General features: G+C 37.3%; 3 protein-coding genes across 3 annotated transcripts; 2 read left to right on the plus strand and 1 right to left on the minus strand.

Moving 5' to 3' along the window:
- Positions 1–15,692: 15,692 nt before the first annotated feature.
- On the plus strand, positions 15,693–16,133 carry LOC138886176 (uncharacterized). Its single transcript, XM_070167215.1, has one exon. The coding sequence runs from the start codon at positions 15,693–15,695 to the stop codon at positions 16,131–16,133; it is 441 nt and encodes a 146-aa protein (XP_070023316.1).
- Positions 16,134–42,316: 26,183 nt separating this feature from the next.
- On the minus strand, positions 42,317–46,563 carry LOC104239296 (serine/threonine-protein kinase PCRK1). The gene is made up of 4 exons (XM_070168419.1): positions 45,988–46,563; positions 44,761–45,021; positions 43,633–43,755; positions 42,317–43,281 (listed from the first exon to the last, which is right to left on the minus strand). The coding sequence occupies exons 1-4, from the start codon at positions 46,351–46,353 to the stop codon at positions 42,688–42,690; spliced, it is 1,344 nt and encodes a 447-aa protein (XP_070024520.1). The 5' UTR covers positions 46,354–46,563; the 3' UTR covers positions 42,317–42,687.
- A 4,244-nt stretch (positions 46,564–50,807) lies between these two features.
- LOC138886177 (uncharacterized) lies at positions 50,808–53,897 on the plus strand. The gene is made up of 6 exons (XM_070167217.1): positions 50,808–50,930; positions 51,473–51,886; positions 52,220–52,380; positions 52,497–52,840; positions 53,299–53,545; positions 53,681–53,897. The coding sequence occupies exons 1-6, from the start codon at positions 50,808–50,810 to the stop codon at positions 53,895–53,897; spliced, it is 1,506 nt and encodes a 501-aa protein (XP_070023318.1).
- The last annotated feature ends 18,192 nt before the right edge of the window (positions 53,898–72,089 follow it).

Genomic DNA, 72,089 nt, shown 5'->3' on the forward strand with positions numbered 1-72,089 from the left:
GAGGATAAAGAAAGAAGAAGTCAGGCGTCCACCTGGAGAATGAGGATAAAGAAAAGAAGAAGTCAGGCGTCCACCTAGATAATGAGGATGAAGAATTAAAGAAATCAGGCGTCCACCTGGAGAATGAGGATGAAGAAATTGAAGAAATCAGGCGTCCACCTGGAGAATGAGGATGAGAATTAAAGAAGTCAGGCGTCCACCTGGAGAATGAGGATGAAGAATTAAAGAAGTCAGGCGTCCACCTGGAGAATGAGGATAAAGAAATTGAAGAAATCAGGCGTCCACCTGGAGAATGAGGATGAAAAATTGAAGAAGTCAGGCGTCCACCTGGAGAATGAGGATGAAGAAAGAAAAGAAATAGTGAAACAGTCAAGGCACCCACCTGAAGAACGAGGGAATGAAATTGAAATGTTGAAATCAAAAGCCCGCTCATATGGAAAAGGAGCACACTTAGAATCAATAAAGCAGAGAAGTCCAACAGAATCCCCAGCAAGAAACAACAAGAGTTCCAAAAGGAATACGGAATAAGCCAAATGCCCAAGATTCACCAAGATATCAAGACAACAAGAAACGCAAGGGCATGATCTAGATAAGATTTTTATCATTCATGTACCATAATCTAGTTTAATTTTGTATTTCCTTTAAAGTAAGGTGTAATAAGGAGGTCAGCAAGCAGTAAAAACAGCACGAAGCAGCAGTAACATCACAGTCCCACGGTAGTCCCAGCTACCCAAAACTTCCCGAACTACATTGACCTGATTCCTTTATAGCCAAGGATATGTAGGAAACCTTTGAAGCAGAGGTTCGGTCAAATCTTTCTAAAAATGCTTCCCATGGAGTATTCGAACGGGCAAAAATCGCTCGTATCCGCTCACTTTATCTTTGCACGAAAACTCTTCGAGTTTCCGCACAAAGAGAGGCAGCTGTGAGCACGTGATTTTTGCCTTACGAAAAACTACTCCAAAATAAATCAAAAATAAAATAAATTTCTTTTACTGTGTAATTTCTGAATTTGCGTGGTGTTAAATATTTGTTTATGTCCGTAAATGTTTACTTTGTCATGATAAAATGAAAAATAAAATAAAATACATGTTGCATGCATATAGGATTTAATTATGCATTTAAAAGATGATTTAAATAAAAAAAACATATGCGTTAGTTCTATTTTAAATATCCCACTGTGTGATTAATATTTTTGACTATGTGTTAAACAATTGTTATGAAGTAATTAATATTTTTGTGTAAGGTTAAAAATTGTTTTATAATTTTTATTAGGATTTTTTATAATTTAAATAAAATTAGAAAATATATATAAATTGTGAAAGGAAATTGGACCTGGATTAAAATCCAGGCCCAAGTGAATTAATTCCCCCCCCCCAGCCCAATCCAAAATAGCTTGTCCGGTCCAATTCAATGCAGCTACGCCAAACTACGTCGTTTGGTGATCATTCATCAAGGGCCGTTGGATTAAGTCCAACCAACGGCCAAGATTTCATCACCCTAACCCAAGACCCTTACCCGATCCAATACCCGGTTCAACCCGTCCCCTAACTTAAACCAAACGACACCGTTTGGTTAAGTGAATAGATCTCAGCCATCCATCCTGCCTGATCCAACGGTCCATATCCACCCACTATTCCCCTATATAAACCCATAATCCTTTACCCGGCCCCCTAACTAAACACCCCCCCCTCTCCGCTCCTGTTCATCATCGTTCCAAACAGACCCCTAACCCTAGCCGCCCCTATTCCCCTTCGCCTGAAACCCGGCGGCATCAACGCCGCCGGTCACCAACTTAACACCCTAGGACCTCCTGAACATCCCCTACACGAATCCGACCTTAGTTTCCTTCGAATCAGGCCCCAACCCTTCGAATCTTAAATCGAAGGTTGGCCTGAAAACCTGATCTAAACCAATCAGCACCTAGTTAACACCATAGCTTCCCCTAGTCATCCTGAGTATGGATCTGTTGTTTGTTTGGCTCGAATCAGTTCCGAGCTTCTCGAATCTTCTTTTGAAGATTCGGACCAAACAAGAACAAGCTCAGATTTGTTTTAAGCTGACACCAAATGACCCCTAGGCTACCCTCACCCTTGTGTCATGTTTGGTTCTTCTCGAATCTGACCAGAAATGGTTAAATCCCAAATCGAATTTTTAAGAACCCTAAAAATACCAAACTTTCGGATTCTGTTCAGATTAAGTAAAGATTGAGGTTCAATCGACCTTAGTCGAAGTATTTTCAGTGGAAAATACTTCGACTAAGGTCTGTTTGATTTCAAACAAAAATCCAAATCCAAGCTGAGTTCGAGTCGGATTAAAATTGAAGATTCAAAGGTATTTTTTCTATTATTTTGTGTATTCTACGTGTGTTGTTGTTTGTCTTAATAGCTTGTTAATTTTTCATGATTTTATTTGATTAATTCTGTCACTTTTGTCTCATGCCCGTCTATATGGTCAAATATGAAACTGTTTCAATTGGTTATGATTGTTCATAATGTAAGTAATCGACTCGATTAAGTTCGTCGATTAGTTATATTATGAATTCTCACTTATGATAATGCTAAAAAAAACAGTCTGCTTCTATTGTTTTAGACTAATTATTGACAGATGTTGTAAATAGTCAACTGATTAATACTCGTCAATTAAATCATGTTTGTTTGTGAATCAGTGAATTCAAATGTATGCTGTATATGTTGTCTTCTGAACAGGGCATTGTCAGTATATTGACAATGCTCCTGTGTATGTTTGATCTTAGTTCAATTATAAGTTCAGTTTGCATTATTATGCTGAACCCAGTGTAATATTGTCAAGTTTGAGTTCAAGTTTACAAATGATGATTAGATGTAATTGTGATAGAATGTTTACATTCTTAGGATTCAGTCCAGAACCTAAGAGAATTGGTATTAGCTGTGTTAATCAGGTTGATAATTAAGTTTGAACAGATTTTTAAATCTGTTTTGTAAATTCTATTATGATTTTTACATTTAAGGCAGTAATAATAGTGATCACAGTAGGTATTTCTGGGTTAGAAACAGTAGGGTGATTTGATAATAGTAGTGGGCTGAAAGTGGAATGTAATGGCTATAATTTAAGTAATAAAGGGGAACAAGGGATAATGAGGCTGCTGAAAATCATGTTAGGATCACATAAAGTATTAAAAAGTAGTTTTTAATGGAAACTTTTTAATTTTTAAAAGGAAAAAAGGGTCCAGCCACCATGAAAAAGGTGCAACCAGCCCTGTATAAATACACAGGCTGGACAGACCTTAAGGCAGACTAAAAGAGACCTTAGAGGATTCTCAAAAAAGGGAGTTTTAAGAGAAAAAGAGAGTGTGAAATTGGGGAAGCAAACAGATTTTTAGGGGCAGTTTTCAGACAGAGAGATAGAGCTTAAGGCAGATTTTAGGAAACTGAAAGAAAACTGAAATCTGATATTATTTCTTTTCAGTAAGTCTGTTCGGATTTGTTCAATAACATTGTTCAGTTAAAAATTCTGAAATTTCCTAAAGAGTGCTATCACTGTGCATCTGGGTTCTTTGGGTCTTATTATTGTTTAAATCTGTGGGAATACTGGTATTTTGCTGATTTAGTTACTGCTGCAACTGCTGAAACTTACTTCTTCTACCTCCATTTCCAGGTACATATCCTTTTAAATTCTATGTTGGAAAGAGATTCAGTATGACGGATAAAATGAAGATTGAATTGTAATACTATCTTTATTCATATGAGTTCTTTAATTAAAAACTCAGTTTTATTTTCTGGATCAAATAAGTAGTATATGTTAATAGAATGATTGTAAATTAAATATCTTTTATTGAAGACTGTATAAGTGTTGTAACAAGGTTAATTTTTTCTAAATTTTCATTAAAGTATGGTTGTGATTAAGATTGTCAAGATAGGAAACAATGGCATAAAGTGGGCCATTATTTAAATTTTATGGTGTTGTTAGTTAAGTAAAGAGTAATGTAGAAATATCAAGAAAACTACACTACTAATTCTTATTGTTAAATAAGGTTTAGATGGTCTTGATGGTATATGTTTATAAAGATAATAGATGTGTGTATAAGCGTTGGTGAAAGGTGATATGATATATCTTGTTACGATATTAAAACATTATGAATGTTTACGAAATACAGTTAGGTTGTATGTAAGGTAATTTTATTGAAGTAACTTGTATAATAACTCCTTTCCTATAAACTCGATGCCTATTTGCCTTCATAAAACAAAGTGACCAAATAATTAGGCCTATTAGATTAAAAGCGAGTATATGAGAATGAGAAGAGATGTACAAGCATAAATTGCCACACTTTACATCAATGATAATTAGAAATAGAATTTGCATTAAGTAAATAATAAAAATTCTCGGAAAATATTTCCTTCCTTTATGAATCATTTATTTTCAGTTTCATATGCAATTTATTCTTTGGCATATATATATATATGACATATTTGTTAAAAAAAATATCATATTTTTACTATGTTCTTTGAATTTGAATAGTTGGAATGAATATAACTTATATTCGGAAATCATAATCGACGAACAACCTTTAATAGATTGCGAATTCTTTTCAAAGAATTTATAGGCCTCTAAATAGGAGTTTCTCATGATTTTCACATAAAAGAAATACATAAATATAAACAATTTGTGGAAAATCCCTAAACCATTACAAATATTTTGCGCAATTAGGGATACGTTCGCGTACCCTGATTATATTTTTAAAAGTAAAAATTCGGATTATGCGTACGCGCAATTTCGAACAAATATTTAATAAAAGGATTTTTCCAAAGGCGTTAAATCAATTTCATAAAAAACCCAAGATGTACGGTTCACTATTCAAGAAAAACAAATATTCTTGACTCGACACAATTTTGAAAAATGATTGCTTAATAAATATATTATCAAAAGTTATTGTGTACACGTACGCGTGACACAAGTCCGCCATTTTTTTAAAACACGAATATACGTACGCGTAATTCGATTCAAAGAAGGATCCTCAAACACAGTAAGTATAAGCGGTAGCAAAAATCATGTAACATCAATATATTTAATAAAAATCAAGATAATTAAGCCAATAATAAAAACAGTTAAGCGACCGTGCTAGAACCACGGAATTCGGAAATGCCTAACACCTTCTTCCGGATTAACAGAATTCCTTACTCAGGATTTCTGGTTCGCAGAATAATAAGCAGAGTCATATTCTCCTCGATTCAGGGATTGAAATTGGTGACTTGGGACGCCTTAAAATTCCCAGGTGGCGACTCTGAAATAACTAAATAAATCCCATTTCGACTGTCCTTTAATTGGAGAAAACTCCTCACGCGCCCCGCGGGCGCGGCAAAAAGGAGGTGCTACAGTCGTTTGATCCACTGCTGGGCGTGAGGAAACGACGGGGAGACTGGTGGTGGCGTGAATTCGAGCTGGAGGTTTGGTGGTGTATGCCGGTGGTCGACGAGGCTGGGTAGCAGGTGGTCGTGAGCTGCTATTTGACGGACGTGCTGAAAACGAACAGCAGCAACAATGGCTGCTGCTCGACCGACGCAGCAATGGGGTCGACGATGAACCTAGGAGGATGAGGAATGGTCGTGAGCTGGTGGACGGAGCAGCTGTGGGCTAGTAGTTTGGGAAGTGGGGCTCGTTTATGGGGGTTTCACGTTGGGGACGACGATGGAGGGAGTTGGTCTGGTTGCGACGGGGGGGGTTGCAGATAGGTTTTAGGCCGTAGGGTTTGGTTGATTGGTTGACGGACTGGTTGCGAAACGACGAAAGAGATGGTGTCGTCGGAGCAGGTGGTCGTTTGGACATGGTGTTTGGGGCAGTGGTCGACGGGCTTGGGTTGTGACGGGAAGGTGTCGGACTGGCGGAGCTGGAACTCCGACGAAGGGGTGGCTGACGGGTTGTTTGGTTGACGATGTTGCTGCTGGTTCGTGGTGGATGGTGTCTATAGAGGGGTCATTTGGTAATGGTCAGACGGAGCCCGCTAGCTAGGGTTTTTTTTGTTTTCCTGGTCGTGAGGGTTTTCTCAGGAGGAAGAAGAGGCTACAGTGCCCTTTCCTCCAAATTTTCAAAATCTTCCCTTTCCAAAATGTTTGTCCGTGTGTTTTGTAATGGGTTTGCCCAGAAAAATGAGCCCCACGCGTGGTGGGGTTCGAGGCTTATGTTCCCCACGCGTGGTGGGGTTCCCCATGTGTCATGGACTCGGTTTATTATGGGCTAGGTCCGAAAATTAGGCCTAAAATCGGGTAGTTTGAACCCGAATATTATTCTTTTGCCCGGACCCGAGAAATAGGAACACGTTGCTTAACTAGTCCTATGTAAGCAAAATAACTACCAAAAATAAGACTAGTATTTAAACAAAACTATATATTTTTAAATATTTTTCAAGATTTTAAAATAGCTACAAAATATTAATAAAACTATTTTTTTGTAATTTTCATTTTTTATATAAAGATAAAATATAAAGTAATATTTTTGCATTTTTTCCAAATTAAAATGACTACAAAACCTTAATAGAATTATATTTTTTTGTAATTTTCGAAATTATATAAAGTACAAAAATAAAGTGCAATTTTTTGATTTTTTCAAGTTTATGAGGGATACATAAACTAAAATTTATATATATATTTTTTGTAATTTTTTTCTTTTGCGAGAAAAATAAAGTAAAAATAGTCAAAATAGCTATATTAGTCCTAAATTAAATATTTAAGCTAAGAATGTAAAAATTCCCGGGGAGGGTCAAAAATCACGTGCTTACAGAGTGCAGGTCACTCGGTTCATTCAGGGTCATATGGGTAAGATTCAGTCAGAAAGTCACATAATTCGTTGCCAGTCCAAGGCAGCCAGTCAGAACAAAGCACGGCAGTGAAAAGGCCACCTTCAGCAAGAATGCCGCAAACTAACTACCACATTTTTAAAACTGATAAAATTTTCTTTGATTGAAACAGGGAAGGAAATTTCGTTTGTTCTGGAGGAACCCTCCGTGAGGAAAGCATGTACCAGAAAGGTTCGACCGTAAATCTTCAGAGCCCTCCTAGATAATGGGATTTAGTTTAAAATTTCCAGAGCCCTCCTGGATAATGAGATTTAATTTTAAAAGTTCTCAGGACCCTCATGGATAATGGGACCTAGTTAAACATCAAGACCTTCATAGATAACAAGATTTAGCGTAAGTCTACCTTTAGGAAACATGATTTCGCTTTAAAGTTGTCACTCTTAAGATGAGATTTAATTTGAAGTTTTCAGGGCCCTCCTGGATAATGGGATTTGGCTTTTAAATTCTCAGAGCTCTTTTGAGTAACATGATTCGATTAACACTCACAGATGTGCCCAGATACCAAATTGGGGCAGAAAAGTTTCTTTGTTTTGTCTGTTTTGTTAGAATCAGGCGCCCACCTGAAGAACAAGGGAATACATTTCAAGTTTTTGGCAATCAGGTGCCCACCTGGAGAACAAGGGAATACATATCGAGTTTTTTACAATCAGGCGCCCACCTGGAGAACAAGTGAATATAGTTCAAGTTTTGGTAATCAGGCGCCCACTTGGAGAACAAGGGAATACAGTTCGAGTTTTTGGTAATCAGGCGCCCACCTGGAGAACAAGGGAACGCAGTTCATGTTTTGATAATCAGGCGCCCACCTAGAGAACAAGGGAATACAGTTCAAGTTTTGGCAATCAGGCGCCCACCTGGAGAACAAGGGAATACAGTTCGAGTTTTTGGTAATCAGGCACCCACCTGGAGAATAAGGGAATACAATTTAAGTTTTAGCAGTCAGGTGCCCACATGGAGAACAAGGGAATACAGTTCGATTTTTTTGCAATCAGGCGCCCACCCGGAGAACAAGGGAATATATTTCAAGTTTTGATAATCAAGCGCCTACCTGGAGAACAAGGGAATACAGTTCAAGTTTTGGCAATCAGGCGCCCACCTGGAGAACAAGGTAATACAGTTCAAGTTTTGATAATCAGGCGCCCACCTGGAGAACAAGGGAATACAGTTCAAGTTTTGGCAATCAGGCGCCCACCTGGAGAACAAGGGAATGCAGTTCGAGTTTTTGGTAATCAGGCACCCACCTGGAGAACAAGGGAATACATTTCATGTTTTGGCAATAAGACACCCACCTGGAGAACAAGAGAATGCATTTTGAGTTTTTGGTAATCAGGCGCCCACCTGGAGAACAAGGGAATACATTTCAAGTTTTAATAAACAGGCGCCCACTTGGAGAACAAGGGAATACAGTTCAAGTTTTGGCAATCAGGCGCCCACCTAGAGAACAAGGGAATGCAGTTCGAGTTTTTGGTAATCAGGCGCCCACCTGGAGAACAAGAGAATACAGTTCAAGCTTTGGTAATCAGGCGCCCACCTGGAGAACAAGAGAATACAGTTTGAGTTTTTGCCAATCAGGTGCGCACCTGGAGAACATGGGAATACAGTTCAGGTTTTGGTAATCAGGCGCCCACCTGGAGAACAAGGGAATACAGTTCAAGTTTGGTAATCAGGCGCCCACTTGGAGAACAAAGGAATGGAGTTCAAGTTTCAGCAATCAAGCACCTACCTGGAAAACAAGGGAACCCATTTCGGAATTAAATTCGCGTTAGCAACAATAGAAATTTGCCTCGAGAGTACAGGTCAACAGTTCGAGATGCACAACAGAACTGTAGAAGCAACAAGACCAAGTTTGAAGGTGGTAGATAGGATTCTTGTAATTCATAGATCTTAGTTTAGCCTAGCTTCTTTTATTTTGTCTCGGTGTAATGCAGAGTTCAGCAAGCGGTAACAACAACAACAATAGTGAAATCACAGCTTCCCGGTAGTCCCAGCTACAGAAACTTCCCGAACTACACTGACTTGATTCCTTTATAGCCAAGGATAGTAGGCATTTGGTCAGATCTTTCAAAAAATGCTTCCTACGGAGTATTTAAACGGGCAAAATCGCTCGTATCCGCTCATTTTATCTTTGCCTGAAAACTCTTCGTGCTTTCGAGCAAAGAGGGGCAGCTGTGAGCACGTAATTTTTGCCCAATGTGAAATACTCTACAAATTAAAGAAATAGATCTTTTTCTAAATTGTTTGCAATTTTATAAGATTTTTGTAGGATTTTTTGTTAATTGTTTGCATTTCTGCGCTTGTTTACTTTTATTAAAATCATGAAAAATACCATGCATTGCCTTTAGATATTGTGTTCATATTTTAGGGTTAATTAGTTAATTAATTGCTTTATTAAAGATGAAAAACACAAAAATGACTAACTTTTGCATTCTAAGATTTTAAATTTTGGATTATTAATTTTTCTCTTTTAATTTAGGATCAATTAATTTTTATAAATTTTATAGTTAGATAATTAGCTTGATTTAATGATTTAAATTAAAATTAGGAATTTAATTTAGTTTTTTATTAATTTTAGAAAAAAGAAAAAAAAAACAAAAGGATGAAGGAAATAGAAAGTGTTGGCTTTTAAATTAAAATTGAGCCAATTTGATGTTAAGCCCAAATTTCACCGCAAATCCACCCCTTACCTATCCCCTCACCCCAGCCCAAAATACCCTTAAACCGGCCCAACCAACCGGTTCGACCCGCCCCACTACCCTTTAATATATAAACCCCATTATAACATTTCCCCCAAAACAAACCCTAAACCTGAAAGACTTGGAAATGACGCCCAATGCACTGTTCATCGTCTCCCTCATCCATGCCAACCTCAACTCGCCTGAAACTCAGGCGAGTTCACTCACACACGGGCCCCATCTCTCCACGTCACTCTAATCTTAACGGATTTCTGACATAATAGAAGATTCCTTCCGAATTTGCACGTTTTTAGACCTTTGAGCGATTTGTTGGAGGAATGGGAGCGGTGGATGGATGTAAATCAATCCATACCTTCCATTTATCCTTAAAATCGTTCACAAAAGGATTGCATTTTTCGACTTTTTTGAAGAAGGTAAGGTAAGGATTTTCTTGGAAAGGGGGAGCATATTTTGAGAGAGAATTTTCGAAAAGAAATTGAAAGCAGAAAATTAGGGTTCAAAATATTTTTCTTCTCTTCTACTGTTCTTTTTATGTCGAAATCTTAAGGTCTATCTTTTCATTTTCGATTCCGGATTCAGGGTAAAATAGAATTTGTCTGAGAAGCTTGAATCTGTTGTTGCTCAAGGTGTTAAATGCCAGCCGCTGTTTTTGTTGTTGTTCATATTCAGAAAATTAAATTAGAACAAAGGTCCATCTTCATTTCCTTCTTATTTAAGTATTTTGTTTGTATGTTGAATGATCTAAAAGTGAGATAAATGCCTAATTGTGTCTATTTCTTGATATGAGATAGTCTTACAGTTTATTTAACCAAGTTTTTAATATTTCTCTTATACGTTGTTGAAAGACCTTCTTATATTTCCTTTTGATTAATACTGGTAGTAAGGTCTCGTTTAGATTTTGGAATTGTATTTAGTCATTGAAATGGTTTGAAAGATTCTTTTAATCTTTGCATTTTCACTACTTAATTGTTTTCATTTTTTGTTCTTCCCTTTTCATTTCATTGATGTTAGAACAGTTACAGTCAATATTTTTATTTAGGTAACACGTTTTCTATCACTATGTTCAATTAGTTTTCTCTCTAATAAGTCAATTAGAGTATTAGAGCTATACAAGTAGTCCATGATTTATAGTTAAGTGAGTACAAATGGTTTTGCCTTCTTCGTTGGGATCCAACTGATCTTAGACTTGAAAATACTGATATTTATTAAATTCTGAAAACAAGCCTAACAAACAGCGACCAAGTAAACATGATCACTTTGTTTCCTCGATCTCTTCCAGCGAATTTAAATGTATTTGAGTTGGTTTTCTTATGGATGTTTCACGGTTTGGATATACTTTGTCTCTTTGAGCATATGTCATTGAAGTGCTATTTTATCATTAAATTTGTCATATTCTTTTGATAATTTTGTGAGAATTATCATGACTAAAAATTGATGGTCATTTGTTAATGACTGAGATTATAGTGTTGGCAGTACTGTTTTCTCATCTAGTCGTAAGAATTAATAGGTTTTACAAACTAAGTGGCTACGACTTTGAAACTCAATAAGGGCTACATTTACAATGAGATAAAATGGCTAAAATTTCTTAAAGGGGCTGTTAATTAAATATAAGGCCAAAAATAAAACCTTACTAGCTAGTATAGTTTTGAATGAGAGGTTAGCCTTTAAAGTTTAAATCAGAGGATGGCGAACAAAATGCACGTCTTCTCAGATCTTCTTTCTATAATCCATGACCATTCACATGCTATCTAAACTTTGGGAAAACTAATTGACCTATGGAACCCGTAGCTTGCTTTAGGCGCGACTTAATCTATCGTCGTGATTCTGGACACGTTCGCGTGACATAATTACGATTCTTAAAACAAAATTGGAGTATGCGTTCGCGCAACTTCGCCTAAACTTTCTTAATAATAAAAATAAAGCGTTATTAATTGTGGACACGTTCGCGTGACATGATTTTCGACGCGCCAAACAAATGGGTACACGTGCGCGTGACCTGTTTTAAGATAATTTCTTAATTAAAAGAGGCAAATGCATATAGGTTCTAAAATGAGTAATTAGACAATTTGATTAAGCCAAGTATGATCAAAGCGACCGTGCTAAAACTGCAGAACCCGGAAATGCCTAACACCTTCTCCCGGGTTAACAGAATTCCTTACCCAAATTTCTGTGTTCGCAGACCATAAATAAGAGTCAAAACCTTCCTCGATTCGAGATTTAAACTGGTGACTTGGGACACCATAAATCATACCAAATGGCAACTTTGATTTTAATATAAATAATCTCGTTTCGATTGTCACTTAAATTAGAAAAAACTCCCTTATATCCCTTTCGGGGGTAGTAAAAAGGAGGTGTGACACTCACATCGTACTCGACTTCATAGAGGACTCGATAAAGTTTCATGTTTTCATCACATATACCCGGCCTTAGATGGTCTCGGTTATACCTGGCCTCAAGAGGACTCGGTAATATCAGGCCTCAACAGAACTCAAATTACGCGGTCTCAAGAGGACTCAGTAATATTACACATACATTATTCTGTACCCGGCTCATAGAGAGCTCAATAATATTGCCTAACACATTATTCCGTACCCGGCCTCATCAGGGGCTCAGTTTAGTAAAATAGATACACATATAAAAGTAAAATGCAAGGTCAATTACAAAAGATATCTAAGTTAGACTCAGAGTGAACTACATTTCACAACCTCAAGATAATATTCAGAAACATCTTAGACTGGACAAGAAAATTCCATAAGTAAAGAACATACAAGAACATGAACAATGTTTCAGGAAAGACTTAGACCAATTAAGGCTTATAACATAAGGATCATTTAGGAAGAAATGCTTATACAAAGTCATGCCAAGAAAGAAGACTATCTTATATAGCTTTTAGAAGAACTAACTACACTTTCTGAATTCTTACACTTCTATGGAGATTATCTTCACTATGAAATTCTCCAAAATCAGTATAACAAGAAGACAACTGACTTAGTGAGGATCACGAGACTCTTTTCGTTATATTCTTCTAGGTTCACTTTAAATTAGCCTTGAATCGTTAAAGGGTTCTTAGAAGGAGTTTGAGAGTATTTTGGAAGAGCTTGAATTTGGTGGGATTGACTAAAATGGAAGAGAGAGAGAGAGAGAGAGAGAGAGAGAGAGAGAGAGAGAGAGTGAGTGAGAGAGGTTGTGCTACATTTTTATATCAGGTTCTAGAAATTCCACCACCTCAAGTGCTAAATGGGTCGCCTCGCACTGACTACTACGCCTGTAGGGAAATTGGCGCAATATGATGGAATGCGTATTCACCCATTGTCCCCATAACATGTCACCGGCCGATTGGTTTCACTTAAAGGCCTAATTAATTCCAACTTCCTCTAATGGGAAAGTGTAGGTTGTAACACTATTCCTCTTTGGAACATTCGTTCTCGAATGTTGAATCTTAGTCAGTCTTTTGGAATCCTTCAATCATCCACCATGGTATCTTGAATTGTACCAGATACAGTAGTCTCAACATTACCTCCTGCAGTATGGAACAAATAGGGGTATTTGGATTTTGTATCTTCTTCGGCCTCCCATGTCATTTATACAACATTGTTATTTCTCCAAAGTACCTTAACTGATACCACCTCTTTGGTTCATAACTTACGAATTTAGAAAACCAGAATGACTATCAAAATTTCTTCATAAGATAGATCTTCTGTGATTTGGACATCTTCAATGGGCGTAACATGGGATGGGTCACCCAAGATTTATGAACCATGGGCACATGAAATACCAGATGCACTGCTCCCCATTTCGATGGCAACTAAAGCTTAAAAGATACTTGATCGTTTCTCTGACCAATTCGATACGGTCCGATATACCAGGGGATGAGTTTACCTTTCTTTCGAAACCTCATTACACCTTTCATAAGTGATGTTACATCTCGCGTTTCTCGTGCGTTAAAGTTTTGTCTTCAGTTAATTGACATAGACTTGGGGATGAGATTTTCTTGAGATTATAAGCATTTATGCTATTTATATCAAGCAATAAGTAAGTGCCATGAAAGAAAAAGGGTAAACGAATCAAAGAAAATGAGTTTCGTTGAAGGTTGTCGATTTGGGATAAAATACGGGTCGAGCGATAATACCCGATATTTATGGACTAGTACCATACAAGGTACCGTATGGCCATGATAGTATGACGTATAAGGGGTATTAAAAAAAGTAGTATTTTAAGTAATTTGAAATAATTCTTAATTATGTGGGTAATTGGTTAATTACCGGGTAACAGAATATTACCTAATTAACTAGTGAGTTCGGGATAAGATTAAAACCCCATCCCACCCCCCACGTGGAAGAAAGTCACTAACAAAGAAAATGACTCTTAGTCATATTAGATTAGGTGGCAACCAATTTCAAGATAAGCCATGTAATTAGAAAAAGCTACAAGTCTTTTAACAATCAAAAGATACTTATCTTTCAACATAACGAATTATTAAATCCTAGAAGGTTACATATCTTTGAATATGAACAATTCAAAGATACACATCTTTGAACAATTAAGAAGATAACAAAGAACTCTAAATGTGGTCAATCTGAAGCTAACAGAGAAGACAACCGACAATTAACATAGAAGGGTATGGATCTTCAATAAATCAAACAAAAATTTTGCAATTTTAAGGGAGTACGGTATAATCCTTCGCAAGAATATCATACGGATTTTTCCTACTCCAAGTATGTTCAGGTTAAGCCCTTCCTTCAGTTTGGCATGATCTCTTAATTACACGAGTTTGATAACGAGGCATAAAAAAAATTCATATCCTGGAATTTACATATATTTTCCTAGTCTCGTAAGTTACAATATTCTCCTTCTTGGGACTTCATATTCAATTGAGTATTTCCTTCTTCTAGTCAAGAGAGTAGACAGTCTATATATACAGTATTACAGTATTTTCATTACTATCGAGCTATAATTGATGGGCAGACCCCTATTGTGTAACCTCTGATCAGATGGTAAGTTATATACCGAGCCTACTGTGGCCGAGCGACTATGAGCGAGCTCAACATGGCCGAGATACAGAGCCGAGTATGGCGGAGTGCCTATGAACGATCCTACTACGACAGAACAGTTATATATATATATATATATATATATATATATATATATATATATATATATATATATATATATATATACCGAGACTTATAGGTCCAGACAACTATTTTACTTATTATATTGAGAGAGTTGAGTTAGTATCACCAGGTAAGCATATTTTCAGATTATCTTTGACTTCTAGTTGCTTTTAATTATTATATTATCACTTTAGTTTCAGCTTTCAACTATATTATTGTCTTGCATACTCGGTACATTATTTTGTATGGACGTATCTTTTTCTGGAAATACTGCATTTCATACATGCAGGTTCAGACAGACAGACGGGTAGACCTCCTCAGTAGGTGTTTCTCGAGTTCAACTTTATCGGTATGCTCCACGTCCTTCGGAGTTGCCGGGTCTAAAAGTTTTGTGTACATCTTGTGTATATATGCATATAGGCTATGGGTAGGTCAGGGCCCTATTCCAATCACAGTACATCCATCAGTAGAGACATGTAGACATATTATGTTATTTAGTGCAATATGTTGGGTTTGTAGGACCTATATGTATATTTTGTTGACTTGTCAGTTGTAGTAGTTATGATGGCCTTTCCGGCCCAGCTTTATATTGACAATTTGGTAGCGTTAGTTTCCATTCAGTTTTATATTTTGCTTTACAAATTATCTTGTAATGTGGCCCATTGTCAAAGTATGACATTATATGTTCAGAGTCCCTTAGTCGCAAGTGGTACGCAAGGATAAGTGAGGCACCGGGTACCGGTCTCGCCCCTAGGTTCGGGGCGTGACAGAAGTGGTATCAGAGAAATTCTATCCGAGGGAGTCTACAAGCTGTGTCTAGTAGGGTCTTGTTTATAGATGTGTGGTGCACCACATTATATAAATAGGGGACTATAGGGCATTTAGGAGTTAGTTACCTTTCTTTCAAATCTAAATCGTGCTATAGAACTGAGTTATAGGAAATTTGAGATAAAGTTACGTGTTGGCGTTTGCATGCACAGATGATGGTGACTAGGAAGTCTACGGCTAGCTAGAGGAAAGTATTAGGAGGCGATAAGACTAGCAGGGTAGCCCCAGTAAATGAGGCCCAATCTGAGGAGTGCGGTGCATTTGTTGACACAGTTGGTAGCTACCCAGCAACAGGCTAGGGCATCCACTAGTGCGGGACCTTCTAAGGGGTCTGGGAGTTCAAGGGACCGAGAGTTTATTGCTTTGATTCCCCCAGAGTTCACAGGGACAAATCAGAGGGAGGACCCGCAAGATTTCATAGATCAGCTTCACAGGATCTTTCGGGTTATGCATGCCACAGAGAAAGAGGCAGTCGAGCTCGCAGCTTTTCGACTCCGAGATATAGCCATCCTTTGGTACGAGGGATGGGAAAGGTCCAGGGGACGTGATACACCTCCATCTATTTGGGAGAATTTTTCAGATGCCTTCCTTGACCAGTACTTACCGCGGGAGATTCGGCAGGCTCGATTCGATCAGTTTCTTACCCTCAAGCAGGGCAATATGAGTGTTTGAGAGTATAGTCTGTTTTGACTCATTGGACACATATGCACCATCTATATTTGCTACTATGTGGGACAGGATCCACACGTTTATAACAGGGTTGGCCCTAGAATTTATCGAGGCATGTGCCACCGCTACATTGCAGGATAGTATGGATATCTCCCGGATTCAGGCATTTGCCCAGAATATAGAAAGGAGTAGGCATCGGTAGCAGGGTACAGAGAGGACTGTGTTAAGGCAGCGTAAGAGGATGAGATTTTCTAGGTTTCAGGAGCACTCTCAAGGTTGTTACAGACCCCAGTACTTCAAACGACCACCTAGGCCTTCGCCACCTCAGCTACAGGGTTACGGGTATGACCACTATACTCAGTCAGCACTAGGTGAAAGCTCCCAGACGTCAGTTTTGCAGCGTGTATACGGTAAAATCGGAGGGATCAATTTTCGGTCATTACAATGATTCGTAAGCATGTTTCCAAAAGATCGAGGATATGGTCAAGATTAACACCCGAGGGTTATCGACGTCCAATCTCGAGGCAATACATATCGATAGTTATGGTGAAAGAGTGGAAAATTCCCAAGGCATATGACTAAAAGTTGACCTAGTCTATTTGGCTAGCTCAAGCCTGTACTGTGGCATTAATTAGCTATATCAACCATGCATATTGGCAATAAATACGTTTGTACTATGTTAGGATTCTCCCTCATATATAAAGGGGATCCTTGTCATTTATTAAAGGATCCGTTGCTCAATATTGAACACACAAGAACATTCTCTCTGCTCTCTAACATATTCTCTTGATCTGATTACTTGCATTTATTACTTATATTCATTGTGTTCCATTTATTGTTCTTCATTTATTGCTTATTATTGGCCATAAAGAGCCGTCATTGATTCTATCATAACTGTTAATCCACCCTTGATAGCTCCTAGCCGAAAATCAGACTCGACCTCGAGGCCCCAAATTGGCAAGCTCGAGGCCTCGATTATTAACCAGTTGGTTTGGTTATCACCTTGTTTTCTAACTCTTATTTTGTTTCCAAGTCTTTCATTTAGCATCTACTGCCTAAACAATTAGAATAAAAATAGATCACGTATTTTTAGAACCACATAATCAAATTTAATTGTAATTACCATTTTCAAGGTAAATAGTTTGGCACCCACTGTGGGGCTAAAAATAATAGTGATTATTTTCTTGTTGGTTCACTCTATAACGCAAGTTATCTTTCACATTTTTTCTTGTCCAAGATCTTCGATTTCAAGTCAAAATGTCTAACTTAGTAAATGGATGTGAAAACAACGGTCTTTGAGAACCACGAAGAGAATGGTGTAGCCCGTTCCAGGTATTGGCGCACCACCACTAAACCCTGAAGGCTTGCGAGAGCCGATCCCCGCGGATGCGGCATCACGCGATGCCCAGCACGTCGATATAAGCTCCCGCACTAACAGGAGCGCACACCAAGGAGACCAATAAAAAGCTCAGAAAACCCCACCTAGGGAAAAACAAGAGGTTAGCCTTCACGTTATTTTTGAAATGTTACATGCACAACAGTTGGCGATAGCTCAGCTGCAAAGTCACCAGAAAACTCCCAGCACGGTAGCACCGGGAACGGCTTCAGCTGAGCAGGTACCGGAAAGATCAAGTAACAACGGGTCGGAAACCGATCCCACCCTCATAAAGATGCTTGATAACCTTATAAAGAGGATAGAGTCAGGCGAAAAAAAGATAGAAGCCAACGACAAGAAGATAGAGACCTACAATTCTAGGGTCGATCAAATCTCGAGCGCACCCCCGATTCTGAAAGATGTAGATTCGAAAAAGTTTGTACAAAAGCCATTCCCACAGGAAGAGGCCCCAAAACCCATTCCAAATAAGTTCAGAATGCCCGACCTTCCAAAGTACAACGGAACCTCAGACCCCAACGAGCACGTCACTGCTTACACTTGTCCGGTGAAGGGCAATGACCTAAAGGATGACAAGATCGAGTCTGTCCTACTGAAAAAATTTGGAGAAATGCTTTCAAAGGGGGCAATGATGTGGTATTACAACCTGGTTCACGCTAGCAGATTCTTTTATAAGGGCACATGCTGGCGCAATCAAAGTAGCTACAAGGAAATCTGACATCTTCAAAATCAAGCAGAGGGAGAACGAAATGCTGTGAGAGTTCATGTCTCACTTTCAAATGGAACGAATGAAACTACCACCCATCTTCGACGACTGAGCAGTGTAGGCCTTCACTTAAGGTTTGAATGAACGAAGCTTTGTGGCTTCGAAATAGGTAAAATAGAATCTGGTTGAATACCCCACCGTGACTTGGTCGGATGTTCATAACCGATATCAATCAAAGATCAGGGTCGAAGACGACCAACTAGGATCCCCCTCGGGCTCGGTATATCCTAACAGGCTTCCAGCAAAGTAGTCAAAGTCGAACAAAGAGAGATATCAACCATACACCAAAGATAGAAGAAACTCCCCAAGGCACAACATACCCTGCAATGACCGAAGAATGGATCGTTGTCATAACCCTCGGGGACTTGTCAGTAGAGCTGGATTTGATAGGCACACAGGGCCAATGGAGTCACCTCGCTTGTCGGAATACAACTTCAATGTCGATATTTCAGACATCGTATTCGCCATCAGTAAAATTAGAGACACCAGGTGGCCAAGGCCCGTGCAATCAGATCCTTCACAAATGGACCGTAACTTAGTGTGTGAATTCCACAACATGCATGGTCACAGGACCGAGGATTGCCGGCAACTCCGGGAAGAAGTAGCTCGACTACTCAGCAAAGCTCACCTCCGAGAATTCCTCAGCGACCGGGCCAAAAAATCAGTTCCGGAAAAGAGAAGTGACCAAGAAGAATGAAACAAATGAGCCGCAACATGTCATCCATATGATCTTGGGAGGCATCGATGCTCCACAAGAGCCCATGATCAGAAGAACAAAAATATCCATCACCAGAGAAAAGCGAACTTGGGGTTACATACCAAAGATGCTCTCACATATAGCGACGAGGACATCGATACCTTGTCTCAACCTCACGATGATGCACTGGTAATCTCTTTCCTTGTAAATACAATTCAAATTAAACATGTATTTTTGGATCTAGGTAGCTCGGCCAATATTATCAGGTCGAGGGTAGTAGAGCAGCTCGGGATGCTTAACCAAATCGTGTCCACCTCTAGAGTCCTCAACAGATTCAATATGGCGAGCGAAACAATGAAAGGGGAAATCACCCTCCCAGTCAACGTGGCCGGCACAACCCAAAATGCCAAATTCCATGTCATCGAAGGAGACATGAGATATAATGCCTTGTTTGGAAGGCCATAGATATAATACATGATAGAAGTACCATCCGTCCTCCATCAAATGATGAAATTCCCGACAAAGGATGGGATAAAAACCGTCTACGAGGAACAGCATGCGACAAGAGAAATGTTCGCGGTGCACGATGTGGCACCGACACCAATACCTATACCATCGAAGGAGCTAAAGAATTAGCAAACAGTAAAATAGCGATAACAAGATACATTCTCGGCTACGACCGACTAAACAAAACAAAAGACCGTACCAAGTCCTCATAACAAATTATTGAATCACATCAAGATCTGAAGCGTCGTCAGCACTAATGTATGGTCACCTCCTTTTTCAGTTACATTTTATACTAACCTGAATGCAGGTATCCGATCGAAATGGCCGAAGTAATTTCCAACTCGAAAGCCTTAGGTTCCAAAAGCATGCGTTGCACTCTTTTCCTTCGACCGGATTTTAACCCAAGAAGGGTTTTACCAGCAAGGTTTTTAACGAGGCAACACCTATATGCTACCTAAGGAAGACTCGACAATTATTCAAGGCTTCTTTTGCAATCAACCTCGAATACTGGGGGCATCCCCCCGGAAGGTCACCTACTTGGAGAAGTCAAGATGCACTAAATAGGGTCTCGATAGGAAAATAATGTACCAGGCCAAACGGTCGACCGAACCGTGTCCGTATAGAACCACCAAGCCCTTGACAACAAAAACATGTATACTTGTACCAAGTAATCAAAGAATACTTTCCAAAAGCATTTCACGTTTCAAAGAAGCTCAGTATTTTTGCAAAAATGGTTCCTCTACAACTCGAAACAATACGACCCCCGGGTCGGAGATTCAAACTCGTAAGCCCTCAGTGAGTCAAGATCAAGTTCACAAAACGACCCCCAAAGCCAAAACATGTCTCCAGTACTCAGGGACTAGCGTCAACAACTCGAAACAATACGACCCCCAGGTCAGAGCTTCAAACTCATAAGCCCTCAGTAAGGCAACATCAAGATCACAAAACAACTCCAAATCCAAAAACGTCCCGAACACTCGGGGACTGGCATCGAAAATTCAAGGACACATGACCTCCGGGTCGGAAACTCTGAAATCGTAAGCCCTTAATGAGGCAATACCGAGTTTACAAGTAATGGTTCCCGAGCCAAGAAACTCTCGATGACTCGGGGACTGCCACCAATCACCACCCCTATTGACTTATCAAAACCCGAGGCCATAAGACCACATGCGGGCAGCTTCGGTCTCGTAAGACCTATATAAGGCAATAACAACATCTGTAAGACCTAAAGCAAGGCATGTACCACACTTGTACCAAGTAACCAAAACTGTAAGACCTCAAGCAAGACATGAACCACACTGGTACCAAGTGACTAAAACTGTAAGACCTCAAAGGCATGCAAAAATTTGTAATCCCTTATAAAAGGCATAATCCTGATCATAAAGTTAAGGCTATATATCAAACTTGTAAGACCCCTAAAAAGGCATACCCTCGATATAGATGCCGAAACTACTTCACTCGGAAATTGAAAGGTTGCGGTCAAACATAATGACTACGGTCATAAAGCTGTACCGGCCAAACTAACTCTCTCGAGGATGCCCAATCATCGCTATAAAATTATAAGCCTTCAATTACTTCAAAAATAACCGGTTAAACAGGCTACCCTCGACATTAGGCAAAAGTGCTTCGACCATGTCATCTCCAAACTATAGGCTTCGAGATACTAAGCCACCGAGCCAAACCTCCCGAGGTGCTCGATCATCGCCATATAACGGCTCACAATCGAGTTTTCTATCAAACCGTCAAAGATTCAGGCAAACACAACTTTAAAAGTCCTTAACGAGGGAAAAATAAAGCCTACTAAAGGTCGTACTGACCCAATGCGTAAGAGCCACTGTCGCTAGCCCATACTAGAGGTCGTATCGACCCAATACGTAAGAGACATTATCGCCAGCCCATATAAAAGGTCGTACCGACCCATTGTGTAAGAGCCACTGTCGATAGCCCATAAAAAAAGTGCGTAAGAGCCTAAGGGCTAGCCTTAAATTCAAAAACTTGAGGGTCAAATGAGCTCGAGTTGAAACCCGACTCAGAGACTGGACCCAAAATAGTTAACTAAATATGCCTAAGAGAAAAAGCATAAGAGCTCAAAATACCGGTTTATACTAAAAAGTCATACTGACCGAGCGCGTAAGAGCCTACGGGCTAGCCCAATGAGCCCCAGGGCCATACTATAAACCTAAGGGTTCTATCCAAAAACCAATTGACCTGGCTAATAACTGGAAAACATCGAAGCAAAGGGAAGTATATGAAAAATAAAACCGCAAGGCTTCCTTTAATACATATATGCGAAGAAATACAAGCTCCATTTACATTGTTCTTTGAAAATACTATACACAGAATCAGAAAGGGAAGGCCTAATCTACGTCCCCCTCGGGGACTATGGCTCGTCGGACTCTTTTTTACTATCCTCGACATCTGACAGAAGAGACCTAGCATTATTTTCATCCGCCTTTGCCTGCTTCACCTCTTTCGAGAGGTCAAAGCCCCTAGCATGGATCTCCTCGAGGGTCTCCCTTCGAGATTTATACCGAGCATATTCCTTGCTCTTGCTCTCACGGTCAAGAACCCTTCTCAGCTCAGCTCGAGCATCGACAACATCCTTTAAATAGACCGCCACTTTCTTGTCAGCCTTAGTGCGGCTCATTACGGCTTCGGCCTGGGCATCCACAACTTCAGACTTCATCTTCAAAAGCTCAGACTTGAGCCTTGTAATCATATTCGCTCGGGCATAACTGTTTGCACGAGCATTTCGGAGTTGCACCTTGAGGGCGGAAGCCTTGGCTAAATCATCCTCCTTGGCCGCAACTTGGGCATTTGCCTGAGCTTTTAGCTCATTACGCTCGCGTTTAACCCGTCCAACTTCGCCCCAAAGTCATTCCAGCTCCTCCATTTTATTCTCCAATTGGAATATCAGAGTATTAATCTCTGAAAGCAGAAGGAGAAGCAAACATCGACACGAAATGAAGGTTACCTATCTTTCGAGATGGCTTTCGTAGTTCCGACTTTGATCTACCTCATACCGCAGGTATACCAGCTCATCTTCCTTTTTTTGCAAAGAAGCCTGAGAGATTTCTCCCCTTCCAAAGCTTTCCGCAGCCTAGCCTCACGGTGAAGCAGCTCGAAGTTAAGCTTGTCAAAGGCTTATGAAAGAGAAACTCGATAAGAGAGTAAAAATTACAAAACTATAAAATCAACACGGATGGCCAAAACTCACCTTAGAATAGAATCGTTGAGCTTCCTCGAATGATGAGCGCATATCTACTAGTTTTTCTCTGTCTACCCCAGAAGAACCGCTCCCAGTTGAGGCACGATTGCTCAGTGCATGCGGCCCCGAGCTTCGAACATCTCTCAAAGTACATTCGACGGGAGAAGAAGTGGATGGCAGAAAACCCTCATTCCTCGAGGTACCTTGGACGAAAAAAGAATGTCAAAATGGAGGTGGAACCGTTTTTCTAAAGCCAGAGATCTCGGTCACATCAGGCTCAACCGACACATCCTCTCTGAGCCCTCAGCCTAGACTCGTCTTGCTACAAGCATCATCGCCCTGCGAAGGCCCTTTTTTACTTATTGTTATCATTCCGTAGCCCAGAAGCTGTCGATCCTTCTCCCTCTCCGAGGGGGCACGGTCTCACCTCGGAGGACTCCTCGATGCCTACAATGACGGGGTTAGTACGCATAAAAAGAAAGTGTTTTCCAAAAAAGGAGCAGGTCACATAGCACGTATCGTGGTGTTTAGCCTCATATCTGCCCTTAGACAAAGCTCGCCACTTACGCTTATTGTAAGCCGAGTGAGTCGTCAGCTTCCGAGCTCAATCTGTCATCTCGGGGACCTCACACGAGATCCAAGATATTGCTATATAAAGGGAAAGGAAGGCGCATTTACGGAAATCGCCTACACCGTAAGCAAAACTACGAAGGCACAAGTACATCACTTATGCGTAAAATTCCATTCCTCAGGACATGGCTGAAACTCCACAAGGATAATATCGATAGTTCGCACTCAGACGAATTGGCTCATCTGTCCCTGATCCCTGTCTTCTTCATCATCAACAATGAAAGGCGTGGTGGATCGGCATCGTAGGGTCAGCAAACCCCGATGGTGAAAAGGCCGATACAGCCTGATAAGATGACTAAGAGTGAATTCGAGCCCTGTTTCTTCCGCAAAGAACCTAATCATCAATACTATCCTCCAAAATGACGGGTGAACCTGTGCCAAGGTAACCAGGTACGTTCAATAGAATTCGAGCACAGCCCTATCAGGGGGTCTAGCGTAAAGGGGTACGTGTGCACGTTCAAAAACCCCTCGGCATGATCTATAATGCTCTCTCCCGGGGAAGGTGCCCGCAGTACTACCTCTTCCCCCCATCCACAATCTTTCCTCACTGACTCAAGGTTTCCCTCTCCTATTAAAGAAATAAACTTCGAGGGTGGATCTCCCCTCTCCTTGCCGAGCGGACCCTGGTGTAGCAGCCATAACTGTGGTAAAACTATGGAATTGGAGCAGGAATTTGAGCAAGGTCTTCAAAGTTGAAATGGTAAAGGGCCTAACGCAGGAAAGAAAATCTCTATAGAGGAGGATAACTACTCGGAATAGCGGAATCCTCAAAAGAAGGAATATAACCCTATATGCGGAGAAAGAGGCAACTATCCACTTGCCTCAATAGCTAATTAAAAATGTTGACTAAGCCATTTTTCGCTTTGGGAAGATGTGCCAACGGAATTGCCTTGGTTGCTTCATAACCATGTCATGCAAATTAACGCTGACATACGATATTTTAAGGATAAAAAAACCCCGCATCGATACAAGCCTCGAGATGGTACCCGATCTCAGGATTTCCGTCAAAAAGAAGATAGGCTCCAAGAAGCCATTGACTTCATTACAAGCCTCGAGATAGTAACTGGTCTTGAGGACTTCTGTCAAAAAGATGATAGGCTCCAAGAAGCCATTGACATCATTACAAACCTCGAGATGGTACCCAATCTCGAGGACCTCTATCAAGAAGAGGATATGCTCTAAGGAGCCATTAATATTACTACCTGCCTCGAGATGGTACCCAATCTCGATGACCCCTGTCAAAAGGAGAACATGCTCTAAGGAGCCATTAATATCATTACAATCCTCGAGATGGTACCCGATCTCGAGGACCTCTATCGAAAAGAAGACAAGCTCTGCAAACCCACTCATATGGGTTTGTTCTCGAAGTGGTACCCTACCTCGAGGATTTTTGCTATTGTAAGTACGGGTCATTTACCCGACCCTCCGGACCTCGAGCTACATGAGTCCTCAGGTCGAGTTAAAACCATCACCTCGATTACTTTAACCCAAGTACCATCTAAATCTGGGTGATCCCTCATCCGGGATCTATCTGCAACGCCTTAAGGCTATCTTCACTCTAAGTTCAAAACAAGTTTCTAGGTCGCCCGAGCTTGAACAAACTCTTGCTTGGGGACTTCTCTCGAAAGCCTAAAGGTTATCTTTTCCAAACAAGTTCCCTTTCAAGGGCTATCACCAGGGCCTAAAAGGTCAAGCTTCGTTCTAAAAATTTTGAAGCCCTATTTTCATTCAACCCGAAATCGGGGGCCCCGACGACCCGAGTTTATCAATCCAATCCGGGCTCGGTCCAAGGAACAACAAAGGGTTCCACAGGGAGTTATGTTAATCAATCAAGATCCAGAAAAATACTTACACCCGGGCTCGATATTCGTACCAATCGATAGAACCATGCATTCAGATTCTTCACAAACGCAGATAAAGGGAAGTATAGCATAAATCAGAGACAAATTGAAGAAACATCTTTGTATTCATAAACACATGATTACAAAAGCCCACGAAGGGTCCTTACAAAAAAATAAAGAAACAAAAGCAATAGCTAAAAGTCTAATCTATTATCGTGGGTACTTCCTCAGGAGCAGCGCGTTCAAGAATCATTTCTTTGGGACTTCATCTCGGCCTCCCCAACAGAGTCTTCAAGGACGAGGAAGAGGGTGTAAAATGAGGCAGAAGAAGTAGAAAAAGATGAAGTAAAAGTTGTAGCCCGCCAAAGGGCAAAAGCTTTACTAGGCAAAGAAGATCCTAGCCCGATAGAAGACTTGGCGGGCGTCAGCCTTACTTGCACTGCTACTTTGAGTCCACTTCTTGGAACATTGTGACGTGCAAGCTAGTGGTCGTTAGTTCCACTTCATCCCACGGAAAGCAAAAGGGATGAAGTGTCACACCAAGCAGGAGTAGGGAGGTGAGCAACGATGTAAAGTCCGAATATCCTCCTAAGCAACATGTAGAGTCCAAATATCTTCCTGAGTTGGAAGAAATCGGCACCCCTATCTCATTACCTTGGGCCAACAACAACAATTCAATAAAATCTCGCTGGAGGAGGGAAAGCTCTAGAAAGAGCCCATGGCGTAGCTGATGAGGACACTACCATGTAACCTTAAGGCCACGGGCCTTAAACATAGGAAATAATAATGGATGAAGATGAAGAGAAGAAAGGGGTAAAGGGTTGGTTGAAGAACATTTGAATGAAGTTTTGATTTAAGAAGGCTCCCATTTATAGGAAGGGTGGCAGAATAACCAATGACGCAATCAATTTCATTGAAAGACGTACCGGCAGGTGCAATCAATGCGTTTTGGGAATTGGATCGGCAGCGACATTATTATAACTGTTAATCCACCTTCGATAGCTCCTAGCCTAACATCAGACTCGACCTCGAGGCCCCGATTATTAACCAGTCGGTTTGGTTATCATATTGTTTTCTAACTTATATTTTGTTTCCAAGTCTTTCATTTAGCATCTATTGCCTAAAAAACTAGCATAAAAATATATCACGTATTTTTAGAACTACAGAATCAAATTTAGTTGTAATTACCATTTTCAAGGTAAACACAACGACAGCAAGATTCGGGGCAGACATGGCCATTTCCGCTGCATTGTGCCATCTTCGATAGAGGACACTTGGGCCAATGCCGATCCGGTTCTAATGCTTGTTATATATGTGGACGTCCGGGCATATGATGCGAGATTGCCCAAATAGAGATTCTAGGGCTATGGAGCAACCAACGAATTCAGCAACAGGATCATCTATGTCCGTGCATCCTTTAGGCGTGAGACTCAGTCTTCGGCTGGTAGAGGTCGAGGCAGAGGTAGAAGTTCAGGTGGTACCAGAATCGTAGCAATGCGTTAGTGAGTTGACATGACCAGGAATCCTCACCAGACATTGTGACAGGTATGTTGGCCATTTGCTCTCACGATGCTTATGCCTTGATAGACCCAGGATCTACTTATTGTGTATTACCCTATTTTTTATGGGGAAGTTTGGTATAGTGCCTGAAATACTAAGTGATCCTTTTACGGTATCTCCACTGGTCGGAGAATCGGTTATTGCTAGACGGGTTTACGAGATTGTACGGTGTCAGTTTGTGGTCATCATACCTCAGCCGACTTAGTTGAGCTAGAGATGTTGGATTTTGATGCTATCTTGGGCATGGACTGGTTGGCAGCTTGCTATGCCATAGTTGATTGTCGAGCAAAGATATCTAGATTTCATTTTTTGGGCGAGCCAGTCATTGAATGGGTAGGTAATACAGGGACACCTAGAGGTAGGTTTATTTCCTATCTAAAGGCGAGGAAGATGATCGCCAAAGGGTGCATTTATCATATTGTGCGAGTTAGAGATGAAAATATTGAGATACCTACACTTCGGTCTATTCCAGTAGTTAAAGAGTTCGCAAATGTATTCCCAAATGAACTTCCAGGTATTCCTCCAGAGTGAGAGATTGATTTTGGCATCGATTTGCTTCCGGGAACTCAACCAATATCCATCCCTCCGTATAGAGTGGCACCTACCGAATTGAAGGAGTTGAAGGAGAAATTAAAAGATTTACTGAAGAAAGGTTTCATCAGACCCAGTACCTCACCTTGGGGTGCACTGGTACTATTTGTACGGAAGAAAGACGACTCACTGAGGATGTGTATCGATTATAGGCAACTGAACAAGGTAACTATTAAGAATAAGTATCCATTTCCAATGATAGATGACTTGTTTGATAAGTTGCAGGGAGCTAGATGCTTTTCAAAGATAGATTTGAGGTCGGGATACCATCAGGTCAGAGTTCGGGAGAAATATATTCCCAAGACAGCCTTCAGGACAAGATACAGCCACTTCGAGTTCCTTATCATGTCCTTCGGGTTGACAAATGCACCTGTCGTATTTATGGATTTGATGAATAGCCTATTTCGGCCATATTTAGATATGTTCGTGATAGTCTTTATTGATGATATTCTGGTTTATTCACATTCAGAGGATGAGCATGCGGACCACCTACGAGCAGTACTCCAAACCTTCTGTGATAATAAATTGTATGCTAAGTTTTCTAAATGTGAGTTCTGGTTGAAGTTTATATCATTCTTGGGGCACATTGTATCCTATGGAAGTATAAAGGTACTCAAAAGATTTAGGATGTGAAATCCTGGCCTAGACCTACCACTCCAATAGAGATTCGTAGCTTTCTAGGCTTAGCAGGATACTACCGAAGGTTCGTAAAGGGTTTTTCTTCTCTTTCAGCACCATTAACGAAGTTGAAGCAGAAAGAAACTAAGTTTCAGTGGACAACGGCTTGTGAGCAGAGTTTCCAAGAGCTTAAGAACATGTTGACCTCAACACCAGTTCTAACATTTCCAGAGGGTCCAGATGGTTATGCCATGTATTGTGATGCCTCAGGTGTCGGGTTAGGATGTGTCCTAATGCAATATGGTAAGGTAATTGCATATGTTTCAAGGTAGTTAAGGAAGCACGAATGGAATTATCCAACCCACGACCTCGAGTTAGCTGCGGTTGTCCATGCACTTAAGATATGGCGGCATTATTTATATGGTGTTCATGTTGATGTATTCACAGATTATAAAAGCCTGCAATATATCTTCAAGCAAAATGAGTTGAATTTGAGATAGAAGCGATGGCTTGAGTTATTGAAAGATTACGATGTTAACATTCTCTACCATCTAGGGAAAGCTAATGTTGTAGTAGATGCCTTAAGTCGTCGATCTATGGGTAGCTTAGCACATATAGAGGCTGAGAAAAGACAATTAACTAGAGAGATTCATCAATTGGCTTGTTTGAGGGTTCGGGTAGTAGACTCTGGCAATGGAGGAGTTGTACTCCAAAATACTGCAAAATCATCTCTCATAGCTAAAGTAAAGGAGAGTTAGTACGAGGACCCAGAGTTGGTCAAGTTGATAGAGCGAGCTCTGCAGCAGAAGAAGCTGTTTTTAGAGATCAAGGGAGATGGGGTTCTCAGATATAGGGGTCGTTTGTGTGTTCCAGATGTAGCAGGGCTATAAGACAAGATTATGTCAGAGGCACATTATTTGTGGTACTCCATTCATCCTGGGTCGACGAAGATGTATCATAACATTAAAGATGTGTATTGGTGGAACAATATGAAGAACAACATTACTGAATATGTCGCTCAGTGTCCTAGTTGCTAGCAGGTGAAGATAGAACACCAAAAACCAGGAGGGCTAATGTAGACTATAGAGATCCCGACATGGAAATGTGAGGCAATAAACATGGACTTTATCACCGGTTTACCTCATTCTCATCCCATTCCGTATGGGTGAGAGCCGATAGGCTTACAAAATTAGCTCATTTCCTACCGGTCAGATCTACATATATAGCAGAAGATTATGCAAAATTATATATTAAGGAGATAGTACGACTACATAGAGTACCAATATCTATTATATCTGAATGTGGGGCCCAGTTTACAGCACATTTGTTGAGGTAATTTCAGAGAGGTCTAGGAACTCAGGTGAATCTCAGCACAACTTTTCATCCACAAACTGATGCACAAGCCGAGCGCACAATTTAGACGCTCGAGGATATGTTACGAGCATGTGTGTTGGATTTTAAAAGAAGTTGGGATAAACATCTACCTCTTATCGAGTTTACATATAATAACAGTTACCATTTCAGTAACAGATGGCTCCATACGAGGCTTTGTATGGGCGTAAGTGCAGATTTCCTATAGGGTGGTTTGATGTTGGAGAATTTGGGTTACATGGGCCAGACCTGGTTCAGCAGGCCATAAAAAAGTAAAGCTTATCCGGGAGTGATTGTTGGTAGCTCAGAGTTGTCATAAGTCATATCCTGACATGCAGCGATAAGACTTAGAATTCATGGTTAATGTCTGGGTATTCTTAAAGGTGTCATTTATGAAGGGTGTGATGAGGTTTAGCAAGAAAGGAAAGCTTAGTCCACGATATATTGGGTTTTATAGGATCACTAGGAGAGTGGGTCAAGTAGCTTATGAGTTAGAATTGCCCTCAGAATTGGAGTCTGTCCATCCAGTTTTTCACGTATCTATGCTACGGAAGTGCGTTGACTAACATACCCGAGTGGTGACCATGGATGATATACAAATTATGGAGGACTTGTCATACGAGGAAATTCTGATTGTCATCCTAGATCGACAAATCCACAAGCTAGGAAATAAGGAGATAGCATCCATGAAGGTTTTATGGAGAAGCAAGAAGGTGAAAGAGATGACGTGGCAAGAAGAGGAAGAAATGAAGTCTAAATACCCCCACCTATTTCAAACTGAAGATACGGTTCAAGGTGGGATACCTCAGCACAACCCTATTCAGGCCAGTAGGTCATCAGGTAAGCTCTTATTTTTGACTCTCAGAATTTATAATGGACTGTTTCGTGAAGCCAAGTGTTGCAATTTATAGACAGTGGTCATGCGTACAAGTTGGTTTTATTCTAATGTACGGAGGAGACTTTAGCAAAAAACAATTCCAAGATATCTAAGCATAAACATTTGAGGACGAATGTTTCTAAGGGGGAAGAATGTTACATCTCGCATTTCTCGTATGTTAAAGTTATGTCATCAGTTAATTGACATAGACTCGGGGATGAGATTTTTTTGAGATTATAAGCATTTATGCTATTTATATCAAGCAATAAGTAAGTGCCATGAAAGAAAAATGATAAATGAATCAAAGAAAATGAGTTTCGTTGAAGATTGTCGATTTGGGATAAATACTGGCCGAGCGATAATACCCGATATTTATGGACTAGAACCATACAAGGTACCATATGACCATGATAGTATGGCGTATAAGAGGTATTAGAAATAAGTAGTATTTTAAGTAATTTGAGACAATTCTTAATTATGTGGGTAATTGGTTAATTACCGGGTATTAACTAGTGAGTTTGAGATAAGACTAAAACCCCACCCCACCCCCACATGGAAGCAAGCCACTAACAAAGCAAATGACTCTTAGTCATATTAGATTAGGTGGCAACCAATTCCAAGATAAGCCATGTAATTAGAAAAAGCTACAAATCTTTTAATAATCAAAAGATACTTATCTTCCAACATAAGGAATTATTAAATCCTAGAAGGTTACATATCTTTGAATATGAACAATTCAAAGATACACATCTTTGAACGATTAAGAGGATAACAAAGAACTCTAAATGTGGGCAATCTGAAGCTAACGAAGAAGACAACCGGCAGTTAACGTAAAACGGCGGATCTTCAATAAATCAAACGGAGATTTTGCAATTTTAAGGGAGTACGGCATACAGATTTTTCTCTACTCCAGGTATGTTAAGGCTAAGCCCTCCCTTTATTTTGGCATGATCTTGCAATTACACGAGTTTGAAAATGAGGCACAAAAAAATTCATATCCCAAAATTTACATATATTTTCCTAGTCTCGTAATTTATAATATTCTCCTTCTCGGAACTTCATATTCAATTGAGTATTTCCTTCTTCCATTCAAGAGAACAGAGAGTCTATATATACAGTATTACAGTGTTCTCATTACCGTCGAGCTATAATCGATGGGCAGGCCCCTATTGGGCAACCTCTGATCTGATGGTAAGTTATATACCGATCCTACTATGGCCGAGCGCCTATGAGTGAGCCCAGCATGGCCGAGATATAGAGCCTTGTATGGTTGAGCGCCTAGAAACAAGCCTACTATGGCAGAGCAGTTATATATATACCGAGCCTTATAGGGCTGGGCATCTATTTTACTTACTATATTGTGAGAGTTGAGTCAGTATCAGTAGGTAAGCATATTTTCAGATTATTTTTGACTTCCAGTTGCTTTCAGTTATTATATTATCAAATCAGTTTCAACTTTCAGCTATATTTTTACCTGGCATACTCGGTACATTATTTTGTACTGACGTCCCTATTTCTGGGGATGCTGCATTTCATGTGTGCAGGTTCAGACAGACGGGTAGACCTCTTAGGTATTGCCTGAGTTCAGCTTTATTAGTAAGCTCCACGTCCTTCGGAGTTTTCGGGTTTAGAAGTTTTGTGTACATCTTGTATATATATTCATATAGCTATGGGTAGGTTGGGGCCCTATTCCGATCACAGTACATCCATCTGTAGAGGCTTGTAGACATATCCTGCCAGTTAGTGAAGTATGTTGGGCTTGTAGGCCTTGTATGTATATTTTGTTGACTTGTCAGTTGTAGTAGTTATGACGGCCTTGCTGGCCCAACTTTATATTGACAATTAGTCAGCGTTAGTCTCCATTTATTTTTATATTTTGCTTTGCAAATTATCTTGCAATGTGGCCCATGGCCAAAGAATGACATTATATGTTCAGAGTCCCTTAGTCTCAAGTGGTATGCAAGGATAGGTGAGGCACCGGGTGCCGGTCTCGCCCCCAGGTTCGGGGCGTGACAAGTGGCACCCTAAAGAATATTTGCGTCGGTTATTTGAGTAGGATTTCTGCCTGCTTTGAGCGATCATTAATACATCTTGAATCATTTTACCTCTCTATAGCTTGTTGCAGCAAATCAGGACCCTATAATTTTGTTACACCAACTGATAGAGGATTTGCACTTTCATCTGTATAGAGCCTCATATGGTGCCATCTGAATAGTAGCATGGTAACCGTTGTTGCAAGTAACTCGATGAGTGGTAGATGGTCGTTCGTTTGTAGATGAAAATATGTGCTAAATTTGATTTTTGTACCCAAACCTTCTTGAAACGATCTCCAAATGTTAGCTATAAACTAGGTACCCCTGTCCGATATAATAGAAATTGGAAGTCCATGAAGTCGAACTATTTCCTTAATATATAACTTAGCATAATCTTCAGCTGAAAAAATGGTCTTAACAGGTAGGAAATAAGTTATACTTGGTGAGTCTATCCACAATAACCCATATGGGATCAAACTTTCAGTGAGAACATGGTAATCTGGTAATAAAGTCCACATTGATTATTTCCCATTTCTAGGTCAGAATTTCCATATTCTGAAGCAACCCTCCCGGTTTTTGGTGTTCAACCTTAACATGTTGGCAATTTGGACACTGAGAGACATACTCAACAATGTTTCGGTTCATGTCATTCCACCAGCATAACTATCAAAGTTCATAATACAACTTGGTTGACCCCAAATGGATAGAGTACCGAGATTGGTAAATTTGTGCCATGATTTGTCTTAGAAGTCCCATGACATCGGGAACACATAACCGACCCTTATATCTAAGGTCTCCGTCCACGGATATTTCGAATAGTTACTCTTTCTCACGGGGAAGCTTTCCATTATTCTCATCAAGTCTACCATTAACGAGGAGTCGGCAGCATTTCAAACTATGACTCCTCCATCACCGGTATCAAGCAATCATACACTTAAATTGGCCAACTAGTAAAAGTCTTTAGTCATCTCCATTCTATCAATTTACACATGCCATAAACTGCCCATAGACTTCTGACTTAACGTGTCAGCCACAAGGTTTGCCTTGCCAGGATGGTACATGATATAAACATCATAGTCCTTTAACAATTTGAGTCACCTCTGCTATCTCAAATTCAATTATTTTTGCTTAAATATGTATTTCAAACATTTATGGTCTGTGAATATGTCTATGTGAACTCCATACAGATAGTGATGCCACATTTTTAGAGCAAATATAACAGCTAACTCAAGGTCATAAGTGAGGTAATTCTGCTCGTGTTTCCTTAATTTTCTTGAAGCATAAGCAATAACTTTACTGTGTTGCATCAAAACACTACCCATTCCTACTCTATAAGCATCATAAAATATAAACTTCTGATCCTTCGGGTAAAGCTAAAATAGGTGTTGATGTTAGTTTATTCTTTCATCCTTGAAAACTACTTTCACAAGTATCAATCCATTTGAATTTAGCTGCCTTATGCGTTAACTTCGTTAATGGGGCAGCAATATAAGAGAAATCTTCTACAAACCTTCCCTTAGGTGCTGCAACATCACCTTTACATTCAATAACATGCTCTCCTAGGAAGTTAAAGCGGACAACTTTCTTCCAACAATCCAAATTAGCATAACAAGAAGCTAACCAATTCATTCCCATAATAACATCAAATTTCACCATCTCTAATTCATTCAAATCAACTAAGATTTGGCAATCATAAATCATTACTTCACACCCTTGATATACTCGTTTAACTATCACAGACCTACTTATGGGCGTAAACACTTCAAATGGATGATGTAATAATTTATTCCCATAACAACATCAAATTTTACCATCTCTAATTCATTCAAATTAGCTAAGGTGTGGTGGTCATAAATCATTACTTCACACCCTCGATATACTCCTCTAGTTATCACAGACTCACTTTCGGGCATAGACACTTCAAATGGATGATGTAGTAAGCAGGTTTTTACCACATTTATCATCTACAAACGGAGTAATGTACGACAAGGTGGAACTTGGATATATCAAAGCATACACATTAGTAGAGAATATAGATAGTATATCTATAACCATATCTAGTGATGACTCTAGGTCCTGTCGACCTGACAATACATAAATGCGATTATGTTGTCCACTTGAGCTAGACGCTACACATCTACCTCTACCTTGTCTAACTGATATTTGTGGACCCTGCCAATGAGGGCGTACTAATAAAGAAGAAGCTTCTATGAATCCTGTCAACCGCATCATACTTCTTCTACCTCTCTCCGGGCAAAAACACATAATGTGACCGGGTTGCCACACAAATAACATAAATCCAAACTTTGGCGACATATCCAAAATGGTTCTTATCAAATTGGTTACAATACACTGTCCTAAGGAATTCTGTCCTTGTCCAAAATAAGAGGTTTTATAATGACACTGACCTAGAACTCTGATGGTGCACTAGTCGTCGGATAAGATGGATGTCGAGGAATTGAAGGTTTAAACTCACTTCGAGACTCTCCTGCATTGCTTGTGGACCGATTTCTCTTATGCTAGCCCCAATCATGCTCTCAGGCGGCTCACTACTGCTTCTTGTGATCCTCCATGTTCTGCACATAGGCTTGAATATGAGCAATGTCCATAATTCTACTTAGAGAAGCAGTGGTACATTCATTAATCAAATGTGATCCCAAACCACCCACAAATCGATGTACTCTATCGCTCATCTCAGCTATAACCGAAGGAGCATACATATCCAAAGAGTTAAATTGCATATTGTACTCCTGGACACTCATACTACTCTATTCCAAACATAAAAATCTATCTTACCTGGCTCGATGGAGCTCAACAGGCAAATACTGCTGAAGAAATGCCTCAGAAAACTCTCTCCATCCTGATAGTGGGGCAAGAGGTCCCCTAGATTGTTCCCAAATTTCATACCAGGCCACAACAACATCCTGAAACATATAAGAAGCAAGCTCTACTAGCTCAGTATTAATGGCATGCATAACTTGTAAAGTCCGCTGCATCTGATCTAGAAAGCTCCGAGGATATTCATTGGGATCTATTCATATGAATACTAGGGGTCTAGGTTAATAAAATCTCGAATTCTCCCACTAACTACTTTATCTGAGGTGCCAGAGGTATGACACTGGGCCTGTGATGCCACTAATCGAGTTAACAAGTGCACATCACTTCTCATGTCCAAATCTTAGTTAGGAGCAATTGGGGGAGGAATAGGGGGTATGTTAGTATCTTATTTAAGAGAAATCGAGGAAGGAATCGAGGGTACGTTAGTTTCTCTATATTGTTCCGGGGGTAGTGGTATTGTCCCTGCCTGAGTCAGCCTCATAATGGGATACACATTGATCCATATTGCCATATGGCACCTGACCAGTACCCTCTCCTGCCTCTTCATCTAATATCTGAACAACCGTCTGACATCTCCTAGTAGGCATCACTATGAACATATACAAGATAAGGACTATAAGTGGACACTAACGATGCAGGTCTATCGCACGATCTAGAGTATAAAGAAAGATATCCATCCTAAATATCCTGTAGCCTTCTATTTATAAGTACGGTGCACGACATACCCATAAAAAATACTCTACTAGATACGGCTTGTAGACTCTATAGGATAAACCTGCTTTGATACCAAGTTGGTCATAACCTAAACTCGGGATGTGCAACCGACACACGACATCCGAAGGCCCGTGCGAACCAACGCCCATACTTAGACCTCCCAACATTAAATCTAGGCGCACCATATCTCCAATTAGTAAGATGGAATATTCACAACTAACAGGCAAAAAAAACATCAACTTCAAAAACATATATTCTATCATTGCCAACAGAGTCATACAAGTATTTATTTACACACTGAACACTAGTCTACAAGCCTCTAAGAGTACCATAATATATAACTTGGTCGGAACAAAGCCACCACCATACCCAAAATAATAAAGACATATACTCCAGTACCTATCGACTTCTATACGTCTACTCCGGAGAAATGGAGTGTGATAACCAACAGCTGAGATGGGCATCCTGCTAAGGAGGGACGTCAACGGGTCTATCTGTACATGTGGGTAGGAACACAACGCCCAGAAGAAAGAGGTTTCAGTATGAAACATGTACTATGTATATAAGACGGATAATTTATGTAAACCAAAGGCATAACATACAAAGGTGTATCCAGGATTTTGAGAATATGGGTGCCCCATTATCTTTAAGATAGTACATGCAGTTCCTTGTTCAATTTGTTTTTGGTAACTAAAAAAAAATTATTTACCAACTCAATGATATGTACAACTAAAAAAATTTAGAACTTGGACAGAGGCCCCAAGTAATAGAAGTCGAAATTCCTTCACATAAATTCTTTTTCCCATGGATTTCAATCTTTGACTCGGCCAAGCATTTTCTCAAACATAATATGTGCACAAATTCAATAAACTATCAAAATTCAAGTAAAGAAAGAGAGTAGTTATATACCTGAGAATTTTAAAGGAACATGGAGTGATGGAGAAGAAATTGCTGCTTTCTTGAAGAATCCATATTCCACAGTCATATAGAGCCAATAGATAGATAGATAGATAGATAGATAGATAGATAGAGAGTTGAGAGGGAGACAATATATTTTGCTTTTAGGGATTTGATTGATTATACCCAAACTTCCCCTCAAAACGTGGGATATGTTTTTACTTTTTAGCCAAAAGGGACTTTTACATAATAAAAAAACTTAATTAAAAAATCGCATAGAGACAGGGAATCGAACCTTGACTTGGGGGACCACAGGGGCACTAACTTACTAGTGAACTAAGGTAATCAATTGAGCATGGGTGGCCACAAGCATATTTATATAGATAATTTTCAAATTGGTACTTTTTATACATAGACTAGGGAGGAAAGCATGGGTGCATGTATCCCAACCCCCTCCACATAAATCCGTCCATGATAACATACGAGATATGAATACATAAGTTTGACCTGAATAACGAAGACAAGCCACTGGGGCCAACACTGCAATAACCATGAATCATGAATGTATGCAAGTTTTGTAAGGGTTAAGCCACTCATTGGAGTTATGCATTATATATATGATAATATTATATTATTCAGCTATAGAGAATAGTTATATACCTGAGAATTTTAAAGGAACATGGAGTGATGGAGAAGAAATTGCTGCTTTCTTGAAGAATCCACATTGCATAGTCACATAGAGCCAATAGATAGATAGAGAGATAGATAGATAGAGAGTTGAGAGGGAGACAGTATATTTTGTTTTTAGGGATTTGATTGATTATACCCAAATTTTCCCTGAAAACGTGGGATATGTTTTTACTTTTTAGCCAAAAGGGACTTTTACATAATAAAAAAACTTAATTAAAAATCGCATAAAGACAGAAAATTGAACCCTTGACTTGGGGGACCACAGGGGCACCAACTTACTAGTGAACTAAGGTAATCAATTGAGCATTGGTGGCCACAAGCATATTTATATAGATAATTTTAAAATTGGTAGTGTTTATACATAGAGGGTGTTTGGCTAAGCTTATAAGCTGGTCCAACTGGCTTATAAACATTTTTTGGCTTATCTACGCGTTTGGTAAAATTAAAAGTGCTTATGAGCAAAAAATAAGTCAAAAGTCATAAGTTGGTCTCCCCCAACTTATCAAATTTCAGCTTATAAGCACTTTAGGTTTGACCAAAATATTTACTATTCTATCCCTAAAATACTTTTTTTAAAACAAAACTTTTCGTATACTCAGTTCTTCAGTTGCTTATTATTATTTCAACTCTTTTATCCAAACACATAACTGCTTATTTTTTAAATCAGCTTCAGCACTTTAAAGTGTTTTTCAGCACCTAATGCTTATCAGCTACTCTAAATCAGCTAAGCCAAACGGGCTCATAGACTAGGGAGGAAAGCATGGGTGTATGTATCCCACCCCCTCCACATAAATTCGCCCCTTATAATATAAGAGGTATGAATACATAAATTTGACCTGAATAACTAAGACAAGCCACTGGGGCATACCCTGCAATAACCATGAATCATGAATGTATGCAAGCTTTGTAAGGGTTAAGCCACTCATTGGAGTTATGCATTATACATATTATAATATTATATTATTCAGCTACAGAACTTCCATATCCAGAAGATGAAAATTACAAAAATGAAGATGCTGAGATGGATGTGCGGGTACACTTGATTGGATAAGATTAAGAATAAAGATATCCGGGTGAAGGTGGATGTGGCTCCCATGGAAGAGAATATGCGGGAATCTAGGCTTATATGGTTTTGGCACGTGCATAGAAGAAGCCTGGATTCCTCGGTTAGGAGGTGTGAACGGTTGGCCTTGACGGGAATGAGGAGAGGTAGATGACGGCCTAAGAAATATTGGAGAGAGGTGATCAGAGAGGACATGGTGCGGCTATAATTTTTCGAGGACATGACCCTTGATGAAAAGTTGTAGAGGTTGAGCATTAGGGTTATAGGTTAGAAGATAGGAGGATAGTCTGAATCATACCCGGCCTCACAGAGGACTCGGTAAAGTCTTACGCTTTAATCACATTGTACCAAGTCTCAGGAGGACTCGTTTATACCTGGCCTCAAGAGGACTCAGTTATACCCGGCCTTAACAAAACGACATACTCGGTCTTAAGAGAAATCGATAATATTACATGATATATTATTTCGTATCCAACCTCATAGAGAGCTTAGTAATATCGCCTAACACATCATTCTGTACCCGATCCCATCGGGTACTCGGTTTAGTAAAATAGATACACATATATAAAAGTACAATGCAAGGTCAATACAAGAGATATCAAAGTTAGGCTTAGAATGAACTACATTTCACAACCTCAAGATATTATCCGAAAATATCTTAGATTGAACAAGAAAATGCCACCGATAAAGAACATACAAGATCATGAACAATGTTTTAAGAAAGATTTAGACCAATTCAGGCTTGCAACATAAGGATTATTTAGGAAGAAACATTTATACGAAGTGATGCCAAGAAAGAATACTGCCTTACATACCTTTTTGAATAACTAACTACACTTTCTGGATTCTTACACTTCTATGGTAATTATCTTCACTTCTAAGAAAATCTCCAAAATCAGTATAACAAGAAGACAACTGACTCTGTGAGAATCACGACTCTTTAGTTAAATTCTGCTAGATTCACCTTGGATTAGCCTTGAATCGTTTAAGAGTTCTTAGAAGGAGTTCGAGAGTATTTTGGAAGAGCTTGAAGTTGATGAGATTGTGTAAAATGAAAGAAAGAGAAGTTGCGCTACTTTTTATATCAGGTTCTCGAAATTCCACCGCCCTAAGTGCTAAATGGGCCGTCCCATAGCGGCAACTATGCTCGGTGGGCCAGCTGGCGCATCTGATGAAATGCATAATCATCCTTTGTCCCCATAACATGTCACCGGCCGATTAGTTGCACTTAAAGAACTTACCAATTTCAACTTCTTACGGGGGAAAAAGTGTAGGGTGTAACATGTCATCCTGAATTGTGATGATATCTTATGCAGCGCAAACCCAATCCATTTACTAATTGTATCTGAATGGTATACTTAATTGTGTTAGTATTATATTAGGCATTATTTTAGGTATTAATGTATCATATACAAGTTAGATACAATTGTGTTACAAGTATAATACAATTATCATACAATCATGTTTTAGGTATTGATGTATTATATACAATTCAGATGCAATTATGATACAATTATTATACCATTTCTGCAACTTCTTCTCCTTCTAGTTTCACTTTAAATTTTTACCTAAAACCAACTCTATACTTAACCAATCTCCCTCAAAAATGAGATATAAACTCCAAAAGATACTCTCAATCACTTGCAAGAAAATTGAATCCAAACAAATCACAAAATAGTAAAACCTGAATACCGCATTCAAAGCTTCAAAGCTATCAAATTTAATATTTAGTAGCCATATTAATTTAAATTAATTAACTGCTTATTTTTCTCATTAATTAAATATAGTACAATAAACCTTATGCGCATTGGTGGGTGCCAAACATTATGTGATTTTCGTCATAGGAAGTGGAGACCACCAGTTAGTGAAAAGCTGCGTTTATTGGCAGTCAAATTTGCATAGAAGATGAGAGAGAGCGAGGAGAGGAGAGAAAATAGGAAAGGATATAACTGAATCCCTTAATTGAAGGCATTAATAATGGGGTGAGAATCTTTTATGGAGAATTGTACATGAATTGTTAAAATTGTTAAGATATTTACTAAAAACTAAAAAACTTTGAGAAAAATGATAAGTAAGTCTTTATTACATTATATATAGGGAAAAATCCTAGATAAGAAGCCATGGGAGATGAGTCACCTTAGAAAATCGAATTTATTTCAAGATATTTGATATCTTCGAAAAAGTAAAAAGAATTCATTACGTTTTTTTTTTTTAATTTACTGCTCCAATTAGTGGAGTTTTAATTCAATGCAACCTTTTGGAAAAACATAAAGGGTAATTTACACTAATAACTTATAATTAAGGCTATTAAATACTTTCTCCTTTCACTTTTACTTATCAACTATATTAAGTATATATATATATATATATATATATATATATATATATATATATATATTTTGTTGTCCATTTTAGCAAATCAAGAGAAAAATAATTTTATTACGGTTTTACAACTTATTATTAACTACTCATTTTTCAAATTATTTCTCAAGACTTTTTGAAATACTATCACTGTTATGGTATTATGGCAAAATATTTACTTTTTTTTTTTTTTTGAAAAGTGCAAAATTCATTATGGATGAGCAAAAGTGAACGGAGGGAGTATTTTTTCGAAAGAGTGCAAAAGATCTTAAAAGATAAATAATAGAGATGAATCGGGTATACTACCCTTTTAGTGCGAGGCCCACGAGCAGTAAGGGACTAAGGACTACCATGTACACAAAGAATCCTGTGTTTATGCAAGGCTCGGGATAGACTGCACCACATGAGGGTGTGATATATGCCTGATGTAAGCATCATTGGCTGATTTCATGGTTCGAACTCGTGACATATAGGTCACACAAGACAATTTTACCGTCACACCAAGGCTTCCTTCGAGCAGCAGAACTAAAGAAAAAAGAACTTTTAATAGAGTTGCAACCATAAAACTGCCATTCTTGTTCCGGAGTGGTAGTTCATTCATCATGACTTCAAACCATGTGTCTTGGGCTTTGGTCAAAGAAGGTGTGTTATCTAGAACCACATTTGATAAAAGGGCCACCACTGACTGACATTGTCCATTAACACTGGGCCAAATTTGAAGAATGTTAGAAGACTAATCATTGGCACATTGTTATACAAAGATTATATTATATATATACACATTTGTCAACTACTTGTTCTATTCCGTTATCCACAAAAGTAACTTTTGTTGACGAATTCTTGGTTATCAACAACATTTTGGAAGCCTCCAACATATCTAAGTACTTGTATTAAGTTAATTGTTGTATGTAATTCAATTGGACCATTATATTATAACAAAAATAAGGTGGAGCAAAACTCAAACTAAGATTGGATGCGGCATAGTCACACGTTAGTAAGAACTTACCTGTCCCGGATGATTACAACAAGCCAATGAATGTGCATATACACTCTTTTATACTTAAGATATACATTTTCACTTTAACTTATTGATTCTTAAGGTTAATTGATTAGTTAGGCGTAAACATTTGGGTAAGACTTACCGTCAGATGTTCAGCTAACCTTTTTTTCACATAATTAACTGGAAAGTAGAAAAGATCCGGCTAGACAGCAAAGACCAATATGGTTGTTGAGATTCACACTCATAATTTGAATTCCAGCAAATGTCACTCGTTGGCATAATGCCTTGATACGTGTCTTTAGTTTGTTGGGGTGAAACTCCGCATCTTTATGCTCTTTGGAGGCAAGAAACTCCCGTTCCCTTCAAGAAGATATAAAATTACTAGCTTTTCGTCTAAGGAAAGAGACTTTAAAGTTTCATCGACGCCAACACACTGACAGGGGGAGCATCATGGAAAGCGAGGCTCGACAGCCCTTGACCGGGGCTTTATGAATCATAACTGGATGTTGGCTTGAAGAGAAGTGCAGGAAAAAGAGAAAGGAGCCTCTTTCATTAATTTAAGGGTTGAATACAATCTAGCAAACTAAGTTCATAGAACATATTGCCCTCTAAGTAGCTCTCAACCATTGCAGTGACTTGGTGAGACTGGATATGCTGATCTAAATAGTTGCCTCTGTGGAGGATTAAACTTGAAAGAGAAAAGGATTGTTCCCTATACAAACTACAAGTGGAAATGCATTCCAATTGTGAACTAACACTTCCTAGGCCAAGTACAAGAGAAGATGCTCCTACTAAATTTACACCTCTTTGCAGAAAATATGTAGCAAAGCTGCCGATATCTCCATTCTAAAAAACAAAAATGCTCCATTAGCCAGAGTCCGCAGAACACGAGGGGCAGTATGTTACGATGTTTTGACTAAACCTGCTGTCCAATTCCTCCAATCTAACTTACCAATAGATTTGTTCCTAAAGCTGACCATTTCTTTGAAATCGAAACTCCACTTTTGATTATTGCTTTCCGGTTTTCCTGATTCAACTTCCTCTCTTCCTTCTTCCTTTGTGTCGACACCTTCTTCTGCATCTTCTTCCTTTTCATCTACTGCTTCTTTTGCAGTCTCAGGCACTACTTCAGCTTGAGCTGCTGCATCAGTTATGATATTCCCGAGTGTATCAACGACCTCACTCATTTTAGGGCGAGATCTTGGATTCTTTGCGAGGCATTTGTTGGCCAGTAATGCGAGTCTCTGAGCTGACTTGACACAGTCATGACCTTCAAGTCGAGGGTCAAGAATAAAATGAAATTTCTTTGAGTCTGAAACGTAGGGTCTCACCCATTCCAATAGTTTTTGTTCAGCTCGAGGAAGATTTCGTTCCAACACTCTCCTTCCTGTAATAAGTTCATAAAGGACAACTCCGAAGCTCCAAACATCACTTTTAGCAGTGAGTCTTCCAGTCTGGACATATTCAGGGGCCGCATAGCCTACCGTACCTACAACCTGAGGAATTGCTATGTCAGGCATTGCATAAAGAGACAATATCTAGTGTAGATTATCAAAGACATGAAAAACGGTTCTTATAATATCATGATCTTTCTGCTCGAAGTTTTATACTCCCTCCATCCCATCATATGTGACGTTGTTTGAGTAGGCATAGGTTTAAGAAAGAAAGAAAGACTTTTGAAACCTGTGGTCTAACCCAAGTCATAGACATTAATGGGACGTTTAAGTTTAAATTGTTTTTAAATATAGAAAAATGTTATTCTTTTTGGGATAAACTAAAAAGGAAAGTGTGGGAGTAAGAAAAGAAAAACTTATTAATTCCAGATTGAGAACGCCAAAAAAACTTACTGATGTTGAGACATGGCTTAGTCCTGCAGCTGGACCTTGCCGAGCCAGTCCAAAATCTGAAAGCTTTGCATTAAAGTCTTCATCCAGAAGAATATTTGATGGCTTGAAGTCCCGAAATATCAACTGAGCCAAAGACAGCAGTGGAAAAATAACATAAGGATTACTTCTAGAACCAGAAATGTCAAAGGTTATCAGTTGGCAGTGCTGAAAAGAGGCTGCAATCCTGAATATATCAAGGGACGGCGGACAATATCAAGTTATGCTGCTATCTCTGTTAATAGTCAAAATGAAGTTTGACTTGGGCTTCCATGCACCAATAATGTCATGGTTTTTCTTAGGAGTTTACAAACACATATATAAGAGGGTTTTGGTGAGTTCGCTCTGTAATCGACAAAGTTAAAATTATCTGATTTCATTCTAGAAGGCATAACTTTGACTAACCGTAGAAATGCAAATGCAATTACCATCCAAATTTCAGAATTGCCGGAACGTGCAGTGCTCCATATCCGTTAAGCCAATTGTTCTAAGTGAGACGACTTATCTTTCGGTAACTTGTTCCAAAACCATGCAAATAAATGGCGAATTAGGTATATGAAGCAGTTTGAAGAAACGGACTGCTTTTAGCTTGGATAAACATAAAAAGCCTGGATAAACATCAGATTTGTCTTGTTTACAAAAATCCAGCCAAATGATTATCTTTTTATGGCTTCTTACCTGTCATCCCACGCTATCTCATTTGCTTGGCTCAAACAAAATTAATGAATCTGTTTTAAACATCTCTGACAATTTAGCTAAGCGAACTACTTTTCATTTTGATAAGAATTAGGAAAATATTCGGTAAGATAGTTCACCTTTCCAATATGATTCAAAGGATTAAGTCATTGCATTTACTCAATATCAAGGGACTGAAAGACAAAAAAGAGATTTTTCTTCCTTAAAAAGAAAAATATTAATGGGATGATTTCATCCCTCTTCCTTGAACTGAATTTCTACTACAGTAATGTGAGAAGCTTTTTCCTTAGTAAGGAAATCTTGAAGGAAGAAGCAGGGCGAGGTCATTAAATAAAACACGTGAACTAGCAATTGAGAAAACACGTAGCGGATTCTGAAGAAAGAAGTCTAAATCACCTGAAAATCCATTTCTTCATGCAGATATGCTAATCCACGAGCTGCATCTTGGGCAATTTTTAATCTCAAAGTCCAGGAGAGGGGAGCTCGTGATCGGGCCAACAGATGGTCCTCCAAGCTTTTGTTACGCATGAGTTCATAGACTAAAAGACGTTGCATCCCTCTTTCATCATCCTCCGCACAATAACCGATTAACTTCACTAGATTTGGGTGCTTCACTACACCTAAAAAGTTTACTTCATTAATCCACTCCTTATGCCCCTGAATACTAGACCACAGAAAAATGAAACACATAAGATGATTGTAGAATAACTCGGCTTTACCTTATGAAACACATAAGATAACTGAGCTGAAAGGTGATAGGTAAAGAAATAAACTTGAAGACCACATCTATTATATCCGAGTGGATGATCTCGAGGTCCTATTTTGAATTTATCACCAGTTTTCCCAAATTAAGGATTTTTTCTGGCAGATTATAAAAAATTTATCAGTCTTTTTCTTGAATAGTATATTATTAACCTCCCATCCTAAAATTAACAATAAGAACAAAACAACAAGAAGAACAACAACCACAATACAATCATCATTCCCTTTCAATTTAACACTTTTCGACGGTTAGTTTGATCAATTTCAGAATTAACTGCATTACATTAATATCTTTTATATAGTAAAATAAAATACTTCGGTGTTCGGGCCAGTTCTCGCGCAAGGGTATACCAACAACAACAACAACCCAGTATAATCCCACTTAGTGGGGTCTGGGGAGGGTAGTGTGTACGCAGACCTTACCCCTACCCTGGGGTAGAGAGGCTGTTTCCAAATAGACCCTCGGCATCCTTCCCTCCAAGAACTTCCCACATTGCTCTTGGGTAGACTCGAACTCACAATCTTTTGGTTGGAAGTGGAGGTTGCTTACCATCAGAACAACCCTCATGTTGCAAAGGGTATACCGAAATGACAAAATAATAATAATAATGTTAGACAAAATTCACCTAGCTTATCAGCCCCAGTAATTATTCACATTATAAGCATATAATGAATTTATTTATCTTTTTTAGCCTGTAATTGCATATTAGACCATTTTTACCAGGTTACCAAATTTTTTACACTATCAGGTCACACGAAATGACCTGCCTTATTTTCAAAATTTTATTTACTAAAAAAATAATCTTTGTACTGTTAGTATATATAACTTAATTTTATTTAAAATTGAGGAGAAAAGCATGCCTGGAATCCATGGCGATTCAATCGTTTAACAGCAACTTCCATTTCACCAACAACTCCTCCATACACACACCCAAATCCTCCTTCTCCGATCATTAAACTTCTGCTGAAACCTTTCGTCGCTAATTTCAGCTCATAAAACCCGAAAACTCGCAGATCATTAGCTCGTCGCCGAGTCAAAAACTCGTAAAACTCGAACGAGTCAGTATAATCCCTCGAGTCCGAGTCCAACTCGGACCGTGACCTCCGCGTATCAACGCTGGCACTGCTCGATGCTACGCTCAATGAACGAACCCATGAAACTTTTGATTCTCTGGAACTTAATGTTGCCCCTTCTTCTTCGTCCTTTGTAAAATAGAAGCATTTCATTTCTGTTTATTGGTTTAAATTTCTGGGTGTTGGTTTTAATTTAAGAAAATGCAAAGAGAAGGTAATATTAAATGTAAGGAACAGACAGTTGAAGAAAAGATGAGAGAATGGTCGATTTGAATGAATATGACGAGTCAGTGAGTAGAGTTTGAGGAGCGGGTGAACAAACATCACCTCTTGTACTTGTGACTGTTGGAAAAACATGTTGGTGTTCTCTACCATGATTATTGATTTATATATATTCAAATTTTCTTTTACACCTCTTTTAAAAAAAATTATTTTTATTTTTGTTTTAAGATATGATAATCTCTCTTCATTTAATACTTACTCATAATTAAGGTATTTATAATTTTTAAGAATAATTTAATATTAAGTATAAAATAGAAAAAAAATAATTAATTTACTCTTGATTTCTAAAATAACAAATAATTTGAGATTGCTATTTTTAGAAATCATGACACATAATTTGAGACGGAGTAAGTAGTACATAGTAATTATTATTTATCTATATTGAAAATATATTTTCACTTTTAATTGTCAATTTTAGCAAATAAAGAGAAGATCATATTTATTTCCTGTTTTATCCTTATTACTAATTATTCATTTCACAAATTATTTTCCAAAAATTTTCAAAATATTGTCATTATTATGGATACTATGATAAAATATATTTTATTTATTATTTTTTAAAGTAAAAATGAATGGTGGGCCGTGGGAGTATTAAATTTATGGTGTTGGGTGAAATTCAAAAATATCCAAATTTACAAGTGATAATTGAAAAATAGCCACATTTTTAAAAGGAATTAAAATTTAGCCACTTTTTATGTAAAGATAAATATGAACGAAATCCGGAAAATATTCCAGTATAATATACTGGAGTTCCAACTTAATATACTGGTCCAACATAATATACTGGAAGTTCATACGCATGTGCTCCAATCTCCAGTATATTATGTTGGAACTTTCCGTGTTGCAGCAAAATAGTGGCTATTTTTTAATAACTTTACAAACGTTGGCTATTTTTCTATTACCAGTCTGAAAACTGGCTATCATGTGCTATATTCACTATGGTGTTTGGCTGGAAAGGGAACCATTGCATTTTTATGTGATTATGCTTGGATGAGTACAGATTTAAAAAATAATATTTTCTTTCGATATATTTTTCTTTGTAATTTGTTCTAAAAGTATGACACGGTTTAAATTTTTTTAGCTTTATACTTTTCATTTTATTTTTAATGAAAAACTTTTACCTTATAAATTTTAGTGAATTCAGGATTTAAAATTTATGGGTCCAAATTCCTAACTTTACCACCTTCATTTAATTACTGGGTTCAAAATTTATAATTTCTGGATACTGCATAAATTTTTAACACATATACATGGTCTAAGCTGAAATTTTCAGATGAACCCATAGCTTGTTCGTTGAGTACGTTGCTTTGTAGAGGTGTTTTCGTCATATAAATTTTATGACATATTTTATTCCATAAAATTTAGAAGTCTTTATTTTTTTTCTTAAATTTTATGCCGATTCATATTATGACATAAATGGAAACGGGAGTTATAAAGCAGCATCCTTATTTAACAAACTAAATATATATATATATATATTGTTCGTATATATAAGATTGTAATATATACTCCATAGAATATTGTTCGTATGTCGTGTTGTAGAGAGAGAGAGCCAGAGAGCGCAAACAGTGTACATTTTTTGAAAGAAAATTGTACTATTAGAATGAAGATTTGGAGTTAGTGGTTCAATTGAAAAATTAAGAAAATGAAAGTTTGATATTTCAAAAACATAACTAAAGTCCCAACAGCTTCATTGAGATAATAGTCCTTAGTCCGTTTCGACAAAATAATAATTTTCAATTAAGATATATTGCATAAACTCATATAGTATTTTCAAAATTATAACTTTTAAAATTCTTCTTTTTTTCTTGCATTAATCAAAGGCTGTTACATAAATTAAAATGAGCAGGGAATAAATTTTGTCTAAAGAAACCAAAACACATCTCTGAAAAGTATTCCCACGTGGTGTAGAAAACATTTGAAAATGTTATTTTTTAAAAATTAAGCACAAATGGCGTGCTTAAATCTTCAATTTTCTAAATCACATAGGTGAATATTATACGAAAAGAAACGAAATACCTCACCGGAGGTTTGTGTTATAAACTATTGGTTAATTAAAGGATATGAACTATGAAGTTATTTGGTTAATAATTTAGATACCATGTGCTAATTATGCATTTATGTTGGATTATTTTATTTCGTTCTAACGCGGTACATTAGGAATTCTATACCAATAATCAATTGAATTCACGGTTTACTTTTTTAATTGGTGTATATAGATTACACACGGTTATGCACATATTATAATATCAGCAGAGTTTAGTCATATTTTTTAAATACGTAAACGGCAATTGTGTCTCAAATTTACTAAAATTTTGACCAGAAAGAACTGAATGATGAAGAGAAACCTCAAACATAAATTTGAGTTAATCTCTGTATCTTGAAGGTGATAGGTTTACGTTTAAGTTTCAATGATGACAATATTATCTTATGTTATATTTTCAGGACAAACAAAAATGAAAAAATGAAGATGCTTAGCAAGATTGCTACAAGATTCAAAATAAGGAAATAATGAAGAATCAGTTACTGCATTAATGATCAGTCAAGAAGCAGATTGACTCGTCCTCAATCAAGGGAACTCAGATTGCCAATCATAGTCACTCCTGTTTTAAAGATCGCACTTGCGAATTAATCTCTCCTTGAATTCAGCTGTCACAAGGAAGGTCACATTCGAATCTGGGCCAAGCAAAGAGCAAGATTCGAAGAGGCACCCCTTGGGTCAAATCCCTTAACTAAAGATCCTGTGCCTCCAATTCCGAAAAGGGCTCGACGACTCTTTTCTTTTCTATAAGAAGGTTGCTCTCTCAAGAAGAAGACTACGTTACTACATAAATTGTATTCCAAATCTGTCTACTTCTTAGTTCAAATACTGTAATTCTAAGTTATCAGTGTCTCAAAAGATAGAGAGATATAGAGTACAAAAGAAAGTTGTGTCAACTGATTAGAACTCAAGTGCTGATATTGTACGTTGGAGGTAAACGCCAAAAAAAAATATCAATATTGTAACTTTGTTCAAAGATCTTAAGGGAACCCTTGTGACCCAAGGGAAACTGGATGTAAGTACCACAACGGTACCGAACCAGTATAAATCGTGTGTGTAGTATAAATCGCGTGTGCCTTACTAATTCTTTTTACTGCTTTCACTCTTTCTGTCTTGAAGATAGTCAACTAATACTTATATTAGTCGATCAATTTTAATTAGTAAACAATTTACCCTCTCTATTGTACTTTCAATTGTTATCAGAGCAAGGCTCACAATCTTTGCTTTATCGCTAGTGAGAAGAAGATCAATGGGATCCAATATTGTTGTCGGTGCTCTCTTTCAAGAAGGAACCTCTCAGGTTCGACCCCCTTACTTCAATGATCAGTATTTTTCTCATTGGAAAGTTCGCATGAAAACATATATCATGTCATATGGCATCAAAGTATGGCGTGTGATAAAAAGGGGAAACCTTCCAATTCTTCCCAAGAAGGATGCAAATGGTGAAGTCATCACATCAACTGATCCTCTGGATTTGGACGATTACACTGATGAACAAGCTGTTGTTATCACTATCAATGCAAAAGCAAAAAATCTACTGTACAATGCTATCAGTGGAGAAGAATATGAAAAGATATCCAGTTGTGAGACTGGAAAAGAAATGTGGGATAAACAGAAAGTTTATGAACGAACCAACAAGGTGAAAGAGACTAGAATAAATCTCTTGGTTCGGGCATATGAATTATTTCAAATGAAAGATGGAGAATCTGTTGAATAAATATTTTCCAGGTTCAACAAAATACTTGGAGACCTCAAATCATTTGGAAGACCTATTAAAAGTGGCGAACAGGTTAGAAAGATCCTCAGAAGCCTACATACAATCTGACAACCAAAGGTCATAGCTTTAGAATGTCAAGATCTGGACAAAATCTCCTATGATGAGCTCAGAGGTGATTTATTGCTTTTGAGAAAACTCATCTTGACAGACAAATTCAAGAGAAGAAGAAAATTGTTGCTTTCAAGGCAACTATGGTTGAACCAGAAAATGAAGATGAAGTAGAAGGAGGAGAACAAGATGAAAACATAGCAATGCTCTCGCAAGTTGTGACCAACATGATGAGAAGAAACAGAAAGTACAGAAGAGGTAAGTCTAATTTTAGAAAAGGAAGGGCGAGCAATGAAACAGATAAAAATGATGGAAGATGTTACGAATGTGGAAAGTTCGAACACGTTCAAGCTGACTATCCTGAATTAAAAAAGGAAGCTTAGCAGAAACGTGCAAAAGAAGAAAGCTTTTAGAGCATAGAGTAATGAGGAGGAATCTGATCATGAGGAAATTGCCAACATGTGCTTTATGTCTCTAAGCAACAATGAAGAATCAGAGGAGCTTGGACTAATGTCAGACAACATCGATGAAGAAGATGATTCAAGAAGACCTCGTTCACCGTTGGATGAAGGAACTAGTGAGGTACGTACTCCTTTATGTCCAAATTGTTATGAACTTCAAGAATTTATTGATATTACTCTTGCAGACATAGAAAAGTAGTAAATGAACTCAAATAAGTCAAAAGAGAAAGAGAAAGAGAGAAGAAGGGTTGGGCCCTGAAACTAGAAGTATGCGAAATTGAACGTGATATACTTCAAGAAGAAGTAAACGAACTCAGGCTTCAGTCGAATGGTTTACAAAGAAGCTCAAGTTGTTGTTCAGTCAAGACTGATCAGAATCTTCCATCTAGAAAGAAAATAGCATGTTCCTTTTATGGTAAAAATGGCCATAGTACTAAAAATTGCAGGAACAGAATTAGAGCTGAAATAAATCTGGCAACTTCAACAGCTCATCTTGCACCTACTGTGGTAAAAGAGGTCACACCTCAAACCATTGCAGGTTCAAAAACAACAAGAGATGGTTTTGGAGACCAAAATCTTCAAATCAAACTAACTTCAAAAAACCTAACCATTTAGGACCCAAGCAGGCTTGGGTACCTAAAAATAAGTAATCTTGTTTTGCAGGAACACCGCAAGAAGAATCGAACAGGAAAATGGTATCTTGACAGCGCGTGTTCCAGATATATGACGGGTGACAAACAATTGTTCAAATCAGTCACCAAGCTAGATGGAGGAACAGTTACTTTTGGTGACAAATGTAAAGGAAATGTTATTGGTGTTGGAAAGGTCCTTTTAAGCTCTATATGTAATGTGGATGAAGTTTACCTAGTAGATGAACTCGGCTACAATCTTCTTAGCATCAGTCAACTATGTGACAATGATTATGAGGTTCGTTTTAAGAAACATGGCTGGTTCACAGAAGACGAATCAGGTAACATCATTCTCTCTGGAAATAGGGACAGAAATGTCTATACTATCAAAAACTTGGATAATTTTGGGGATCTAATTTGTCTTACATCTATAATTGAAGATCCCTGGGTTTGGCATAGAAAACTTGGGCATGCAAGCATGCACACCATTCAAAAACTTTCAAAACATGACCTTGTTATTGGTCTCCAAAACTGGATTTTTCAAAAGATCATCTCTGTGATGCATGTCAATTAGGAAAACAAACTCGTTCCTCTTTCAAAGTCAAAAACATTGTTTCTACCTCTAAACCTCTTCAATTACTGCATATGGACTTATTTGTCCCCACTATAACTGCTAGTATAGGAGGAAAGAAATATGTTTTTGTTATTGTAGATGATTTCTCTAGATTTGCATAGGTTATATTTTTTAGTCATAAAGATGACGCCTTAAAGAATTTTGAAGTTTTCTGTAAGAAGGTTCAACGTGAGAAGGGTTACTACATCTCTACCATCAAGAGTGATCATAGATGAGAGTTTGAAAGCAGAGCGTTTGAAAACTTCTGCAATGATCAAGGAATCTCCCATAATTTCTCTCCACCAATATCTCCTCAATAGAATGGTGTGGTAGAACGGAAAAATAGAACCGTATAGGATATGACAAGAACCATGATAGTGGAAAACTCTTTACCTCATCATTTCTGGGCAGAAGTCGTAAGTACACCATGTCATATCATTAACAGGTGTCTCATTCGCCCTATACTTAAAAAGACTCCATATGAACTGTGGAATGGTAAGAAATCAAACATCAGCTACTTCCACCCTTTCGGATGCAAATGCTTTGTTCATAACAATGGTAAAGATAATCTGGGTAAGTTTGATCCAAAGAGTGATGAAGGTATATTTCTTAGGTACTCTCCCTCAAGTAGAGCTTACAGAGTTTATAATAAGAGAACCTTATGTATTGAAGAATCTATTCATGTCATTTTTATTGATACTAACCCTCGCCCAAGGAATGAACATGTTCCTGAAGACGAGGAAATTTCTTGTGCTCCAAAATCTGTTATTATAGGTAAAGATCATCAAGGTAAGTCAGCTAACCTACAGACTCAACCAACTGAAGTTCCTCCAGAAGATCTTGACTTATCTCAACCAGTTCAGTCGACTAACAATGAAAAGATATATACCGCAAATACTCCAAATGAATGGAATAACGAACCAGGATACCCTCACAATTCATTATAGGAGATCCACAGGAAGGAATAACTACAAGGAGATCACAAAAGAACAAGTCTCATGTAGCTCTCATTTCTTAAATTGAGCCCAAGAAGGTTGATTAAGCTCTAAAGGATTCTCATTGGATCAACGTTATGAAAGAAGAATTATATCAGTTTGAGAAAAACAAAGTCTGGAAATTAGTTCCAAAACCTCAAAACTCCTTTGTTGTTGAGACTAAATGGGCTTTCAGAAATAAATTAGATGAATCAGGCCAAGTCATTCAAAATAAAGCAAGACTGGTGACTCAATGTTACTCTCAATAAGAAGGAATCGACTATGATGAGACCTTTGCACCAGTGGCAAGACTTGAATCCATTCGAATCTTACTTGCCTTTGCTGCTCACAAAGGATTCAAACTGTATCAGATGGATACCAAAAGTACGTTCCTGAATGGTTATATATCTGAAGAAGTATTCGTGAAGCAACCGCCTGGGTTTGCAAATGCCACATTTCCAAACCATGTATACAAGCTAACTAAAGTCCTGTACGATCTCAAACAAGCTCCACGAGCATGGTATGAAAGGTTAAGTTCTTTTCTTCTTAATCAAGGTTTCAAATGAGGTAACATAGATACAACTCTTTTCATTAAGCAATCAAATTCTGATAATCTCATTACTCAAATTTATGTTGATGACATTATTTTTGGTAGCCCTAACGATGTTCTTTGTGAAGAATTTGCTCTTTCCATGAAAGGTGAATTTGAAATGAGCATGATGGGAGAACTAACCTTCTTCCTTGGACTTCAAATCAAGCAGTTTCCTAAAGAAATTTTCATCAGCCAAACTAAGTACACCAAGGAGCTTATCAAAAAGTTTGGAATGGAAAATGCTAAGGTTATTGGCACTCCTATCCAACTATTGTGCTAGATGATTACAACAATGAAAAAATGGTTGATGAAACCATGTATAGAGGAATGATTGGATCTCTACTTTATTTAACTGCTAGTCGACCAGATATTATATTTAGTGTATGTAAACGTGCTAGATTCCAGTCAGCTCCTAAGAAATCCCATTTGACTACGTTTAAACGCATTATTAGATATTTAATTGGTACTACTGAATTCGGCCTATGGTATGATCATACTAACAATTTCTCCTTGAGAGGCTTTTTAGATGCTGATTTTGCAGGAGTCAAAACTGATAGGAAAGTACCAGTGGGTCATGTCAATTGCTGTAAAATGCCTTAGTATCTTGGCACAACAAGAAACAAAATTGTGTTGCTCTTTCAACAACTAAGGCGAATACCTAGCTATTGGAAGTTGTTGTACACAAGTTTTATGGATCATGCATCAACTCCTCGATTATGATTTATGTCTTACTGCCACTCCTATTTTTTGCGACAACACCAGTGCTATCTGCTTATCTAAAAATTCTGTGATCATTCTAGAGCAAAGCATATAGAAATTAAACATCATTTTATTCGTGATCATGTTGTAAAAGGTTATATTACATTAGAGATCATTAGAACTAATTCTTAACTTGCTGATATTTTCACTAAACCTTTTTTAGAAGAATGATTTTGTATCCTTCGGAAAAAGATTGGAATTTTGCCAAATTTGTAACCAACTTACTTTTTAAAAATGGTTAAATTATTTTACACGTTTTTAGTATATTTTATTTTCTTAATTATCCGTGTACTAATTAATTTTACTGTGGAGGTATAATTATTACTTGCAGTCATTTAGAACTACACCTCCACCTCCGTCTGTACTTGACCCTTCCAGTAACCAAGACGTCCTTTCACTTACTCAAATCTTTTGTTAAAAACCCTCTCACTTCCAAATACTCTCCTCATTCTCTACCAAACTACCAATTTCTCCATGGTCAAAAGAAACCCTTCATCTGCAACCAGACGAAGCCGTAGGTTTCAAAAACCTCTCAATGCAGAAGAACCCGTGGAAGTAGAATCATCCATTGACTCAGACCTTCTCAAAACTGACAATGATAGCAGTGCCTCATCCGAAAATCAACCCATCATCCAGAAAAAGGCCAGAAAACGACCCATGGAGCAAACCCTCAAAAAGGCTGCATGCAAAAAAGACAAGGTAGAACGCTTGGATTTTGGTCCAGAAGACAAGCTGATCTTCTATGGGCCCAGTGAAAAGGCAATGTTTGAGTCCTATAAGTAAAAATTCATGGCTTATGGACGCTTTGTAAGTCTCTCTCTTATGCAAAGTTTTCATTGTGATGTGACTGAAATTTTTGATTTTCAGCACCTTTCCCCTCTGTTTAACACTCTTGAAAATTCTGTGTATAAAGAACCTGTGAGAATATTTTATGCAAATATGTTTGTGAATGATAAGGATGACTTAGAATCTATGGTCTTAGGAACTAGAAATGTGTAGGACTCCTATCAATTTGAAAAGATCTTTTCTGCCAAATTTAGTGGGTATGATGTGTTTGTCCAAAATTCTTGGCCCAAAGACTTTGAAGTGTCTCTTGAAGAAGCAAAATTTTTCTTGTCTGATAACCCAATGACATTGGCCCCAAAAATCTGAAGTTTGAACACCGGATTTTGGCCCACATGATTGTCACCACTCTTCTTTCCAGGCCTGGGTCCCTAAGTTCTTTGTCCACTAGAGATATCTTTGTCCTCTACTGTCTGGTCAACAACAAGCGTCTTGATTGGTTTGTATGGATTCGTCAATATATGCTTGAGAGTATCAGGGATATTTCCTCTTCTGCTGCTTGTCTGCCCTATGGTATTCTTATCGCTCATATCCTGGAAGTTATGAAGGTTGACTTGGCACCCTTCACACCCAAGCACATCTCTAGTACTTGTGATAAAACTAGATTTTCTATGATGGGATACTCATTGAGTGAAAGTGGATGGGTTAAGTGAGCCAAGGTTGAAAGTGCTCCAGCTCCGGTTGATGTTCAAGCTGATCATCCAGTTCCTCAGTCGACTACCTCTCCGAACTTTCTACCCGTTCAACAACACCTTGATGAAGTCAAGCTGCTGTTTGTGTAAAATGAAAGAAAAGGTAGATAAGATCAGAGATGTCACTAAGGAGACAAGTTCAGACGTAGCAAAGCTACGGATAGACATAGGAGCTATAAGGAGACACAGAAGCAGGGCCTTCAATTCCATGACTGAAAAGATGGACAAGCTCGTCAAGGATATGACTCCTTTTGCACCAAAGTGATCAACACTCTCAAATATTTTTTGGGACGTCATTAATTATCTCTAGCTATTTTTGTGACAAACAACTTATGTTTTTTGCTGTTTTTTATGGTGGTCTTTAGACAATTATTTTTTTTGGTCTGTACTAACTTAAGCCTCTGCTGAAGGCTCTACTGCTCTAACCCCTTTTAGTATGTGCATTATATTGCTCTGTATTTCTGTATATTATATTACTCTTTCCTTTTTGATTAATGCCAAAGGGGGAGAAAATATGTGAGTAAACACTCAAGGGGAGACTTGAGCACATTATTCAAAACATAGGAACAATTCAAGGGAAGCACTAGCTTAGGGGAAGCAACTCCTTAAAAGGGAAGTATCTTAATTTTCTTTAAATTTGTTTACTCCTTTTTGATTGTCATCATCAAAAATGGGGAGATTGATAGGTTTACGTTTAAGTTTCAATGACAACAATATTATCTTATGTTATATTTTCAGGACAAATAAAAAGGAAAGAATGAAGATGCTTAGCAAGATTGCTACAGGATTCAAAATAAGGAAAGAATGAAGAATCAATTACTGCAGTAATGATCAGTCAAGAAGCAGATTGACTCGTCCTCAATCAAGGGAACTCAGATTGCCAATCATAGTCACTCCTGATTTGAAGATCGCGCTTGCAAATTAATCTCTCATTGAATTCAGTTGTGATAAGGAAGGTCATATTCGAATCTGGGCCAGTCAAAGAGCAAGATTCAAAGAGGCGCCCCTTGGGTCAAATCTCTTAATTAAAGATCATGTGCCTCCAATTCCAAAAAGGACTCAACGGCTCTTTTCTCTTCTATAAGAAGGCTGCCCTCTCAAGAAGAAGACTACGCAACTATACAAACTGTATTCCAAATCTGCCTACTTCTTAGTTCAAACACTGTAACCCTAAGTTATCAGTGTCTCAAAAGATAGAGAGATCTAGAGTACAAAAGAAAGTTGTGTCAACTGATTAGAAATCAAGTGTTGATATTGTACGTTGGTGGTAAACGCAAAAAAAAAACATCAATATTGTAACTTTGTTCAAAGATCTTAAGGGAACCCTTGTGACCCAAGGGAAATTGGATGTAAGTATTACAACGATACCGAACCAGTATAAATCGTGTGTGCCTTACTAATTCTTTTTACTACTTTCACTCTTTCTGTCTTGAAAATAGTCAACTAATACTTATATTAGTCGACCAATTTTAATTAGTAAACAATTCACCCCCTCTTGTACTTTGAGAAGGTCGGATATAGCAAAGTCATGGAAATATAATACATCCAAAATATTTAAATTTGAGTGGAATTTAAATTGACTGCTCATCTTGACTGAAGAACATGAGGCATTTTCACAAATGGCCTTTTTGGATACCACTAATTAAATTTTATTTCATAGTCCAATGACCTGAATTTGTCGAGTGAAGTACACAAATAGCCTTTAAAGTGGATGATATTGAATTTTTGTCAGTATTTGCCCTACTGACATAACTTCAAATTTAACATATGCTACTCATAGTTTTCCCTACGGACAACACTTTTAACCTTAAAATTTTGCCTAGAGGACAAGCGATGGTCAAAAGAAAAAATTCCTAAAGTTCAATGCTGAGTGTGGAATAAATTTTTATCTTATCAAACTAATAAATACAGGATATATATTATCACTTTAAGTTTTAACAATCAGTATTATTTTACTTGTTATAATATAAACATGAATTGCTATTTACCAATACAAACATATAATAACAAATGCATTGGTTTCATACTTTGGAAACGTAATAGACAATACTTTGTTTCTGCACTACATATTAAATACAACTTTTTTTTTTTTTATCTTTTTTCGCATGATTCATACTGATTATTACTACTCGATCGTGTTATAGTAATTTCAAGACATTTTCCTTATGTGCTCAGCCTTCGTTATTGTTTACAAGACATATGAATTATTTCTTTTTATACATAAAGCTATTATTGTTTCCCCAGCATGCTAAAAGACAACATCAGTAGTTGGTGGAAAGGTCCGGACAAGTTTTGTTGTGAAGGAAAATGCATAATTAAGCAGGTGGAGCGTATTACAAGCAAACTCCTTGGCATTATTATAAGATCAGGAGGAGGGGCGGAGTTAGAGCAGCAGGAGCGAGTTCGTCCGAACCCAATAACTTTGATTTAAACTTTATATTTGTCTTTAAAAATTTATTGAATATGTATAAATTATTAGTTTCGAACCCAGTAACTTAAAAGGATTAGAATTTCGAACCCACAAGATTGAAATCCTATCTCCGCCTCTGATCACGAGATCCTATCTAATTGGCTTAACCAACAAGGCACATTATTATGGAGGCACACCGAAGGGTAAAAACATAGTTACACTTTGTATTTACACCAAGTTAATGAATATAAAATGTATATCTTACGTATATACTTTTCACTAATGCTTGCATTAGGATATGCAGTCTATATCACACATATTTTGAGGTGCTTGTCCTTCCTCGGACCTTGCGTGAATACATAATACTTTATACACCGGATTATTTTTTTAAAATTTTTATTTTATCAAATAGAAGTAGTAGATGCAAATGATCCAAAATTTTGATTGTGATACTTCGAATAGAAATCGTAGAGGAAGAGATGAATGCACACTTTGACCAATAGGTGTAGGCACGCCACAGTCTTTGACGTTAAGCATGCATCCTTTTTTAGACAAAATAGTAGTATAATTTTTTCTCTTATTCTTACAAAAAAAAAAATAATAGGTATTGTTTAACCAAAAAGTGTTGAGCTTTTTTCTAAACTAATTAAATAAGAAGACCTTAGGTAAATCTTAGCCAACAATAATTTATTCTTGATCTAAGATAGAAGATGAGAGTAAGCAAGCATAGCACACATAAGATTTAGCTGTAATATTAATTAAATCACATTATATAAGAAGAAGATGACAGTTTCCATAATGCTTAACAATCAATGAGGAATACATGGATGGAAAAGGTCACCGATCTTTAATAAGGTAGAACCCTATACATGGGGTGTGATGAGACTAACGATTTGTGCTGAAGATCTGAGCTTCCTTGCTTCTTTCTCCTTCATGGAGAGATGATGATCCCTCCTCTTTTTTGGGTAATGTCTCTGTTTTGATTTGTTCTTCCCCCCTTTCTTATTCTTCTTCTCCTTTAGTTTATATACTAGATCTTCTCCCTTACTCAACGGTCTTTGCCCATAGTATTTAAATCATTCGACTATATTATGGGCCGACCTCTTGAAATGCCATAATATCCAATTCGCTTCAGATATCCTAAATACACGACCTCGGCCGTGGGTGTGTGTCGTTACAGTAGGATATGGATACGACAAATTTCAGGTAACCTTTCACCGTCCCTTCTTATGCCGATTCTTGTATGGTAAGATTTTGACCCATACAAGTACAGTGTTAATATGGTACCATGTATCCACTTGATATTTGTTTAAAAATTGGTGGAAAAAAATTATCAGAAAATTTTTCAACCAAACATCACAGAAGGCTTTTGCAAAAACTTAAAAACTACTTTTTACATGTTTTTTGCAGTTCTTGGGGAAAAAATGAAAAACTATTCTCTAATTTTGATGGATGAGAAAATATTTTTATTTAAAAACATCTTTTTTATTTTGAAAGTAAGCGTCACCAAATCTTGAATCCACTCTAAAAGAGGGTCAACTTTGTCCTTCTTGTTTGCGTTGATGATAGTCTTCTTAGGTTAAAAATAATTACTAGGCAAATGTCAGGACGCTGAATGAGAAAAATCAAAATCCATTCAAAGCTATGACGAATCATCTATTTTTAGTGTCTGATTCTGAAAAATTGGACTACAGAAGCTGTTGGATGGGAGATATTTATGAAGCATAATTTTAATTTCGGGCATCATTTGTGGATATCCTAATATGCAACAGTGGCACTGCCTATGTCACTTTTAATAGGCGTTTGGACATAAAGAGTTGTAAAATTCCAAAAAATGGTGAATTATTTTTTCAAGTAAAAATGATATTTGAAATTTAGAGTTGTGTTTGGACATAAATTTTAGTTTGGGTTGTTTTTGAAGTTTTATGAGTGAAAATTTTGAAAAACAGTTTTTTGCAGTTTTTAAAATTTTCAAAAATTTCCAAAATGCATCTTCAAGTGAAAATTGAAAATTTTATGAAGAAAAGTTGATTTCGGAAAAAAGTAAAAAAAATTTGAAAAAATCTTCCATCAAATTTTATGTCCAAACGGACACTAAGTATACACCTTAAGCGAAGGATCAAATGAAATTTATAAGCAAAAATCCAAAACTTTTTTCCTCTCCGCTTCTTGTTTTTTGTTTAAAATTGGGAAGCATTCCTACCTTGTTTTTATTTTTATTTTTTTAATCATTAGTGGTGACAGCAACCAAATTCGCCGCCAAAGTCAGATGTATGTTTAGTACTTATTTGACTCGTGCAAACAGAAATTTCTCTATTCTTGAATTGGTCTTTAGTCTTGGATAACTTTCTATGACATTGGCCTCCTCCAAGAGTTGAAAGAAAGGTAGCCAAACCATCCTTCCTACCAACCTTGTTTATTCTATGACATGGGCCAATTTCTCCCATTTATGAATATATTTCATATTCAAATAACACATGCATTATTCTAATTATGTAGAGGGCGAGTATTAAGGTTGTGGGTTGATAGGGCGCAATCTAGAGTTTCGTCTAATCTTACCAGTAGTATTAGTACTAGTCTTGTATTTTCCTATTCCTAGCCCCTTGCTATTACACAGTGTGTCATTATTTCCAGTAGAATTGGTTCTATTCTTGTAGTGTCGTATTCTTCGATCTTTGTTATTGCACGTTGCACCATTTGCTTCCGTGTCTTATTACTTTATTGTTGCTACTGTCTGTTTATTGCTTTATTTTTGCTATTCTTGAGCCGAGAATTTTTCGGAAACAACTCTCTACCGTCATAAGGTAGGGATACGATCTGCATATACTTTATCCTCCCCAAACCCCACTTATAAAATTTCACTGGATTGGATTTGTTGTATGATCCTGAACCGCCTTTCAAAAGAAAACCACAGGCTTTATGCTAAAAAGTTTAGTAAAAACTAAGATACAGAAAGTCAGAAACTGGGAAACGAAAACGATAAAACATACAGGAAAAGAGGAACAAAAAAAGCTGGTAAAATATAAATAAAAAGAAAAAGGAAAGAGATCATACAGTGTAGCCATCCCCTAATATAATAGCCTAAGGAATGTATATTTTTTTTATATATTAATATATAATATACATATAACCATATTTTTTTCTATATTTAACGTAAAATAGCACGGGCTAGCCAGTTTTTGGACTGGTCATTCAAAAATAGCCAACGTTTGTAAAGTTATGGAAAAATAGTCACTATTTTGCTGCAATATGGAAAGTTCCAGCATAATATACTGGAGAGCGGTGCACCTGTATATGAACTTCCAGCAAATTATGCTGGAACTCCAACGTGGAAAGTTCCAGTATAATATACTGGAGATTGGAGCATCGGTGCCCCAATCTCCAGTATATTATGCTGGATCGGTATATTATACTGGAACTCCATTATAATTTACTGGAGTTCCATTATACTTATGCTGGAACTCCAGTATAATATACTGGAGTATTTTTTCCGGATTTTGAATAGTGTTTTCATTCAGAATTTTTTTTTACATGAAAAATGGCTAAATTTCGATTACTTTTGAAACTGTGCTATTTTTGAATGACCACTTGTAAATTTGGATATTTTTGAATTGGGGTTTTGGCATGGTATAACAATATACCCATATAATTGGCAGAAAATAGCCCTAGTTATAGATATTGGCATCAATAGCCAATAAATGTATATCACAACTTTTTTTTCCTTCTTTGTCTATATCAACATGTATATTAAAATTTTATTTTCATTCTTTGTATATAAATAATATTATTTTTAGTATATCAATAATATAAAATTATATATATTTATTGTTATTTTTATATCAATGTATATCACGGTGTATAGCACATCGGACATGTGTATACCAAAATAGATATCATAAATTTATTTTCTTCTTTGTGTATACAAGAATTAAATTTTTTTGTATATCAAAATAATATTTACTCCCACAATGATATTTATTATTTTTATATTTTAGAACTTGCTTAAACATGCTATATCAAAAATTTATTAATAATTATATTATTTGTATATCACAGTGTATAACAACATAATAATAATAATAATGTGTATATCAAAAAATTTATTAAAATTTTATTTTCGTTCTTTGTATAACACATTTCAGACTGAAAACTCAAGTTCATGACGGCTCCACATGTATATCCCTATTGTAACCCGTGTATATCTCTATGTAAATCAGTGATATCTTATGTATTTTATCTGTATCTGTGTATATCCATGAAAGTTTGTTTTATATATACGATATACAGTGTGATATACACGGGCGTCCATAAATAAATTGTGTTGTATACACGATATACAAAGTGATATAAACGGACGTACTTAAAAACTTGTGTGTGATATACACTGATGTACACGATATACAACATGATATACACAAGTCGTAGTTAAATTTTTAGGTTTGAGTTTTTGCATGAAACCAATCTAAATCACTTCTATTTTTTTTCAAATTTTGTATATAACCTCGTTTATGTATTTTCAACTAATTTCAATTACACTCACTCATTCAATCTAACCAAAAAAAGAAGAGAGAAGAAAAATAAAGTTGAAATATATTTTTCTCTCTTAGTTTTTGCTAATCTTGCTCAAATTTTGTATATAGCCTCGTTTAGGTGCGCATCTACGCTGAGTGAATCATCGTCCATTTCAATAACATGATTAGTTGCCCTCATGTATTTCTCTTTAGTTTGAGAAAGATACGAAAATTCCTCAAAAACCTAAGAATCTCGTAGCGTTCACATCTTGTAGGTTGCTCTTCTTCGATTGCGGTGAAAATTAACTGGACAACGTCGGCAAGACATTGATGGTTATGGATGCTGATTTGACGATGCAATTGGTGTGGATAAAAGGATAAATTAAAAAAATTCTAAATTTTCTCCCCTCCTCTTTGAGATAGAAGAAGAAATACAATGAGAGAAATGGGGAGGGACGCCAAAATAAGCGTGTAGTCGTTTTTAGGAGGGAATATAAAAGAGAGTAGTTTTTTAAGATTTGGCTATATAATGTCAAATATCTTTGCCAAACCTAATATAAGGCTAAAATATTACCAATCTCTGTTATGCATTGTTATAGGATGCCGATTTTTTTTTTGAATTTCTCCCATATTTAGCGGCTGTAACTAGTTTTGGCCAACCGGCCTAATGTCTTAAAAGGTCTAAAAGAAAAGCTAATAATGCTGTGAAGCCCACACTTAGATGTGGACTCAGCCCAAAGCATGAAGCCAGACAAGGGTTGGCCCATCTAAACTCATTTTGGGCTTGAGAATCACTGGGCCGAAAACTCAAGAGTAACTGCATCCTTTATAGTAAAAATAGCACGGTATAACCAGTTTTCAGAATGGTCATTTAAAAATAGCCAGCGTTTACGAAGTCAATGAAAAATAGCCATTATTTTGCTGCAACAGAGACCGGTCCAGTATAATATACTGGAGTTCGGCGCACCTGTGTATGAACTCCAGCATATTATGCTGGACCGGTATACTTTGCTGACTCCAGTATAATATATTGGAGACTGGAGCACCGGTGCTCCAAACTCCAGTATATTATACTGGACAATTATACTTGCTGGACTCCAGTATATTATGCTGGAGTTCTAGTATACTTATGCTGGAACTCCAGTATAATATGCTGGAGTTCAAGCATACTTATGCTGGAACTTCAGTATAATATACTGACGTATTTTCCGGGTTTTGAACAATATTTTCGCTCAGATTTATCTTTACATGAAAAGTGGCTAAATTTCGATTACTTTTGAAACTGCGCTATTTTTGAACGACCAGTTGTAAATCTGGCTATTTTTGAATTTCTCCCTCCTTTATAAGCACAAAAAATTACAGAATTGTGATACTTTTTGAGATGATTTTTATCTTTTGATCCCCGCTTGCCTAATGGGTAAAATAATAAGGTTAAAAGTTAAAAATGTTGCCTTTGAGAAAAGTGAGGGGTAACACTTTTTAAATTTGAAGTTCTAATATATAAGCAACATAACAATAATTATGAAACTGTAAAATTATTTTTATTATATTTTAAATTATATACACTGATAGAGTAATTTTTTTACTCGAACTAGGTCACTTATATGGTATTATAGATAAATTTTTATAATAAATATTAATTGGTAACCTGGTAAAAATAATAAGTAATATGCGATCATATGTTAAAATTCACCGAGTATAAAAGATCTTTGCACCATTAATATATATTACATAAATCTTTTATCTCACTTTTATGTTGATTGGGTATTTGACGAAATTACAAATGAAAATCATTAAGGAATTATCAACAGTTCTATGTATAAATGTTATGACTGGTATAAAAAGACCTCGATGATTTTCTCATCAAATTCTTTCACTTCTTTCTCATCCAACTGAGATAAAGAGCTTGGTGACCCGTCATCGAGGTTTCTTAAAGAGTTGAAAAGAAAGCAAGCCCCATGCCGTTATTGTTGTCGCTCAACTTCGACTTTGGATTTGATGATTTGATCTAATAATCTGATTGATTGATATATCTTGTGGACTAAATTTATTTATCCTTTTTCTGATATTTTTTCGCGCAGAATTTTAATTTTAAACTTCGAGGTTTCTTTTCCCAACAGTACTTAACAGAACTGTGAATATTTCTGCCGAAAAGACAACTTTTGCCATGAATAGGCATCTTTGCACCTGTTGTGAATTGAATCCACTGGCTATAGATTTAGATGCTTGGTCTCATTTTTTTACTACAAAAAATTTGCAAACTCTCCATATCTTTACTACATTCCAACATCATTTTCAAAATCAAAATGCGAGTTTTCACTGTGTGATTTGTTTCGCCATTTGAGTTCACCAAAATTCTGTAATTTGTATTACCACTATTATACAATAATTTTTTATTTTATCCGGGGAGGAATTAATTCACATACCTTGAGCAACGGTGAAGAGATTAAATTCTTAAAGACACACAAGAAACTTATAGGGTCGAAATAAATTCGCGTTTCTGTTTTGAAAGATTATTTTACAATTTACGTTTCTATTTTTCTGTTTGGAACACATTCTACTTATATCCATGTTAATTTGGTAAATAAATAAATAAAAGTTAGCTCTAGATAATTAGTGGGTATAATTGTACTCCGGCGTAAATCAAATATTTAAATCTTAGATATACTGCTGTGAAGGCGCACGGCCAAAAATTTGACGAATGAGGATAACAAGATTCCATAACTTCATGATGGTAATATCTGTCATAGGCTGGGCATATATCGGGTAAAATCGATAACCCAAACCGTTAATTGTTTTATTAGATTATCGGTATCGGGTTATTGGGTTAACGGTTCGGTAACAGTTTAAAATTTTTTCACTATTGGGTTATCGGTTCGGGCCTCGGTTTGCCAATTTGTTAATGAGTTAACCAATAACCCAATAAGAATTAATAAAATTATGACTTTACCTTAAGTATATACATATGCTAGGGCTTCAGTTCATTCTCTCCCATTCTTTCTCAGCCGCACTCTTCAGTTGCTTCATCTTCATTCATCACAGACCTTACTAGTTGCTCCTAGCGTAAGTCTTTAGTCTTATACATTACTTTTAATTTCTATAACAAAATCCATCTTCATATAGAGATTGCTCTATGGTTTATTTTTTCCAGGTTAAGCATTTGACAAACAACATCAAGTTTATCTTGGACTATTTGAGGGCTTCAACACTTGTAGAAGTGCATGTATTGTGTAAAATAAAAATTCTAAATCAACTATTGTTATTATCATATCGGAGGAGGCAGCTAATGCCTTGAAACATTTTGTGGGAACTGTTGCAGTTTAATAAGTATTTATCCACTAAGTTTTTGGTGAAGCCTGTAACGATTGAGTAATTGTTGTCTTGTTAACCTGAATTTGAACTGTTAGTACTATATGTTTGGACGTGTTAATTTTAAGGTGAAATTGCTACTATTTTGTATTATTATTAATGTATTTGGACAACTGTTGTTGAAGAATTAGTACTATCCAGTTGTGGCCACTGGACAGAACGCAGAAATAGGTAGTATACTATATGTGAATTCCTCTCTTTTTTGCTTAATTCTAGTAAACTGTCTTCTCTTTTTTGCTTAACTCTAGATTGAGTTATCTTATCGGGTAAATCGATAACCGAACCGATAATGATCGATAACCGATTAACCGATACCCGATATCTTATCGGTTCGGTTATCGGTTTATCAAATTTGTAAACCGATAACCGATATGCTAAGCCATATTCATAATCGAACCGAACCGACCGATGCCCACCCCTAATCTGTCATTAGGTTATCATTAATTATTCTAGGCTTTTAATAACAAAAGAAAGCAATATGATTAATAATATGGTGTTCACAATCCTTAACATAAAATAAAGAAATTTTTATAGCAAAGGTTGATACCTTATTTATTTTAAGTAAATACCCTTTTAAAAAATTATATTTCATAGTTACCTTTTTATTTTTATAGCCAAATATCTATTTATAGTCACCTCCTACCCTTAAGCCATAAAATAAGCTTTGTATTATTTTTCTCTCTTCCCTCAAATTTCTCGTATCCCCTACCCATATCTATTCTCCCTCTCTCCCTCTCATCTTCCACCTTCACCTTCTCAACCTAACCTACATTACCGTCGTTACTACAAGAACTCTCCGGCAAAGCATCAAAAGTAGAGTTTTCCGGCGAAAACTTTTGGGCAGCCGAGCAATCGATATAGAAATTTTCTCCGGCATAACAACGGCAACCGGAGGCAACGGTGACGGCGAGCGAGGACTGATCGGTCCCTTTTCGAGACTGACCCTTCATCTAAACAAACATTATCATCTCTAGTGTTTCACCGTTTGTCTCTATTCAAATGGGATATACAATTGACCCAAAAGCAACTTTGTCACGACCCAAATCGAAGGGCCGCGACAGGCACCCGGTACTTTCCTCAACCGAGTACTAACGTAACGTATCTTTCTTATCATACCAACATGGGTAAATGGGCCGGAAGGGCCGTCATGATATAACCAGAATAAAACATACGGGAATACTTGACATAGGACGACCCAACTTGTAATACAAACTTATACATGTGACATACGATCATATAAGATCAAAATGAACATTCATACACTGAACATAGGCCGACCAGGCCATACAATTTTTCATATACATGACATCTATCTACAATCCTCTAAGAGTACATACACATCATAAAGGTTGGGACAGGCCCCCGCCATACTAATCAATATATGTCCAAATCATACTGACCAAATAGGCAAATCCGAAGCAAGTGGAGTGTACCAATACCTTCCGCTGAGCTGATAGCCTACTAGGAGGATTGTCAACCTATCAATCGGGACCTATAGACATTAAACGCCGCGTCCCCAGGTAAAAGGAACGTCAGTGAGAATAAAGTATCGAGTATGTAAGGCAGGAAAGCATAAACAAGAACAATAATGTAAAGAGAGATAGAGGAGATATAACCTGTAACATCTGAGTGCCTCTGGGGGCTACTGACATGAATTTCATAATACATATATATACATACACTTTTAAAAACATACGTCTCTATGGGCATCATCATCATCATCATCATCATTATCATATCGTACCCGACCTCAAAGAGGACTCAATAAAAATGTATCCGTCCATCATAAGGCTTGGTAGAATCGTACCCGGCCACATGGAGATCAGTAAACCCAACTAATAAGTGGTTGCACAATAGGTGCCGTACCCGAACGACTATATAGCGGCTCAGTAGAGTAAAACAGATACTATATATAATGCATGCTGGACTCATGGAATCATGTTTTAAAACTTTCGGAGTGACATAAGGTCATTGCACCTTTGATTAACATTATGTACATCCATACCATCAATATGAACCTCAGTAGGATTTAAGGATCATACATACTTGCTTAGAATAACTTTATAAGGAAAAAACGACATGGACAACCTTAGTTTCTAGGAGTAGATCCGTTATGAAATAGCGTATCGTTTATGTTCATTTCATTTTAGAACATGCCAAAAGAAAGAAGAAAGTTCCTTAACATATCTTAAACCCTTTGAGTCCTTAATCCCTTCCAAGCAACTCTTCAAACAAGTCAACTCAATCTATCATAGTATAAGGAGATTCAAAATCAGTGCTTGCTGAGCAAAGGCTAAGTCTGTAACTTAAGCTAGTAGCTCATTTACGTGAATTCGGGCAGCATCTCCCCTGTAACAAGGGCCTTCTCCAATACCATATACCAACAACAACAACCAAAGAAATCCATCAACATATAAATATCAATAACAAGACACCGTATAACAACAACAAGTCACAACTACTTCACGACGAACGGCAAGCTCCAATTGGAATACGGACTTATTACATTAACATAACAATATCATTAACATGATAATAAAGTCATTCATCAATGATTCCATCCTTATATCATATATTTATAACAAAAGGAAACAACCCAACTCCAACTATCTTCAATTAGTAACTTTATTCACTAGTTCATGTCTACTCCATCCATTTAACTTAATCAACATCAAGATAACCTTAAGCACGTGCAAGAGCACAATAAACATACCTACTACAATAACTTCAAGTCTAAATCCAAGTTATATTCAGCTTACAACAACCCTCAATGGCAATAAACACCATAGGAGTGACTTAAGCTAATCCAAGTATTATCTTGTAGTTTATCATCCTAACAACTTAACCAACATACAAGAAAGCTTAAGAACAATTTGTAGGCTATTATACTCACCTTAGCCAGTAGCAACAACTTCGAATTTCAGCCAAACACAGCCCACAACAATGCTCAATGACAACACAACCTCAAAGAGGTTTTGTTCTTCACTAGAACTAAGTTTTGATGTTGAAATATGGTGTAATCACTTTGGAATCACTTCAAACCCTTGTGGTATCTGTTTAGAAGGGTTAGGAGAAGTTTGGAGACGAAGTTGAGTTGAAAATGAGTTAAAAATAGGCGTCCAAATCGTTTATAAAGTGAAGTAGGTCGACCAACGCCTAAGTGGGTCCTATTGGGAGCTGCTTGCGTGGTCTCGTGAAAATGCGAATATCTATCTACTATCATGACGTATCGATGAACGATTTAATGCAATGGAAACTAGACTCGTAGATATTCAATTTTATATGTAGATAATACCTTAATTCAAAGTATATTGGGAGAAAAGCACATCTACATTTGACCTAATTTTCAGTACATTATGAATGTAACTTGTGATGACCTTTGCCAACTTTTGTTCCACAACTTGCCTGCCTTCAAAACGTAGCAAATGACTATCATACGACTAAAATAACTCATAGAATAACCTCCTTATCATGTTAATAACCCTAGTCTCACCCCAAAGTACATGTTATGACATTCCAAACTTGTCGACTTTTGACGAAACTTATTTTCTTCAATTGGTTTAGCTTCTAAGCTTTCCAACCCGCTCGGTACTCGTTATTCATGATCTTAAATATTTGTAACCTCCAAGGTAACATGATTAAATTACTTTATTTTCTTCCAAATATAATCTTATTTCTGAGCGTACATCAATTGACTTACTATGTACTCTCACGTACGAAAAAATAAGGTGTAAAAAACTTCAATTCAGATTCTACTGCTGCCTGTTGATACCCAATTTTTCCTTATATATTTTCAATATGAAAAATAACTTCAAAATAGCATATATATGCAGATATAAGCATGTCCAAGTGTTTTATTGTTTTTCCCATAATTTTAAAGGTTTAAATTGATTTATTTTCTCCCTTTTTATCCATAAAATCCTTAATAATTATTTCCAAAATTATGTTTTTGATAATTAGTCTATGGTATTTCTATATTTATGCAAAAATATGGCTAAATTAATTTTTGACATATTTTTACAATTATATTTAGTATTTTTAAAGCTAAATTGCACATAATTGCAATATTAGCATAAAATCAGATCCTGCATTTTTAAATTGTTAATTAGGTATTATAAATAACTTTAATACTTTCAACTTATTTTTCAGAAACGTTTTACTATTTTTTATGAATTAAAAAGGGAAAACTAGCTATTTAAATAACAACCCATTTGTATTTCAATTATAGCCTAAATCAAACCCCAATTCCCAACCCAATTAAACCCACCATACCAAGCCCAAACCCAATTTTATAATCCAACCCACCTACCGCATTCAATCTGGACCGTTGATCATTCAGATCAACAGTCTCCATTTCCCCTTCCTAAAATAAACCCAAACGACCCCCTAACCTAATTCATTTCCTACCAACCCGCCGCCCTTGAATCCCCTTTCATCTCCAATTCTCTCTGAAACCTAACTCTAACCCTAGTCGCCGCCACCCAAATTAACCCTAATCCCTTTCGATCCTCACTCAATCCATGGACTCCCATGGCTGTTTGAGACGTATACTTGTCTCCTACGTCTCCTGGTTGCCTGTTTTTGTGGAAAGATCTCGAAGAGATCTAGTCCAGACCTTGCTTAACATCTATCCATGGTCTTTTTCTGGCCATCCATGGCCGTTCGAGTCAGATCCATGGCTTTTCCGGCTAAAACCGGTAACGATCTAATGTTCTCTCATCCTTCTTTGGGTTCTCTAAACCCTAGCTCTTGAGACTTGTTACTTCTTTTTAGATCTGTCTTCGATCTAGGTGTATCCATGGGTTTTAACCGACTTTTTTCTTCGTCTCTGCTATTTTCTGAAAAACCTAGTTATAAATCTTCCGATCTTCTTTAGATCTGTGATGGATCTATGAGTTTCTTAAGGTTTTCACTTGTTTTCCTCAAATGTTTCTCCGATTTCAGGTAGTTTCTTTATTTTTCAAACTAGGGTTTCAAAACCCTTTTGCAAAAAACGATTTCTTTCTGGTTATTGTGATTTCTAGCATTTTTAAACGTTACCTGAGTCTTTCTTTTTGGCTCGATTCATTTTTGTCAAGAAACCCTAATACTTCTGGGTTCGATTCGAAGTTTGAATTTGTTTGCGGTGAATTTGCATGACTATTATGAACCTTCTGGGCTTTATGTGTGTTCTATATGCTCTTGTGCTTCCTGTTTTGATTTGTTCTTAATGTTTCTTTAATTTTGTCCAAACCCGTGTCATTTATGAGTCCGACCATTTGTTTTACTGATTGTTCACGCAATTTATGGTGATTTTACGTAATCTCCTTAAACCTACAACTTTGATTTTGTGTATTTTCCTTGTAACTCTGTACTGATTTTTCGAAATTGCTTCCTTACTTTTGTGATACTTTCCTTTGTTAGTACTGATTCCTTGTGATTTTCAATCTCATCTGTGATTCTTTGAACTAATTTTTAGAATAAAATCGTACTCTACCTTGTTTATGTACCGTTAATTAACGTGTACTTTCCTTATGTTGAAACTATTCTATACCTAGCCCTATTACATGCTGCATGCTTTATTATTCCTATTATAGTAAAATCAGTCTCACAAGCAATTCTTTTCCTTATTTGATACAACTTGTACCTCTTTGAACTATGACTCCTTAATTAAAGGGAGTCTGGGTCTTTAATTGATTCTAATTTGTATTATTTCTATAATTATGATAAGTCAGTACTTGTTACCTTATTGTCCTGCCTGTTTTCAAAACTGTAAATACTCTACCCTCTCTTCTTTAAACACACGAACAATTAGTTCAGAACATACACATATACACTCAAACTCTTTCTTCTTTCTCTATTACTTGTGCTACTGCTTTGTCTTGCCAACTGAAAGCTAAAGCTAGACT

The sequence above is a fragment of the Nicotiana sylvestris genome, chromosome 2 (genome assembly GCF_000393655.2).
Source record: "Nicotiana sylvestris chromosome 2, ASM39365v2, whole genome shotgun sequence".
Lineage (NCBI taxonomy): Eukaryota > Viridiplantae > Streptophyta > Magnoliopsida > Solanales > Solanaceae > Nicotiana > Nicotiana sylvestris.

What these genes read in the sequence shown, in the direction of transcription:
- LOC104239296 (XM_070168419.1), bottom strand. Translation starts at nt 46,353, where the DNA reads ATGAAATGCTTCTATTTTACAAAGGACGAAGAAGAAGGGGCAACATTA. An exon ending in TGAATCGCCATGGATTCCAG is followed by an intron (nt 45,022 to 45,987) that starts GCATGCTTTTCT and finishes TCTAGTATTCAG; the next exon opens with GGGCATAAGGAGTGGATTAA. An exon ending in TAAGCCATGTCTCAACATCA is followed by an intron (nt 43,282 to 43,632) that starts GTAAGTTTTTTT and finishes GCAATTCCTCAG; the next exon opens with GTTGTAGGTACGGTAGGCTA.
- LOC138886176 (XM_070167215.1), top strand. Translation starts at nt 15,693, where the DNA reads ATGAGGCCCAATCTGAGGAGTGCGGTGCATTTGTTGACACAGTTGGTA.
- LOC138886177 (XM_070167217.1), top strand. Translation starts at nt 50,808, where the DNA reads ATGTGCTTTATGTCTCTAAGCAACAATGAAGAATCAGAGGAGCTTGGA. An exon ending in CTATAATTGAAGATCCCTGG is followed by an intron (nt 51,887 to 52,219) that starts GTTTGGCATAGA and finishes AGAATTTTGAAG; the next exon opens with TTTTCTGTAAGAAGGTTCAA. An exon ending in TATAGGTAAAGATCATCAAG is followed by an intron (nt 52,841 to 53,298) that starts GTAAGTCAGCTA and finishes CTCAATAAGAAG; the next exon opens with GAATCGACTATGATGAGACC.